Consider the following 72,089-nt stretch of genomic DNA (forward strand, 5'->3'; position numbering starts at 1 on the left):
ATATTAGATTTTTAAAGAATTTTGGCGAAAATACCCTGAATGTCCTCCTGAGGCTCTATAATAAGAGTTGGAATTCGACTGTTCCTGCTGCCTGGAAAAAGGCCATCTTGATCCCAATTCTTAAAATGAACAAACCACAGCAGGATTTGGACAGCTATAGACCAATTGTTTTAACTAGTGCGTTATCAAAGATAATGGAGAGAATGATTGTTTCCCGTCTTAAGTGGTACTTAGAAACCAATGCATTGATATCTTCCAAACAAGCGGGAGTTAGAAATGACCATTCTTCAAGTGAACAAGTCGTATTCTTAAGCCAGTCAATTAAAGATACACTTGATGAACGAAATTCGGTGCTGGCTGTTTACGTAGATTTCAAAGCAGCGTATGATAACGTTTGGAGGTTAAAGGCTGTTAAAAAACTCCACACATTCGGTGTTCGCGGAAAAATTTTCCTTAGGGTAAACCATTTCTTGGCCCAACGTTTTTGTGCTACTCATTATGGCACCAGCACTTCAAATATAAACAAGTTGCAACGGGTTTGCCTCAGGGCATAGTTATTAGCCTTATTCTCTTTAAAATTTTCAATAACGACCTACCAGACATCTTAGAATCAGATGGGATTTTGAACACTGCACTTTTTGCCGATGATCTTGTCGTATGAGCCAGAGCTAACAAAAAAGATCAAGATGGTTTAAACCGAATCTTAAATTCTGCCCTCCAGAGACTTGGGGAGTGGTGTTCTGCTAATAATATGATAGTTAAATCAGGGGAAAACAACTTGTCAGTTTTTCTCTCTCAACAGACAACACTTAGACTAATGAATCCTGGACTAATGAATGCTCCTAGACTAATGAATGAGAAGTCGGTTTTTCATCAGACGGATGGTGCCACCTATCTTGGCTGTATTTTTCACAAGCGCTTAAGTGAAGAAAGTATGCAGAGCATGTAGTTGCTAAGGCGGAGCATAGATTACCTATCCTTAAACGCTTAGCAGGTGTTAAATAGGGTTGTGGTAGAGAGACGCTCAACTCGACGTATAAAATGTATATTCGACCAATTCTTGACCAATTCTTGTGAGGGCAAGACTTGAAGTGTTCTCTCAACAAACCCAGCTTCTGTTCCTGACCACCCGCAAACAGTTGCGGTTGCATCTTTTAGACTGTTGACGGGACATGACTGTCTACAGAATCATTTATTTCGCAGTGGACTAGCTGATTCGCTGTTGTGTTTTATGTAATAGTGGACGGTGAATGATGGCAGAACATCTAGACGAGTGTGAAATACTGATAAATTTTTCTTGTAGATTTCAGCGGTATTGGCAAGCAAGGAGATCAATGGCCTAACGGCCAATGTAACTGGCATTTGTCAAATAAATAACATTATTAGCACATCCATCAATAAATGTATCTCCTATTTTAAACGTAGATGCGCCATTCCACGCTATTGACGGATCTCTACACCAGGCTATTAACCACGGACTCGAAGCTCTAGCATTTTTTTTCTAATAAGCCTACAACTATTGAAGCACAATACAGTGCACATGATAGGCAATTGTTAGCAATCCATTCTAAAGTGTACGTACGCGCTAGAGGGACATAAATTTATATTGTTTACGGATCACAAACCACTAATATTATATTGTATTTCAGTCGCCTTCTTAGCATGCCTTCGTGGTGTAATGTAGAGCACGCTCGACGCGTATTCAAGAGGTCCGTGGTTCGAGTCCTGGAGAAAGCAAAGCTCCCTTTGCTCATTTTTCATGTCTCCTGTTCCAAATACCTGATGTCTCTACAATATTTCCTTTCAAAAAAATCCTGAAGAGTGCTACCCACATCGGAATGCTCAACTAGACTTTCCCAGCTGATATCCAATACACAAAATGAACCTATAAAATTTTTAACTCATTATCATGCATTTATGGAATTAAAATTATTAGTCCTATTGATTATGAAGAAACTGCTAAAGCGGAAACAGCAGATGATGAATTAAAAGAAATATTAAATCTTAATAATTATTTCCAAAAAAAAATTAAGCTTCTCCATTAAAAAATAAAATTATATTAAGTTATATCTATTGCCATAACAACACCTTATATTCGCAAGGCATTTCGAAAATTGTGATTTCATTACGTAATTAATTATATTCCTCCAGCCATTCGAACGATATCAGATTAGTTCATCGCTGATATCTGAGGCCAAATATCAACAAAAATGTTTCGAATTGCGCGAGACAATGTGTTGTCAATGTCGTGACAAAATGCTAGAATACAAAAACACACTTCAGGCATTTCACGATAATTCAGTGAAATTTCTACGCAATTTCAACATATTCATATAGATCTTATCGACTTACTTCCCTCAAATGGATCCACATATTATCGAATAGCTATCAATCGGTTTACTTAGTTGCACAGAATCTATCACCATCATCGAAATTCAAGTTGCAAGAGTAGCCAAAGCTTTTTAACTGAAATGGAACTCTCGCTTTGGTTTTCCAGCTACTATCAAAACCAAGCGAGAGCTATTGCAACAACCGGTCAATTTGATTCTTGCTTATTTAATGCTCTAACAAAACTTATAAACATACAAAAGCGCACAACTGCTTATAACCATCAAAACAATGGCTTAATTTAAGAATTCCACTGTCCTATAAAATCTGCATTAATGTGTCACGAAACTCAAAAACTGACACATTTTACTTACTATGTTAGTAGGACTGAGAATATTTCTTAAAGAAAGCATCGGATGCATTCCCGCTGAACCCTTGTGTACGGAACTACAATTAAACTACCGGGTGATTTTTTGACACATCCACTGCTGATACTTATCCTGTTAAATACGTGGACAGAAGCTGCATTCATCAGCTTAAATTAAAAGCAACTGGATCACATGAAACTAATGCAGTATTTACTCACAAAAAATTTGAAAACGTGTTCACATGCAACGCCATGCAGTACGAAGCCAACCATGACCCCTTTACGATGTCCCTTTTAAAATAATAAAACGTGTTGCAATTGTTTTCATATCACCCATTCATGTAAATATAGTTTCAATCACAAGTGATCATGTGAAATTGACAATCATGTCCAATACGGCGTGAATATTTGGCCTTATGACACTTAGAAATCTGCATGTGCAATGACTACCACCAAAATAATCGTCAAACTCGCTCAGGCAGACATAAGCATTTCCCTGACTTTTAAATATTATCAAGATGATATTTGAGGAGGAGTATGCGGCAGATTACAATAAGATAAGAAATTCGTATGTGCGGTCCCTTCTCACGTACCAGAATTTTATCTCTAATAACTTGTTCAGGAACGCCTCCACTTGGCATTATTGGAGTCATAACTTCACGACCAATATCAAGAGTTTTAATCAGTACTTCTATCATCAGACTCTCTCGATTACAGGAAGAATGATGACCAATGATCCAGTTGTTCTTCGTACGTCGTTTCAACTATAAAAAAATTAGAGCACGTAAATAAAGCACTCTGAGCGGCTCAGGGTTTAGTTATATCATAAAGACCTGCATTTAAGCAGTTTTGTTAGGTAAATTTGTATATTTACATAATTAGTCTTCCACAAACTTACATTTATATTAAAATTATATAATTAATTTCCACAAACTTACACGTATAGTATTAAAGGAAATAAGAAAAAAAAATCTTAAATTATAAGCTAATAATAGTATATACAAAGTGACAAAACACTCATGCCCGGATAAAGCCCGTCATGGCGCTCAGAGGGCTAAAGAGACTCTTGCCGCTAGCAATATCCTCGTATGAGTACAATATTTATCGTATTTATGCATTCAGCATTACTTATTACTTGCAATTATTGTATTATTAATAGAGCTACTCGTAGACTTATGATAAGTATGTTTTACTTCTGTATGTAGTTATATGAAAGCTAACCAAATGCAAACCAGTCAATAACTTGTCCTTACATAGAGTCGCACCATTATCACAGCGCACCGTCGTCGTGCCAGTCTACTAAATTGTAATGTAAATTCTGCTGATAACATTTTTAGCAGAATTGGCGAAAGCAGGTTTGACCACGAATATATCTATTCTCAGCTGTTCTAATTTTCCGATGTAAATCTCAGGACGATCAAACAGTTTTCTTAAACCAATAATATCTTGGAATTTTTAACTTAAGAACAATCTGAAATGAGAATTAATAAACTGCTTACTTTGTCCATATCTAGTTCATAAAAGTTATAATGCTGCGTCATAATTTTCTTCCTTTAATGCTAAACGGGAAATACTTTGGGCAGCAGATCCTCCAAGAAAATTTCCTAAATTAAGCAATTTTTCAACTTCACTCAAGTCAGAATTTTTAGCTAGCGGTTTAAATAGCTCACTGAATTTTAACCGCTGTGAAGAATCGCTAAAATCTTTAGTTACACTCTATTTGGACAATTCGATCGAATATATTTTAGCATTTTGAGAAAGAGATCTGGCACGGCTTGAGACAATATTGTTTGTAATATGATTCGCACTTTAAAAACTGCTCATTTAGAAATTTAATTCTTCATTTTTTTTCATTTAAGTTATTTTTCATCTTTACTCAGTTAAATTTTCTAAATATGTATGTTTGACTATTAATTAGTTCTCTTTCAGCATCCTATTGATCACTTAAGTTCAATATTTCATCATCAATTAATATTATGTTAATATATGTTTCAATTAATATATAAAAGAATTTTCAAATCTTTTGAATCATTTTTAATGATATATCGTCAATACTTTTACAAAGCAGGGTTATTACGGATAATAACTTTTAAGCCGATCTCTGTTTTTATTATTTATCAATAACCATCTTGTGCAATAAAGCAAAACTTTTAACCCTTTCTTCACGTATCCAAAGTAAAGAGGTACCAAGCAAATTTTAATTAATCCATACGAGGAAACGACGGTATCAGTTCGAATTTCAAACCCTTAAGTTCCTCTTTCAAAGGTTCTTAAGAGTTAAAAACAGGTGGAATGTATCAAATTTCAATGGGGACGGCCGTTTCCGTCCCAAGCGTCATATAGCAAATTCAATTTCCTAATTTGCGAAAACATTATTCAAGCACTTCTAGTTTAGTGTACTTTTTAAAATCTGATTCGAAGGTAATTTAGGAGACACACTGGACATATATCTTCTTCATCACATATATTTATATAAATTAGTTCACATCTCTGTAAATCAATCAATATACAAGGGCTGTAAATTAAGTAATGGCAACATAGGTATAAATCAATTTTCAATGAACTTACAAGTACAATTGCATTACATTCCTTCTATGTAATCACCATAAAAGCTTATAACCTTTTGCCAAATGTCGGGAAGCCGTTATAGACCAGTGGTAAGGTGTTGATTGTTGATGTGAGTGACCGAGCGCCCTACTGTCTAGAGTACAGATGAAACGTCTTAAATTCGGTGAGCTCGGAGGAGTTCCTTCAACTTCGGAAACAGATCGAAGTCAAATTGTGTCGGGGGACAAATGACGGGTGAGAAGGGAGGGTGTTCCAGGATTTCCCACTGCCACCATCGCAAAAGGAGAGTGACATTGTTTGCGACATGGCAACGAACGTTATCATGCAATATGAGAGGGAGATTGTTGTGCAATAAAAGTGGACGTTTGCGCCGCATAGCCGGACGCAGATGGTGTTCGGTCCGGCTATCTTAATTATGCGCCACACCGTTTGATGACTCAGACCAACCTCTAAAGATATTTCTCGGACAGTTCATGGACAGTCTATGGTAAGGAGACCGCTCAGGATGTCAATCTGCTCTTGAGGAATGGAGGGCCGACCTGTGCGTTGCAAATCCGTAGTCTCATTCCGACCCGAACGGTTTGTTTGTTTGGTTTATTAGATTACGGCAAAGCACTCGAGGGCTATCTGCATTAAGGGAGGGATGCCTTCGTGGAGGACTTTTTAAGGGAAACTGGCTAGTATACACGTTACACATTGGGAAAACCACGAAAACAACTATGCAGCCAGCCCGTTCGCGGGATTCGAACCTCGGACCGAAATACCAGTGTTCAGCGACGTTACCGCTCGGCCGCTGGTGGGCCCCCGACCCGAACAAAATGCTTGAATCCATCGTGCTACTGTCTTATACGGCAAAGCACTTGTGCCACAGGCTTTCACTAATCCTCGATAGCAATCTGTTGCATTTTTGCCACGGGCAACCTCGATTTTAAGCCACGACCGCTGATCACCTTTTGAAAATATGCTTTACAGCGATGGAAACGAGACTCCTCACTTTAATGCCACATAACAACTACCCTTCTAAGCAGATCGACTGTTTTTTGCACTCTATACATCGACAACAGCTCCACCTCACCGCTTCCATGTCCTATTTGCGCATGCCCGCCCTTTTGCGAGTTTCAAGGTTAAGTGTCCACTTTTTAATTTATGACCCCCGTACATATGCGATGAATATTATCAATATATAGGTATATAATTCTAAAGCAAACCTCAAATATTTTTTCCACGACATAACACAATCAGTTCATATCGAAAGTTCCAAGATTCACAGTTGTTACTAGGGTGCCAAACAACTTCCCGCTCCAAAAAAAGGTGGTATGAGGTATTCGGTTTCGAAGACCAGAAAGTTTGGATATCCAACTGACTGGGAAATCATTTCAGTTCTCAGCGCAAAGATAATGAACCAGCCAGCAGAAGGTAATGAACCAGCCTATGATATGACAGAAATTTTGATCAACTATCAAATTAGTTATATTTCATATACATCGGGGTTTTGCAGAAATTGCTATATAACCATGTTTCATGAAATCCTTGCATTCTGAAATCAATTTATTTCCCAAAAGTTTATTTTAATGTCCTCATATTAATTACACTACAAGGCCCAATCGGTCCAGCATTTCTCTTAACTAGAGATTTAACAGTTTTTTTTAGAAAATATTACAGTGCTTTTCTTCGGATAAACTTGTTTAATTTGCTAGGTACATTTGCAGTCGTAGATAATTTCTCTACAAACATGAAGAATACGTAAGAACATTTATTTTCTCACAGTATGTACGATAAGTGTTATATGCAACTTCATTTAATTACTGTAGGAATTGGAAAATACTACTCATCGATAAAGAAGCGTACTAAGCAGAGGTACGATCTTTATTTAACACGTTTTCGAGACACAACTCAAGAATAATAAAAAATAGTATATTAAGTCACAATATAATTTTTATTTTAGAACATTAAATAAAATCATTGCATTGCAGTACTTTAAAGAATAAGTTTTCTAGTTACAGGAGTTCGAAAGAAACATAAACTTCGGTTAACTAATCTTTCTCCGGCAGGTCTTGATTGGCATCAGCATGCCTAGTAAACTCAATTTTTCAAAGCGTAATTGGAGTTAAAGGCTTTTTCCTTTGCCATCATGACGTGATTTTCACTTCGCTGCCAAAAGAAGGAAGTCAAGCATTGAGATGCAATTTCTGTGCGTGTGAGCAGAAACATACAACAGTCCATTGAAGATCATATAGTGTTTCCTATTATATATTTATTGGTAGTTTCATGTAGTTATGTTGTAGAATTTATATTTTTACGTTCTATGTTCTCTCTCCTACTTAACTAATTTTACAGCTGATTTTAACAGTTTGGTTTCACAACTGAATGTCTGTATCATTTTCTACATACCAATTTCAGTAATTAAGTTAATAAAACTTTAGTTTACTGAGGTTTAGTTTAAGAAAACACAAAGTTTTAAATTTCTGTAAAAAAATTAAATAATTTCATTGCACTATTGCTTTTTGTACTTCGATATTTTGCATTGTTTTATTTATTTATTTATTTATTTATTTTTTTACATTTCAGGATAATAACTGTAGCATTTACTTTGTCTGTTACTGAATTTGCAGCTACATGTTTTGCATACCTGTGTTTATTTCTTGCACGGAACCTCACTTTTTTCAGATTTGAATTCAGCGGCTATTAAAATGATAGAATGGATCAAACAGAATGCAAGATGTGGACAAAAAACGCCCCTGACAGGTATCGGCAAAGTTTTTATTAACCAATTTACTATATTTGGAGATCAATCGCTAAATGAATGTTTTTCTAGAATATTGGGGTAAACGCATTTATGAAGCCTTAGGAAAAAGTTTAACAAAGTTCCCAGAAGTCTGTTCAACATCTGAACTTAGTATTCAAAACCGTCTGAACCTAGTATTGAACCTAATATTGAAGTCTGAACCTAGTATTGAAAATATGAGACGTATCATCCATCATCCATGCTTGAGGAAATTTCTTCAAAAATTCTGTGTGAACAGACGAAATAGGTGATTAAAAATTAAGTCTTTTGAATGAAGATCAGTATGGCTTTACGCCTTAGCTGTCAGCTGATGATGGACTTATTCGCTTATGTGATACATTAAAGCAAGGTAAAGAGGAAAATATTCATAATTTTGACATTCCTATATAGTATAAAAGTGACTTTTGACAGCATTGAACGGCTAGAAATCATTAATCTGTTGAAATGTGCTATTATACCGAATACCTGATCAAGCATGCTTTGCGTAACCGCTCTGCAGAACTTTCTCTAGGTAACATTACGAAATAATACAGATTGGAAAAAGGATGTCCTCAAGTATCGGTTTCTGAACATTTTCCATAGCATAATGATATTAATGACCTCTTGCGTAAATTATCTGTATTTCTAAACCGTTTGCTCTTGCGGACAATCTGCTTTTTACTGTCAATGCAAAAGTATCAAGTATAAGACAAGGAAGTATATCAAATATAAGACAAGTATAAGAGAAGGAAAAGTTCCTTGTCTTAAGATTTGTTTGATTGTTTTCAATGGTTTGTGTTGGGGGTGATAGTTAAAATGTGAACCCTTTTAAACTTTTAGCCCGAAAGGGGGCTAGTCCTATTGGGCTGTTAATCTCGAAAGGGGATTTTGTATCATGTGTAAACTGCTCTATCCCTTTTCAAATTGTTGCCACCAAATATTATCATCCTCTGATACTTAAAAAAATGAAACAATGAAAAATGTGCATGTATGCAAGTATGTATGTTCCTCACACTGTGAAAAATACCACGGTATGTATGGCCAGCAAATTTTGAACAACGTAGACCTCAACCCAATTATACGAACCTGGAAACGCTAATTTTGAATTTCGAATTTTATATTTCACAATTTGCAAAATTTTAATGACTTTTTAACAAACTCAATGATTTAAAAACAAGCAGTGAACTATACGGAATAAAACATTTTTATCTCCAGCGCGCGAGACTATATATCGGAAACTCTAAACATATCTACTTTTAAATATTTCGCAATTGTGCCCTTGAATTGAATTTTATGTGCCGTTAATACGAACAAGATATACTGTTTTTAAATACTTTGTGACTGTGCCGTTAAATTGAATTTTATGTGCCGTTAAAACATGATATTTAATTAATAAATTTAACACACAGAACGTTAATAATAAAAAGACAAAATAAAAGTGTCGCAGGCCATCTTACTAATTCTCATTATTAGAACATATTCTTATTCATCTTATTAACTTATTATTATTATAATTTACTAACTTATTACATCTTATTAACTTATTCTGAACATTGATAAGATAAACTGAGAAAGAACAGAAGAAAATAGAAAAACAAATTGGAAACATTTAACACTGCATCCGCAATTCTAAACATATGTTGTTATGCTGCTCTTAAAATTTTGTAATTGTTTTGTTGAATTGTATATGGCTTATGTGAAACGAAAATGATGCTTAATAATAAAACTAAAAGGACAAAAATGAATGGCTTAGCAGAAGTGAGTGAAACAGCAGACTGGCAGACTTCGAGCTAAGGAACAGTGTAAAAAAAACATATTGAACCTCTTTTGGTCAACACTTAAAATCTGATCCCCATCTGATTTTCCTCTTTTTTATTCCTTCATTTTTTTTTCTTTTCATTTAATTATTATTTAATTTCCTTTCAATTCATTTATTTTTTTCTTTCCTGTATTATTCTACTTTTGTTTGCTATTTTATTGCTGGTGTAGTTTACTTGTGTAAATTTCCTGTTAAATTTTGTTACATGAGGCAAAAAAATTGAGAGCTTAAAAAAGTCCTTTTTACTGACTTTTAACAAGAAAGATACAGACAAAATAATTATGTTTATTTCTATATCTTATTATTCTGTTCTAATTATTTTTTCATTTCCTTATGTTAAAGCACGTAAAGAAACGGAATGGGTTATGACTTAAGAATCTAACTTCCTCTGAGTTTGCTTTATCTTAAATTATTTAATACATAGTAATGTAACTAAAAATGTGCCCTTTTGTAAATTTTACATTCTTTTCATTAGCTTTTATGAATGATTACTAATTGCAAAACATTGTTTGTTAAAGTATTATAATCTATGCATTAATTTTACTGCCGAAAATAAAAAAAATGTATAAATCTGAGCTTTCAAATATTGCAAACATTTGTATTTACAAGTGCTTGTATTATTCATACGATTTTGGTAAAATAATGACAACGTCCTCACTTCTTTCTTGGAAACAGTTCAAACATCAGTTGTTTTTAAATAAAATGTTTGAAATCTGTTAATATAACTTGGAAAACATCCATAAAATAAACCCTTTGCTTCAAAGGCAGTAGCAAAACTTTGGCAAAGACGTTCATTTCACGTCCACAGCAACATACTGCTTCCGAAAGTTTTTCTTTGTTATTATATTATTTTTTCGTTTAAATGTAACGAACTGCTTCAGAGCGAATAATGTAAACCTTCAAACAATTTATATTCTTTTACATTTTTTGTTTAGTTTGTCTTGTATGATTTCTCTTTTCTTTTGGCTTTTACAGTTACAAATAGTGTAACATAAAATAGGATAATTCTCGCAAGGAGACATAAAAAAAAAAAATCAAAATATATATCTAACCTTTAACGGCGTACTTTTTTTGTACGTTATCTGATAGAAGAATAACGAAAGCTACATTTACAGCAAAATACTCAAGAGCATTTAACGGCGGCACAAGAACTTATAACTTTTTTATTTTACGCTAAGGACTGTTGAAGTAAGTTCTCCATTTATTCCGACTTATCTGATGTTTAGTTTTCCCCTTTTCGTTTATTTACTTAGTCATTCTTTCATTTCGTTTTGTAGATGTGGTGGCCGAATAAATAAGCCATCTTAGAAACAGTTATGGTGTGCAAGTGGTATAAGTGCTGTAAGAATAACCAATGAAGGGAAAGCAAATTTAAGTATTTGAAGAAACACTAGCTAAAAAAAAGGTGGGCAAGTATATTAGAAATCTAAGCAAAAGTGTGGTAATTGTTTTAAGAATTTTTAGATAATTATTTTAAAATTATTAGCCCAAAGTCGTTAACCCAGAAGGGCTATTAATTTCGTTTTGGCATTTTTCTTTGAAAACTTAAAATGTCGTTTCACTTTTCAAAATTTTGCCACCAAATATTACAGCCCTCTATTATAAAGAAATTATATAATTAAAAATCTGCGTAAATATATGTATGTTTCTCACATTGTGATAAAACGGCGGGACCTAGAGCCATAAAATTTTGAATAACGTACGCTTCCACCCGAATATGGGCATCAGAATTTGGAATTTATTTTATTATCTATTTAATTCTGTAAAACTTAAACTAATTTTTGATTAACAAACTCAACGATTTAGAAGCGACACTGTACGGGAAAAAAAAAAAAAAAAAAAAAAAAAAAAAAAAAAAAAAAAAAACTTTTTCATCTTTACCGCGCGATACTCTGTATCGGAAATTCTAAAGATATTCTAATTTTAAAAGTATTTTGCAATATTGCTGTTGAACTGAATTTTATGGTTTGAGTGCGAAGAGCATGATATTTAATAAATAAAGTTAATCCAAAAAATGTTAAAAAAGGCCCCTCTGGGCGTAATGTAAAATCTGAAAGCTTTCAGATCATTTTTAAAAACTGTAAATCACTCCGATTCAAAAGTAAGAAATGAATATTCTTGAGAAGTTCATCACTTGCTTTCAAATAGCTTGTTTGTTAATTCACAATAGACAGATTTGTTTTAATGATTTTTTAGTAAGTTAAATTATTTTAAGTTCGTTATAAAAACTAAATTAGTGCTAAATATTTTACTGACTAGTTTTGTTTACTTAATTATGGCAAAGCACATGAGGGCTTTATGACTAATAGAAAGGATGCCTTCGTGGTAGAAAGGTTTCGAAGCTAAATTGCCTCGCATATACGTTAGGCATGGAAGAAGCCACAAAAATGCTCATTCAGTCATGATTCCAGCCCCGAACCGAACTACCAGTGTTAACGACTTTACCGCTCGACGGCTGGTTTGGTCAAGTGCTTTACTGAAGTTAATACATCAGTTAAATTCAGGTAAAGCAATTTCTTACAATTATTTTAAAGGACCTTAATTTTAGTTGATTTGTTTCTAAAGTTCAATTATTATTTTATTTAATCATTATTTACATTTTCAATCATAATTCAGTTATTATTATTTGGTATTATTTCTTGAAATTTTATCTATGCTAACCCCCGACGCTTAAAGTTAAACATTAACGTAGTACCAGTTAAACAACACAACAGAGATCTATGCATTTTATTAAAGAGAATAAAATACTACATACAGTGCTGCCCACACTTGTTACTGAGATGTGAAGCATTAATCGAGTTAGAAGAATGAAACTGTATTCATTAAAATGTTATAAATAAGTCTGTTATGTTATAAATAAGTACACTACATCCTATATCTCTTTCCATCTGAATCATAAAATATCTAAAAAGTGGGATATCTAGTTTTCAGTTGAATATGTACTGTACACTCCCTAAAAACTCGTCTTTTATTGTCTAGTAAAAAGCATTGTATGTTACATAGAACGTGTTAATTCCAGTATAAACATATAAAAGATTGCATGTCTTTTTGTTTATTGATTTAGACGAGACATTCTTTAAACGTCATTAGATACATATTCCTGTAAATTTCTCTAAATGCTTAAGTCCATTTCATTCGACTAATATTTTGCATAATGTTTGAACATTAATTATTGTTTAAGTTAGAGTATTACATATTGTTTTATTTATATTATTGTTTGCATTAGGCTAATAACATTAGCGAGCAGTTTTCTGTATAAATGAATTTGTAGCCAAGTATTTCGTATGTATTTATTGTAGGACATTCTTTGTAAACATTGGTATATCTTATTTTTCTCAATCCAAATTTCTTTAAACTGTTCAAAAAGAGTAGTGAGTCGAGAGAAATATTGTCGCGAAGCTGAATAAGTTATACCATTTCTCGCCATCTTGAAGACATTCTGGAAGTTTCTGAGAAACGCACTTAGAAGTTTTGGGAGCCATTTCTTCTGAAGCTTCCAAAAAGCCTGGCGACATCATATAAATATGTCTCTGACAGTCACTTAAAAGGTAGCTCTGAGTGATTTCAGAAAATCTGCCGCTCAAAAATGGACAGCAGTACTACATTTTAGAGTTTACTGCGCGACATTATTGGTAATTTACGCAATATTTTACGACAGGCGACAATTTAATTTCTTCATGTCTTAAGGAGGATAATATCTAACATATATTTGAGTTACTTGATTACTATTGTAGGAAGCTTTGTTCTATCTAGAAATATGATGAATGTGAATTTATTAATTAAGTAAGGTGATGTACGGTAGCACATGCGCAGATATGCAGGTAGACGTAATGGGGGAGTGTCTGAGTAGTATAAAGCATGTTGTCGGTGTAAGATCAGTATTTCTGGCAAAGAGATTGCACGCGGTATAGCAGTTAAAATCACATCGAGTTGAAGCCTCAGCGAGAAACGGCTAAAATAATCAATCTGTTAGACGACATCTGGATGCTTTTACCCGAGGTCGAATCATTGGGAAGTTGGAGGAAGGCCGCACTGTGACAAGTGTGGCTGCAGAGTTTCGAATTGCTCACAGCATCGTTTCACGATTTTGGAGACAATTTCAAACTACAGGAACAGCTATCCGGGGGGTTTAGTAGTGGTCGTCCACGAGGAACCACACCCGCAGATGACCGGTATATTGCCTTACAGGCCAGAAGAAACAGGCGGCAGACAGCGGGAGAAATCGCTAAACACACGACACAGGCGACTGGAGGACCGATATCGCGTTTTACCGTGACCAGAAGACTGCACGGTGGTGGTCTGTTTGCACGACGCCCTGTACGGTGTGTACCTCTAACGCCTGTCCAACGGAGACACGGGGGTATACAAATTATCTTCACAGGACTAGAACCCGAGTATTGTACTCAGGTTGGTTCAGGCTTGGCAGGGACCGTACTGGTACTGTCGTGTCTGTTCCTTCGGCTGTGGTGGAGCTACATGGTACATTTGTCGACTGAGTTCCCGGGGGTTTGACCCCATTCAGTTTTCGTGGCGGGAACTGACAAAGCGGACAGAGCACCTTAAGACAATGTGGTTTTGCCGATGGAGTGGTGCCCGGAGGCAAGGTGACAGCGTTTTAAAATTAGCAACGAAGCGTTCTGGCAATGCTTAGTAAAAGCCAGACGGAGACTGCGGGGGTTGCGCCCGCGAGAACGAAGTCCCACGGGTGTTGGATATTTCAAACTCTTAATGGGTCCCGTATAATGAGGACCTCGGCGGGAGGTCCTTCACCCGGTGTGTCTGTCCATCGGAGAAGGCGTTATCTGTGGTGCCGGGAACACCGAAATTCGAGAGACAATGAATGGGGACGAGTACTCTTTACAGATGAGAGCAGATTCAGTCTGAGTAGCGATTCTTATCTACTCAGACTTACTAATCTGGAGAGAGCGGGGAAGCCGCAATCATCCCTCGAACATCATTGAAAGGGACAGGTATGGAGGTGGCGGTGTTCTCGTTTTGGGAGGCATCATGCTTGGTAGTCGTACAGACCTTCACATCTTCGACGCAGGTTCAGTCAACGGGACCCGTTATTGAAACGAGATTCTTCTTCCATATGTGCGTCTTTTTAGAGGCGCTATGGGTCCGCAGTTCCTTTTCATGGACGACAATGCACCATGTCATCGCTCAGTAGCTGCCGAACAGCTCTTAGAGAGTGAGGATATTGAACGTATGGATTGGCCGGCACGATCTCCGGATCTCAATCCCATCGAGCATGTATGAGATTTTCTAGGCAGACGCTTGGCAGCTCGTACATTACCACCAGTAACGATTCCGGAGCTTCGATTGGCGCTGCAAGACGAATGGGCAGCAATGCCTCAACAACTCATTGACACCCTTATTCTCAGCATGGGCAGACGCTGTGAAACCTGCCTAGCAGTCAGGGGAGATCATATCCCCTATTAAAGACCGGATGTTTCTTGCTGGACACCCATCACAGGGATGTTTTGGCCTTCAGTCGCATTGCGCTCCATGCTACTTTTTCAATAAAGCTTCTTTTTATCCCTCTGATTTCTCTTTTAGTAAGTGTTGCTTACATTACTCATGTCCTTACGTAATGGGGATCTTATGGTATTAAATGTGTTGATTTGGAAAGCTTTTGTACAAAGTTATATTGAAAAAAACCGTCTCGTCCTTAATTTTTGCACACCATTAGCAATAGCAATAGCGCTTTAATTCCCCTTTTTAAATTTGGGACTTCTCTTGTCTAGTCTCTTTTCAAAATTAAACCGCTTATATAACCATGCCTGCTATACCATGAAACTTCAGCCAATCAGATTAAAGGGAATTTTTACTACGACTACTACTGCAAATAACTGCTGATTCCTTCCCCCCCCCGCTCCAATTGCTAGTAGGGAACACACCGCGCTCTGTCCATTGTTAAAATGCAAATTGGTAAATAAAAAAATTGCGGTGTGCATTAGGAGTCCAGTAATGATGTACATGGCAAACGTTTTACATATAACTTAATATGTTTTTTACTGTTCAAAGCTGTCACCCTTATTTGTTTTTTAAATTTACGCATTTTGGTCTCTTCAGGTAGTTGAGACGCAGATAAGCGTCTCATCGTTTCCTGACTATCTTCTAGATTTACACTGCGATCTCCTAATTCATCCACTCTCTCAATGAAATTTATCACAACATAATTAAAGTCTTAAAATTTGCAGAACTGAAACTTCCTCTTAATAAGCTGCCATACAGGATAATGCGCAATTCGATTCTACTTCTGTTCTGCCTGACATGTTGTAACGTATATTTTAATTTATAACAGTTACTTTAATTTCGATATACTTTCCTGTCGATTTCCTGATTCAACTTAAAACTCCTTACCAGAATGATTCCGTAAAATTGCATTGAATGCAAATGAGTTAGAAGTAGTATTTAAGGAATGTTCAACTTAATTCGTAAGAGAGAATTAGGAATCTTGAATAGCGCGTGTTTGCCCTAGGGCTAAGTCTTTCTAGAAGCTGTCACGTTCGGCCGTATATTACGTGCCTTTTGATATTCACGGGCTTGTTTAAATTAAGGCATGATTACGTTACATTTGTATTAGCTTCGGCAAAGTCTCTTAGTTTGCTCTAATTTAGTTCTGATCTCTTATTCTGAGTTCAAGCCCGAGTGGAAGCTTTGTTGTAAACCCGAAAAAGGGGCCAACTGTTCATCTCATTTTGAGTGAAATAAAGGATAGTTACCCCTTTTTGAGTCTACGACTTCAGGTATTCGGACTCAGCCATAAGTGGCTTAAAGGCCCGTTCCCACTGGGGTTTATCCGAGCTAACGGAGTCAGTTCCATGTATCGACTAGCTCCGCTGTGCCTGCAGTTCAGATTTTTCAACTTGCCGCCCTATGGGAAGAAACTGGTTTTGGAGATGGGTCGGCTACGTCAATTGTGTTCGTTACCTCAGATAAACCCCAGTGGGAACGCAGCTTTTCAGTTCATTATGTTCCTCAACGTTAATTTAGAATAAGAGTGAGAAACTCTACAATATATTTAGCTGCTTTTCTTCCTATCACAAAAGAATAAAAAATGTAACTCTTCTGAATCAGTCACGATTAATGCGTTAAGTATTAGCGGTCGCAAAATATTTACCCCCATAGCACAAAACATCCTCAGGATGTCCTATTTAAGTCGCAATATCCCGGGACATACTTAGGATGTCCTGAGTATGTTGATTCTCAGATGTCCTGAGGACATCGTAATTTAACATCCTGAGGATGTCTTATTTAAGTCGCTATGTCCTGAGTATGTTGATTACTTAGGATGTCCTGAGTATGTTGATTCTCAGATGTCCTGAGGACATCGTAATTTAACATCCTGAGGATGTCTTATTTAAGTCGCTATGTCCCGGGATATGAGAGGATGTCCTGAGGATGTTGATTCTCAGATGTCCTGCGGACTTCATCAATTTCACATCCTGAGGACATTCATACTGCATTGTCTAGGGGACTTTTTGGTTGTCAAACATTCTTAGGATATATGTTCTCAAATTTACCAGTTTTAAGTTTTTTTTTTGACATTGCACATCTGAAACTTGCACATTATTTAATTTTCATATGTATTTTACTAAGTTGTTTCTAAATGCTGTACGCTAAAAATATTGATATGATTGATAATTTATTCTTGTTATTTTGTTATTAATTTTAACTGCTATTTTTTCTGACGTTTTTAAAAATTATTTAGTCATGAAAAGATTTTTTTCAATAGATTAGCATTTTCTAGAATATTTGCTGAATTCCAAATAACATATATTTTTTTTATAAAAAATGTATAAATTACTTACAGATTACAAACCCTTCTATAAATACAGGTAAAACTGGAATTTTTTTTAAATTACGGAAACGAATTTTTTTTTAATTAGGGTGTAGAGACATTAGGTATTTTTTTTGGAAGCAGGAAAGATGAAAAATTAGCAACTGCCTTCGCCGGGAATCGAACCACGGACCTCTGGAATACCGGCCCAGAGTGCAGAACCACTACACCACAAAGGCACACTAGGAAAGCGGGAGAAATACCTTATATTACTCCCCTTTTTAAAGAGCAACTTTTTATTTTTTTAAAGGGGGACCCAATCGCTAAATTCTGGGTGTGGATATATCTCTTCCAAACTTTTAGTTCACCCTCAACACCCTTTTAGTTCGGGCGCCACTGTAGAGACATTAGGATTTTTTTGGAGTGCCGGAGAGATGAAAAATTAGCAATCGCCTTCGCCGGGAGTCGAACCACGGGCCTCTGAATTACCGGCCTAGGAAAGCGGGAGAAATACCTTATAAGGGGAAAAAAATTTCCCCTAAGTACAGGACTGAAAATGTTTTTCAATCGCGCGATCTGTTATTGATATTGAATTACAGTCGTGCGATAATTTCGCAGTAAAAATAATTCTCTGATGACTATCCAAGATTCTAGAAGCTTTGGTCTTATATAAATATGGTCGTCTTAGAGAAATAATGCTTAATATCAATATTTATTTATAATCTTAGAACTATTGGTCACTTTCAGAAGTGGTCGTTTGAGAGGCGATATTCTATATATTTATTTACTGATACTCTGATTCCAAAATTTTATAATCTCAGAAATATTGGACGGAAGGTGGTCGTCACATACATGCAAAATTTTACATTTCATTAAAAATGAATTCATTATTTTAACTATTTCCTTATTAATTAATTAATTAGATAAAGAAAAAATTATGAAATAGTACTGTTTATTACGGAATAATGTAGGAAGTTCTGCAGAAATATATTCGTTCGCGTCATTGCACATTGTATCCGGCAAACTACTAGTTCCTCGTATTCTTCCGCAAATCCGTAAACGTCTGTGTGATTTGAAACGAAATCCAAAATGGCTGCGCCATGAGGTTTACTTGTATGGATATTTTTTGTTGCATGAAAGGTAAGTTCAGTTGCAATACTTGTATGTTTACTTTTTTTGCTTTTCGAATTTATGTTAGTTATGTCATTTTGACAATGTTTCACAGCTTTATGAATTGTTTCCATTCTGTCGTGAATTACGTGTATAACATCTCAATGGCTGGCTGTCTTTTCAAATATCTAATTTGCCCTGCTATCCAAATGTTTATGACTGAATTTTTTTTTAGTCTAGTTTATGCATTCAGTTTCAAAATAATATGTGTGATCAGATTGCGGTGCTACTTTGGTAGACGGTTGCACGGATTTTTGGCGATTTTCGTTGGCCGAATTGTTGGCGCGAATTTTACAAACGTCAGCCATCTTGAAAAACGCTGTTTTTACGCATAGTAAAGTATTCGAAACTTAAAAAATAAATAAATAAATATCGTTAAAAGTAATGAATTAATTTTTTGTTGAAAATGTTGCTTTTTAAGATGGCAGGCAAGTGTAAATAAATACATTTACTATGAGTATAAAATACTAAAGTAAGGTTATTATTACTTTCATATAGCAAAGAAGAGAATAAAAACACCGCTATAAAAACATTGGGCCAACGTTTAATTAGATTAAAATATTACTGTAATTGAATATCGAATTAAAAACCATCATACCAACATTTAAAAGAATTAGAATATTATTAAATTCAAATATTTTAAAATACGTTATATAGAATATAATTAACATTAAAACATATGGACAATAATTATCTCAGCAATTTCTGAAAATAGTGTATTAATTTTTTTAACAAAAATTGAAGTATACAATTATAAAATAAAAGAAAAATATGTACTTACATTTTTTTGAGTGTTTAACCTGTTGTTTACTGATAAGTACCCCAATAAAAAATCAGAATCATAATTTAGATAATATCTTTGAAGACATCTTTGAAGGAATTCGAAGATATAAATTAAATTTTAAAACGGCGCGGAAATGCACAAATTGTCAGTAACCAATCAGGGAGCTGATTACAACTCGTTAATGCACAAATATTCTATAACCAATCAGAGAGCTTATTACATCACGGCTAGAATTAAAATTATTTAAAAATTCACGGTACAACTCTAATATACGCCCTAATTTCACCAAATGTGGCGATATGTGTTCTGTGCTGGTTTTTGGCGCGATTGCGTGTTCTATGGCAATGGTTCTATGGCTGTTGACGTTGAAAAACCTTTCGCTGGAGCTCGTTGGTTCGCCTCTGTGTCTGAGAAGATGGGAAGGAAAGATGAAATGGTAGTTGTTGAATTGAAGTTCGGCAAAAGGAAATATGATTGTGGCTATCCTGTTGAGGGGTAGTGGGTATTTGGAAGTGTGGAAAGAAGGTCTGGGAGATTATTTTTAATGGCAGTGCATGATAGAAGTAGGGATTTGTGATTTTATTTATTTGTGAACTATAGTATAAATTTTCTGGATAGTGTGTCTGGCTGTCATGTAAATACGATAGTGATTCCGTGGCGACATGTTAAAGGCGGTATGAAATTTATATTTCTGCTATTCGAAAACGCATTAATTCATGGTAAGTGCATTTTATTTTATCCTTGTTCTTATTTTGTAGAATGTTATGTTCATTGGTTCTTTAGTATGAATTTCTGTCGTTATTGTTGTTTTTTTAAATTGTTTGAAATTTATTTTAGTTTATTTTGTTGTTTAGTGTCTAGACTGTACAATTCGTAGATGTTTTTTAAGGTTGAAACAGAACGCTGTGTACATGGTATTATTTGAAATTTATTGTTGTTATGTTATTTTATTAAAGCGAGGAGTGCGTAGATCGTAGATTCCTTCCTTGCCTAAATTGTGCAATTCGTAGAATTTTTTTTAAGTTTAAACAGGATGCTGTGTACATGGTATTCTTTGAAATTTATTGTTGTTATGTTAATTTATTAAAGCGAGGTGAGCGTAGTTTGTAGATTCGTTCGTTGCCTACATTGTGCAATTCGTAGATGTTTTTTTAAGTTAAAACATGTCGCTATGTACATGGATTCTTGTCAAATATTTTTGGTTAGAAACTTTACGTTTTTGCTATCTAAATTTTTTGTTTTTGTTTCGGATTTTTAGCTAAATTGTGTGTTCAAAACGTAGTTTTTGCATGTGCGAAAACCGCTTTTTTGGAGATATTTTAGGCTGAAAGTTCAAAATGTAGACAAAAAATTTAGATAGTAATATGGCAGCGTGAAGTTTCTCGCCAAAAATATTTGGCGAGAAATTTGACGACTTGAGGGCGCATATCAGAGTAGTTCCAAATTCATACATAATAAAATCATTTTTAAAAAAAATGCAAAATTAAATTGCATTTTAATATTTAAGAGCCATAAATAATGTTTAAAACATTAGATTAAATTTATACATATTAAAAAGAATTATTTTTAAAGTAAGGTGACGTCATTGATTACATCATCCACAACATAAAATTTCATAAAATATGATAAACAATAAAAATTTTATTTCAAATAAAAATGCAAAATTAAATTGATTTTTAATATTTAAAAGCCATAAATAATATTTTAAACACGGAATTTATGCACAATAAAACGCATTATTTTTTAAATAAAATGACAACAAAGTATCGGTTACCATAAATAACTTATCCAGCAATGGGTTTACCATAAATTGTATTACTCGCCAAATAATCGCCAAAATCCGTGCAACCGTCTACCAAAGTAGCACCCAGATTGCTTATTATTTTATTGCAGCAATAAATTTATGTTAAATAGTTTGAACAATTGTATAAAAATAAGAGTATGCATTGTTTTGTCCAAAATATGTATGGTTGAAACATTATCTTAATCTAGTTTGTAATTCAATTTTAAAACATGGAGAATTAGTTTTTTGGGGGGTACTGTTCTGTTATCGGGACTAGAATCGGAAATGTATGAACCTGTGTTTGTAAGTATGTGCATAGATGTGTATATGTAGACACACACACATACAAATATACAAGCATACATAAATACATTTCTGAACCCGGTCCTGATAACAGAACAGTACCTTTTTTTAATCTTTTTTGTATATTTTATAAAAGGATTAAGCATTTTTCAAACTGCATATCATTTTAAGATTCGACTTGCAGGAAGACAAAATATGATCATTTAATCAAATGCTTATGATTGCTTTTAACATTTTCTCATAAATATTGAAGAATATGAATAGCTACCATAATACATGTATTTTTTCATCCAGCCCATTGTTTTAGAAACCAATGCACCATTATTGTATGCTGGCTTATTTTATAGTTATATGCAGTTTAATTTTATGTTCATGTTACTGTAGTATTGTCATTATAATAAAAGTATTGATAATTTTTGTTGAATCTTGCAAGTTGCCTAACATTCAGAATTATTACTACCGAATTTCACTGATAGATTTTTTTGAGTTGACATAATCTGTCTGATAAATAAAATAAACTGGTGTTTAAATTATATGCATTTCTCTTAATATTTCATTGAAAGTGAGATGGAAATATAAATGCTATCCAGAAAAGTGAATTCTTTTTTGCCTGAAATAACAAACTGTACTAAATGATTAATGTTTATATCATTTTAGAAATCCCAACATTAAAGTTTCTCTCCCTTCTCTTCTTTGATTTTGAAATAATTTATAATAAAATAATATATGTAATTAATGTAAAGTATCATTCAATAATATAATTTATTTTTACTGATATTTTTATATTTCTTATCTGGGCTTTCTTTTGGTGTTAGAAGGAGGAAAAGACTGTAATGTTTTAATTAAGGAAATAATTAAGACATTACATTCTTTTAAATAACACAATTACAGTAATGTTTATTGAAGCAATCAGTACTGTGTGATCGCCAGTGATTGAATAATGTTAAAATGCATTATTCATAAGGAAATTTGCTTATCTTTGTGTTATAGGTTTTATTTTGACACAAGCTGAAATTTGAATTATAGGAAGCACTTTGAAAACTCGAATTATTTCCTGAATCATTAATCAGGCCAATGTATAACATAAAAATTTCCATACAAAATTATTTCTTTGAGCATATTATAAAGAACTCATTTAATTTTATTATTTGTACAAATTTTAGACAAAAGTAGCATGAAACAGTTAAGGATTTATTGAAGCCTACTTGTTACTTCTGGTAACAAAGAAGTGTGAAAGATATTGTCACATTAGCGAACATGACGATCATTGATGCTTAGTTTAGTAATTTAATAATATACTGAGAAATGCTGGGAACTTTCAGAGGTGGACATTTCGGAAATGATGGGCTTCATAAGAAATTTACATGGTTTTATTATTTATTTTTTAGTTAAGAATGGATTTTAATGTTCATGTGAAAGAATTGTTAAAGTTTGGCATTTAAAAAAAATGAATTAATAGTATGCAATTATATTTTTATTATACATATATTACTATATATTTCTAATGCACTATGTAAATGTCAGTGCTAAACAATTGAGATGCTATTGTCAGGTCAATCTTTTCTTATACATGAAAAATTTTGATACTTTCTGATCATCTGCCCCTTACAGCTTCAACTTATCTTAAAACTGCAAGAGTATGTACACGATAATAGCAAACTATGAATATGCATACCACACACATGTATTTACATGCTTTATATTTAATCTTTATTTCTGAATAGTATTCCATTGGATGAAAAATATGTGAATATTGACCCAATATATATATTTTTGTGTGTGTGCATCCTAAAATTTCTTGTTTCTTATAAAGTGCTTATTTGAATTACTATTTGTGAACAGAGCAGTAGATATAAACCATAAACTAACCATTTTGCCAATTTTCACAGCTTTGCAGGTAGTCAGAAAGCACCAAAATTTGTAATAATGTTAAGTTTAAATGATGTTCTATACTTTTGTGTTAATTTTTCTATTCTATTAATTATATTATTGTGTTATCAAACTTTCTGTAGGAATTTCAACTGGTTAAGATATTACCATGTGGAGGAGAATTTGGTTTTCAAGCTTGAAAAAATTGCACCTGAAGGATTTTGTAGAAGGTCAGTCAAACTGGTTTTAGTTAATTATAATTTAATTTTGGGTGAAGAATTCTCAATTTTATTTATCATAAGTGTCTAAAGGTCTAAATTAAATTCTGCTTGTTTTTGAAATTTTTCATGACATTCATTCTTTGATTATTATTATTAATAACTTATGTCTAGGCACATAATATTGCATTTAATGCCATACCTTAAATATTGTAAAATGTTAAAATAATACATTTCACTTAAAAATATGGTTGTGACAGTAAATTTTCTGTACATTTAATCATATCTATAAACACTAGTATACATCATTTTTCAATAATCTATATATTATTTTGTGCATTTCTTTTACAACCAAGATCTGGCATATGACTTGCTTTTCAAACTCATAACATGGTGTAATAATGTAATCTAATGGTTAAAGTTTACTATGGAATGGGCCAAATTTAATAAATTATTCTTTGATAGAAATTTATTCATGTGTTCAGTGTGTCTCATCTCTTTAAATTGCTAAAGTAAATTTTATGTACTTGCATTTAGGAATTTTGACTGTATCAGAGTAATTTTGTTTCAGTTATTATAACATGCAAGGGAAAAATCAATTCATAGCTCCGCATTTAAAATTAGTTAATTAAAGTCCTTAATAAAGAGGGACGTTTTGTTGTTTTCAAAGTCGATAGAGTTTAATTAAAAAATATGCCACATTAAACTTACTTTTTAACCTAATTTAAAATTTTCATTATTTATTATTACCAATAATTGTTATTTGGAATGTTATTTTAACTCAGATATTGTAATAATATCAAAATTCCTTACTTTTTGATAGGTAATCCAAATGTAAAACAAGAAAAGAAAAAATTAAAATGTAGAAGTATATTTGTTTCATACCTCTAACAAACAAAAAACAACACGAGCACTTTTTACTGTCTATCTGCATAGTGTGGCATGTCCTGAAAGACTGAGATTTGTATGGTTAAATCAATGTTTCAGTTAAAGGAAATGCATGCACAGTCTTCTCATTTTCACTTCGATTAAGGATTCTGTATATACTAGCGTAAGAAGTATATTAGTTAATGCAGTGTTATACATCAATATATATAGACAATTATTGTGGTTATGTTTATTATAATCTTATTCACTGTAATGGCTGTAGTGCCTAAACCATCCTGCTGTGTAAACAAAACTCATCTCTGCATACTGCTCCACTAGTGTTTAACGCACTGAAATGGTGATTATGGTAGAACATCTTTGGTAAAAATTTACTCTACTGTAACCCTTGGCGAATCGTTTCTTTTTTTATATCAAGATCGTCACCTGAGAGGATCGGCACCAATTTCAAGATGGCCGCTACACAAAACCAAAATAAGAAGTCAAAGACATACACAAATTCTGTGTCCATGTACACATCGACCTATTAAAACAGAGAACTGCACAAACTGGGCATTGTGCACTGCCTTAACTTTGTCCATGTACACATTGATCTATTTTCACTTTAAGAAAATCAGAAAGTTAAAAATATCATGTTTACCAGAAAAAATTCGCCACTGTCTTAATACACAGAGACAACCAAAAATACACAAACAGAGAGGAATAAGTTACCAAAAATACATATTTCCTAACATAAAAGCATTAAACAACAAATCTTCTAACACAAATTAACACACAGAGACGAATAAATAAATGAAACGTCATTTTTTTAACACACCTTTTTTTTCACATGCATACGTTTAGGCTTCCCAACACCATCTCCTCCATCCTCCAGGTAAGCAATTCAATTAAATTTTTCGTCTCTTAGTCACCTCAGACATACTCAAATGATGGTACCCACATCAAAATAATAGCGTGTTCAAAATACAAGACCATACCACTTCCATGCAACCAAACACATGAATTGAAAAGAATGGTAAGAACCAAAAACCTGGGTCCGTACAAAAGGTTTACTATTACAAAAAGTAGCCCAAAACTAAATTTACCACAACACGTTGGCAATATTTGCAGAAATAACTCCTTTTATTGACAATTTTTTTTCCCCCCAAAGGCTACTTTCGCCAACCCTTAAAGGGTTACCGAAAAACTTATTTCACGCAATGGGCTTCCACATTTCACAAACAACCAATACCACTTTGCGATTTTTTTTCAGACAGAAACCAAGGTGTACATTACAGTAAAGATTAGCCACATCTTCATTTACTACTATTACAACATAAAATATACTTCTTTGATAAATTTCTGCAGTTAAATTCAAAAGTTTAAAATTGCATATTGCTTATCATGATCAGATTTTAGCTAACAATTACTTATGTGTTGTCAGATAAATGTTACCAGATGCAGTTAATTATTTTTTACTTGCCAATCTCATGAGACAAGTTTTTTTTGCTCCTGCAACACAACTTTACTTTGTGTTGCAAAATAAATTCATTCTCACTCTTTTTGGACTTGCCTACACATTAAATTTAAAATAGTTTTATGATTAGGTAAGATGTGATTATCATAATTTTGTTTCTCTCTTTATCTTGGCAACTTTATATATTGATTCGGTATCCAGAGGTTACCTACCAGTGGCTGATTGATAAAACTGCTCATATGTTCAGCTGGTGGTTTGAGTTTATTTTCTGACATAAAAATTTTGAAAGGCATCTATTTATTTTACTATAATTGAATAATCAAATAATTGCTACTCTGTTTATGGGTACTAAATGTTAAAATATTTTAAATGCTTCCTTTAATTTGCATTCTAATAGTCATTTGTTTAAATTTAATTATGGATAATATTCACATATAGTAATTGTGAGTGTTTTTTTTTTTTTTATTTTAGGTGCTGTGAAAGGCAATGGCAGAGATCCAGTTTATCAAGATTTCTTATATACATAAGAATACACGGATATAAGATTGTTTTTCAGAAATTCAAATAAAATGTGATAACTTGGATTAATAAAAACTATTTTGAATTTTGAAAAGTGTTTTTCGTCTGTTAATCATAATATAGTGCCATAAATTTCTGAATGTGTTTATCTTTCATCCAAATAAATAGGTTTACAAAAATTTGTCATATTAATAGATATTGCAGGATTTAGCATTATTATAAATATTTATTACAGCAGATTTAGCTGAACTACGTTTTTTAGTCTCTCTGCAGATGAAGTCACAAAGGTAAGTATACAAAGGTAAGATATTTTTCTGTATTCCCCATTAAGTAATTTTATCTGGTAAATTACCATTACTTATATACTAAAGGTGAAAGAATAAGCTTTCCTTGAAAATACAAAAATTTGTAGACATTTCAAAAAATTGCTATATGTAAAAAAGTTCTTAAATTGCGAAACTGAAAATGTTATATATGAAATAGTTCAGAAATATAAATATTTTCACTATTTTTTAACTATAATTCACTGCATTTGTTATATATAATCACAGTTTAAGGTAGTAGTGCTTTTCTCACTGTGATTTCTCATGTATTTTGATTCATAAATCCACGTATTTTGATTTCTCTTTTGAGACCGAATAAAAAATGAACTAAACATTCTCGTTGACATTGAGAGTTGAATAAAAGATCACCTCAAAATAAAATGAATGAATAAATGTATGTAAAATTTTACATATATTGAGCAGAAAGAGTAAACTGAATATACTTAGAAGTATTAATAATTGGTAGAGTTGATTGCAGAATGAAGTGCCTTAATTGCATGGTAAACAGTAGATCTTTTGGAGTTTTTCTATGTTGCGTAAAATGCAGATTTAAATTTTTGATATTGATTGTCATATAAATGGCAATTACTGTTTTATTTTGCTCAGAAATGAATGGTTAGTAATAAAGTTATGGATGAGATAACCTTTAACATGCGCTAGAATTTACAAAGTTTAATTTGGTGCTGATTTCAACTAGCAAATTTCATTTTACTGAATTTTAAATAAAATAATACCAATGAACCATTGCAAATTATTTTCAGAACTTTTTTTTTTAATCCAAAAGGGCGATTAGTCTTGAAATGTGACTTCATATCGTCAATCGTAAACTTGTTTCGCTTTTCATTCAAGTCTTGCCATTTGGCAAAATTTAACATATTTACCTTTAAAATCTTAATCTCTTATCGATTAACAAGCCAAGCTATTTAAAAGCAATACACACAGTTCTTAACAATGTATTTTTTTACTTTTTAATCTGATTGCTTTAAAATGCATTTAATTCATGATATATCTAATTGAAAACATTTAATATTTTTATATAATTACATGATATAGTTCATCACGTTTTCAAATATATAGAAGATATTTAACTTTCTGGTGTCAGTATCTTATAAAATGCTTTGCTAAAGCGGAGTATATAAGGTATTTCTCCCACTTTCCTAGCGTCCTTCGTGGTGTAGTGGTTCTGCACGCTGGGCCGGTATTTCAGAGGTCCGTGGTTCGATTCCTGACGAAGGCGTTTGCTATTTTTATTCTTTTCCGCCTCTAAAAAAATCCTAATGACTCGAAACGAAAACAAAAATTGACTGCTCTGATATATGATAATTGCTCATTTTAATGTATTGATAATCTATGCACTCATAAACTTTGAGCCCTTTTGAGTGACTGCTAAACTCTGAGGGCTTTCAGATTTTTTTTTTTTTTTTAATTTTATGATCAGAAAGATAGAATTTTAGAAGAGCTTCTTGAGTTACTTTTTGAATGATATAAAGAATTGTTAACATAATGTCAAATTTTTACAACTAAATATTAAATATATAAAAAAGCCTGCAGCATTCTCATGTTACGAAAACATATTTATTTATTCTGAGGCTAGGAATTGATTTAGTTTTAAAAATACAATTTATTCCTTTTAACAATTTCCCAAGTGTCATCAAAACACTATAAATTCCTTACATGTTTTAAAGAAAGATGATTCATTTGTGTAAAGATTATTAAATGGCTAATTTTATTACTGAATTTTTAATACAAATTAACTGAAATTAGAAACTGATTTTGTAAAATAATTTAATTATGAATAATTCAATTTGGGGGCTATTGGATGTTTAAAAATGATTGAAAGATTTTTAATATCTTAAAAATAAAAACAAAATTTTCAGTTTTAATATTTTGTATTAATAATTCATTTTAATTTCCTTGCTCATTTTGAATATATTCACAAATTCAGATTTAAAAACAAAATAAGTTGTATAAATATTTTCAACATTTCTGATTTTTCCATAGTAACCATAGGAGAAGGATTTGAGACTATCTGTGTAAAATAAGTAGGTTTTAAATCATCACACCTTCACATACTTTCACTGGAAGTTTCCTCTGTATATATACTGGGATGTGACACTAAGCAGTTGAGAGTATGTATTTAAGAGGTTAAAGGGATATTGTAACTAATATTTCAAATCCTGATAACATCCCATACGCTGTCGGTGGGACCTAGATAGGATGTCCTAAGACTATACTGGGATATGACATTAAGCACTCAGGAGGATGAGTTTAGGAGGAAATTGGGATATTACGGGATGTCCTGAGGATGTAGTAAGTAGGACTTTAAATCCTAATAACATCCCATACGCTGTCGATGGGACATAGATAGGATGTTTTTAGGATATACTGGGAGGTGTTTAGGAGGTTTGTGGGATATCCCGGGATGTCCTGAGGATGTAGTAAGTAGGAGTTTATATCCTAATAACATCCCGCACGCAGTCGATGGGACTTAGTTAGGATGTCCCGAGGATATCCTGGGATGTGACATTAAGCACTCGGGAGGAGGTGTTTGGGAGGTTTGCGGGATATTCCAGGATGTCCTGAGGATGTGCGCATATCCCGCGAGCAACATCCTCGGGATATACCAAGGATGTTTTTGTGCTATGTGGGTAACTGCAATAAAAAAGAAATATAATATAAATCTGCTATGATTGCGTGTCATTGCATCTATATGACTTCAAAGTTTCTTTTACATTGTGAATCAACATTTCAATGTCTACGCAATCAACATTCCTACTTCATTACAGTTAGTCGACAAAGACAACATCTGTCTCACAAATCCCTGTCTGAAAGTTACATTCATGTGTGCAGAATGATCCCTATCTTAAACTGCAATTTATGTACAAAATTTTAATAAATGTGGGAAGGAACAAGGAACTAAGTTTTGGTATGACAACATATTTTATTTACTTTGCATCCATATGAAACATAGCTCCTGATATATTCAAGGTTCAAAAGCTAAAAATAAAATTAGTGATTCGAAAATCAGAGATCACATATATGTGCATCTTCAAATATGTCTAAGAAATCGAAACAGTATATTAAAGGCAAAAGATTCCAGGCATAATCTTAAAATAATCGTTCCAGACAAGCTTGGAAAAATTGATTTTTTTTTTTCAATTGATAATATGCGAATGCGTCATAGAGTAGATGTAGCGCCCGCCAAGCCGTAGATAAAGGACCTTTGGATCCCAAGTGCTAAGACAGAGGGAACTGCGCAAGCATTCGGAGAAGGACGTCGGTAAGAGCGGGACGAGGATGACGGCGGACGGCATTTAAAGACGTGTATATATAAAGCACGTTATTCGCTATTCACCTGTAAATAATATTCATATATTTCCTGCCACATAAGTACTAGGGACATTTTCGTATTTAAGCAAAAAAAAAAAAAAAATCTCATTCTAATACCAGGTTTGGGAAATTTAGGGATTAAGGATCCAAAATCCTAGCCATTCGGAGGCTTTTAAATTACCAGGTAAGCAGAGTACTACCCTATAAAGTTTTCTAAATGAACTGAGTCACACGCAGATATCCCAAATATATCCAAGATGGCGAAAATCGGAAACGTACTTACGATATCAGCTATATTTACGCCTATACATCAAACCCTGTGCCCTTTAATATTATCTTTTTTTATAACTGGTGTAAATCCAAACTTCTCTTAATTTACAGGTAATTAGACGTTGGGTTTAAAAATTGTTTCTCAAAGAATAGAAATCAGATGCGGCAAGTAAGATACTGATTATCTTGAGTAATACAAGAAGGCATTTTAATCAGTTTTGAAGAGGCTGTGTACCCGTCTATATCCCATGAATATATTTATGAAAAAATATGTATTTTCAAGTAAATTTACTCCTTTTGAAATTGTTAGCTACTTTTCTCTCTGCCTTTCGTGAACAGTTTAATATACAAATTTCTCTCAATGAACTGAAACTCAAATGGTATCACAGACTGCTAATCGTATGTCAAGTTAAGATAAAAATGAATAATTTTATGATAGAATTCAATTTATTTTCTAAAATATATGCGAATGAAATGCTTAGAGATATTTGAAAAATTTTACTACCTCACAAATTAAATTTATCTTTTACTAGCAGCTTCGCTGCCAGCCTTCGTCTGGCTTTTAAATGTACCGGAAAAATGGCTGAAGAGAACACCAAACGTTAAATTTAAAAACTGCGTAGAATTTTACTCCGCAGAACAACTTTATAAAAAAAGTTATTACGTATCACAAAATTACAATGAATTAAGCAATATCCCTTAATACAAGTATTAGTTATCCTAATAAATAAACTGACCAATTTCCCTTTGCAAAATCTTATGAAATCAAATGGTATAAATGAGGTTAAGAACTTTGTTTCCTAAACCAATCACTCAAAACTTTTCAATAATATCTTAAAGACAGTGAAATGAGCAATAAATAACATAAAAGAATACAAAAAACAAAAAATTTTGAAAAGCAAAGTATAATTAATGATATTTTATCTTATATTTTCAAGAGAAAAAAATTACAATGAAATAAGCTATATCCCTTAATACAAATATTAATTATCCTAATAAAAAAATTAACCAACTTTCCGTTGAAGAAAAAAAAATCATGCAAAACTCTTCAATATCTTACAAATAGGGAAATAAGCAAAAAATAACATGAAAGAAACTCAAAACACAAAAACTTACGCGCAGAATTTTACTCTGCAGAACAACGTTATAAAAAAAAATCAATAAAAATGTATTATATATATATATAAATGACAATGAAATAGGTCAGTCTCTTAAAAACAGTGATATAAGAAATACGATGTGTGTGTATTGAGAATACGGCAAAGCACACTAGGGCTATCTGCCTAAGGGGAGGGATGCCTTTCGTGGAGGACTTTCTAAGGGAAACTGGCTCGTATACACGTTACACATGGGGAAAACCACGAAAACGCCCATGCAGCCAGCCCGTTCGCGGGATTCGAACCTCGGACCGAACTACCAGTGTTCAGCGATTTTACCGCTCGGCCGCTGGTGGGCTAAGAAATACGATGAAAAATTGCTGCCAAATCCATATTTCTAAAAGAATGAAACTATTCAAAATGATGCGATTTCATCAAAAATCTATCAACAACAATAAGAAAGGAAAATTGTTGCCAAAATCACATTTTTAAAGATGTGAGATGTGAGAAGTGTACTCGGAAGCTTCATTTAAATTTTTTTTAAATACAAAATATTATAATTTTTCCAAAATTCTTTTTGTAAAAGCAGTCGCAAGGATGAAAGTTTAACGTGTCCAAACATCAAGGAAAAATAAACTGTACATGTTTAAAAATAAACGTTTTTAGAAAAAATCCCGTTGAAAAGGTGTTAAGCTCACTTTGTTAAATAAATTCGTATTTAACCGATTTATTGAAACTCGAAATTTATTTTAAGTTCGTAAAATAGCTAAGTGCCTACGTTTCATGACGATGTGAAAATGGAGTGTGTAGCGTAAAATCTCGCTTTCCTATAGCCCATTATGTCTCAAAATGACGCGATTTCGTCACAAAACATAAAATAAAAAAAAATTCGAATTCGTATTTCGAAAAACTCGCTTCGAGGTGCACTGGCTCTTGTCTAGATGCACCTATGTACCAAATGTCGTAGCCGTGGGTCTATTAGCTTACGCGCTTCGCCAACGAAAGCACACACACTGACACACAGACAGACTCTTTCTTTTATTATATGTAGAGATTGATTTATATAAATATATTTAATATACCAACTATTACAGCATTTTTATTTATTTATTTATTTATTTTTCTGGTGCGTGATGGTAGCTAAATGATGTAAAAATCTTAAGCTATCTAAAATATAAAGTATAAATCGTTTTTCATTGTCATAAACACTGCTTTTATTCTTGGAAAAGGAAATCTAGCCGAAATATATTATACGTATATGAATAACATTTAGGCAACTAAAAAGCTAGGGTAATAGCTATGCTGATAGATAGTTGTATAAACTGACAGATTTACAGATCTTTAGATCTATAGATACATGCATATTGGTTTACTGGTAACATGTAGGTATGCAGATACACGTACACGATATATTTTCATGTTTTTGTTGACAGTGTAACTAAATCACAAAAAAACCACGTAGTTCTCAGCAGGTAAGCATTTAAATGTCAAATCCTGAAACTTGTAAAAAGGGACTGAAGAAGTATTTTGTAACGAAGGACAGCTATGCACTAGAATAAATAAAGATAAAGAATTACTGAATAAATCATGACAAGTTGAATAATGGCAAATGCAACTAATTAAATAAGTTACCAACACCGTAAGAAACAGGAGACTCAGCCCATAGATCTGAAATTATTAACGTCCTAAAGAAAATCTTAAAACATAGCAAAACGTACAGAAAGGTATTAAAATTTCTTTCTGGAAGATATATATGCTTTTCAAATGCATTGTATTTGGCTAAATATATTGATGCATTTTTAAAGTCAAGGCATTAAATTCATTATTTAATAATTCGTTAAAAGATTTTTTTTTCATATTATTAAAAGCATTTGGATATCACATCAAATAAACAAGAAAAAAAGTCTTTTTCTGATCAGTAATGGAAGTAGTTTTAACTAGCACAACAGCTAGTCGGAATTCTGTTACTATAAGTCATCATTTATTACTAGAAATTTATTAAACGTATATAGTTTAAATTAGGAATATCGAATAAAGTAAAACATCAACACTGAGATGCTTTCCTTTATTTTCTATTTGGTGCCTTTGTGCTGGATAAAAAGAGTACAAACTATACCTTTCATCCGCGTAAAGTAAAAATAATAACCAATTTCCAACACAGGGAAGAATGCCATTTATTTGAAATTTCAAACGAAACTGAACGACTGCACTCTGTTTCCTGCATTCAGCGATCGAAATTGCGCAGTATAATCTGGAATAACATGGAAGAGGAGCTTCGCAATAGGACTCTGGGTTTTGTTCCGATAATTACGCCGTGTTCTCGAATATCGATTATTGCGAGTAAGAGATTATTACACGTTTCTCGCATGTCTACTTCTCTGTTTAAGCATTTCTGCCTGGTACTGATTTGTAGAGTTTTCGAAAATGCTAGACAAGTTTGGTGAGCGCACAAGATTAATGAATTATTAATTTCTGGTAAACAGGGTCATTTAGATTTGAAACTCCGTCCCACTTGGGGATAATTCTGATCATTTAAGAAAGGAAATGAAGAGAGCGATTCTGAACATACCAGTAATTTAATCACAACGTTATTGCAAATTGCAACGAAAAGTAAATTATCAAAAGTAGCTCAAAAATATTTAGTCAATGACTTTAGCATCAGAATTCAAACACTATTAATATATTGCTGTAGTATCAGTGTAAAAAATGAAGTCCTTTTATTCTGTTGTTTCCTCTATACTGAGAGAACCCGAATAGTGTGAAGAATGATAAAAAATATCATATACCATTTTTTTTAATTAATAATAAATATAATGGAACTTTGTTCATTTCTTCAGTATAAATTGAGAAATAGGAATAAGAAAAAATGCAATTGATTCCACATTTAATTATTAAAGTATTACATTAAACGTTTTCAGTTCGCCAGTGTAACTTACCTTCTTACTCAATTCATAACATTTCATTTACTTGAAAATTACCAAACATTCTGAGTTTAGGCAACATTAACAGCAGATGGTTATATCTATTTAATATGCTACTTAAGGCCTTCCAGCTGCGATATTTTTAAGCTCATACTCCTCGGTTGTAAGGTATTTTCTCACTCTTTAAGACGGGCGTGTGAGGTAAAATTCGAAAGCACATCTTTGACGTCCGGAGTTCGAGTACCGGCAAAGGCATAGCTGATTTGTCATGTTTCCTGGCTGGGAAGAAATCTAAAACAAACACTATACGATCTGATAGATCATTTGAAGTCAGAAAACAATATTTATAATGACAACTCATTAAGAAGCATCCACAATAAAAAGGATGAAAGGGTTCTCTGAATATTTGGAACTAAGAATTTCAAACTAACTGAATTTCTTAGGAAAATGAAAAGACAATACTGGATATATATTAATAGGTTTAAGAGCGTTATGATTAGATCGTTCAACGGGAAACCTTTGCAAAACATTCAATACAGGTAATTAATTTAAATACGCAAAGCATCAATTGAAAAAGCATGCTTTCTTGATTAATCTAGGCGTTGATGAACGTTTGATTTACACATTCGCATTAAATACTTTTACATTAAAAAATAATGAAATATTTGCAGTCCTGTTAATGTATATTGCGTTTTATTTCAATATGATCACTTTTGTCCTAGTTCAATATACGAATATAATAATCAGTTAACTGCAAAATTCAAATGAAGTTTTCTATGCATAGCATTTTAATAATGTTTTCACCTACTGCCTTTCAGTTCCACCTTTTTTCGAAAAATGAAAGTATATTTCATGATTCCATGACCATGTGCATTATAAAAGTCATCGAATTCTTAATTTTGATGTGTTTAAGATTTTATCAGTATTTCCAATCGATTTCATCAGTCAAAAAACAACGTTTGTATTGTGATATTTGAAAACGTTTTTCGTGATTTAATCCCTATAAAGAAGAGTAGACGAAGTGTATATCGAAGAAACACCAATTTAACATTCTTCTACAATTCAAAATTGTTTGAGAATGAACAAAGTTGTCTAACAACACAGGTATCAGTTCAATGTACTACTATTCCCTGATTCTTCCATTCAATGCACTTTCTGTTTTGATAAGAAATCGTTATACTTTTGTAGTCATCTAAGAAGTCCTTTGAAACGCCTCGGCTTTCACGTGCAGCTGGTAGTCGAAGATGTGAACTTAATTGTCCCATCCTGACTACATGTAAACAATACATATAAACATTTCTAATTCTTTTTACATTACACTGATTATTCAGTTCTTAACAAAAAAAAATATTATTGTGGATGAGCGTTATAACATGCCACAGATTCTTCAGCATTGTATAGTGCGAATCTGATAAACGCATAAAATTTTTCTTGTAGGTAGGTACTCAAAGACAGTAGGTACCTAACCTCCTAACGCAAAATTTGGTATTAGATAATCATCTGAAAAGGAATAAGTCAAGATTTTTACAACCCTTCGTGCTGTTTGAAGCTACCGTGAAAACCTTTGGCAGGTGAGGCCGGATGAGAGCATTGGTAGCCCTCGCTAGAGAGTGAATTCCTGCTGGGCACTTGGCTTTGGCGTTTCTCGACTAAGGCGAGAGGAGAAACTTAGTGGTTAAGAAAACTACAACTTCTGGCCTTTCGATTAAATTCGTGAGGGTTCAATGGCCTTAACGGCTAAGTCTGAAGTTTGAATGCACCAGACAATCTGGTTCTGACCGGTGATTCTCCTTCCTCATTGGCCGGGAGGAGAGTGACTGGGGTGTTGCATTTTTAACTATGCGGTCAAGCCTTGCAACTTAAGAAATTCTAGAGAGGGCCCCTTTGGGTTATGTCTCCCTTAAGATTTACATTCCATGGTACGATCTCTCTGAATGAGAGATTTGTCGGAAGTATGTGTCCAACAAATCATTTTAGTCTCGGATCTTATTCTGCTGATCCGCATCTTTATTAAAAATGCAAAACACAAAGGGAAAGGAATAGAAGAACAAAGATATTTACAAATATCTACACTATTTACAATTTTGACCATATATGCATTAACTTTATGCCCAAGCATTTACAGTTTTTCTGAAGATTCTTTCATTTACAATTAAGCTTCTATTATTACATTTTTTACCTTGATTTGCAATGAAAATCAAGAGCTGTACCATCCTTTGAAGATACCGCGGTTTTCTAGCGATGATTTGAAATTTGGAATATTATGGTATATAGATTCTCCTCTGCACAGCCAGAAACTTCCCGTTATTTGTCAATATCTGACTTAGCATGTGATCCGCTAGAAGTCTTGTTGAGACTTGTAGATAGAACACGTATGTGACGCGTCCGATGTTATCTTCCTGCCAACGGTTTTAGCAAGCTTTATGGTTTCTTAGAGATGTCTTTTCTGTAATAAGGGTTTTTGTAAACGTTTTTGGCTTCCTTATCTGCGTGTTAATTACTTACGTTTCCCACGCGTGCTTTTATGCGAAGGGGACGTGGGTCCTTCATGGTTTTAGTTAGTTCCCTTAGGCTGTATGTGCTGCTGTTCCGTGTTTATTCACTGTCTGAACTCTGTAAGGTAATTAGGCTTTCTGTATACACATTTATTAATTGATCTTTGTTTGTCGCTTGCTCAGAGCAACGCTTGCTTAAGAGCTTGGACTTCTGTCTGAAATACCGTAGGTTCATTGTTGAGGCGGAAGTGCTCTTTGGTACTCTCTTATTCTCTCTAATTGTCTTTAGAAACGACAAAGGCGGATCCTACTCTGTTGTCCATTTTGGACTTGTCTCTGTAAGCCTTTCAGTCTCTTTGGGATGGTGGGTCCCCATTCTATGATGTCTTGCTTAGCCTCGTCAGTGTTTGTTGTTGCAAGGCGGACCTCCACTGAGTGATCACCTTCTGTTCTAACTCTATATTCTCTTTATTGTGAAACAGTCTGTATATATATATATATTTTTTTAATTTCATTTTAGGTCCGGAGAGATCAACCCTGCTAGGACTTGGAGTGCCGATATCGAGGCTATTGAATAGTTCTTTGTTAAACAAAGTAATGATACTCTTTGGATCTAGGATAGATTCTGCTTTCGCCTCTCCATTTCTGAGAACCAGATTGGGTATCCATACAATACCATTCGTTCTACTGTTCTATGTTATACAGCTTTAATTAATTTACCCTTCATGTTCCACCTTCTTGACACTAGATTCTTTGGTTTGTTTAATTAGGTTTAATGACGTTTCTCTTACTTCTCCTAGATGGGGATCCACCTTAATTCTGGCTCTAGTACAAAGCCTATGTATTTTAGAATCTCACATCTTTAAGGGGGCTCATACAACTTAAAACCCTTAAAAACTTCAAATATGTTACTTTTTTTTTTTTTTTTACTTTTACACTGCTAAGGAGGACTACTGACCGGGAACAAGCCGTTGCAGTATGATGTCTGCCCTGCAGACATTTATTAAGTCTAAATTAAAAAAAAAAAAAAAAAGATTACAGAGTCGCATCTAGATAGGGAATACAAAGGACTACCTTGAATACATATGACATTCCTGATAGCATAGATTTAAAAAAAAATAAAAAAAAATAAAAAAAATATATAGAAGTACAAAGCTGCATTGATACAAAACTGGTAAAGGTAAAACAAAAACAGTAAAATTTAAGACTAACATTGGAATTTCAAGCCTGCAGTTATACATCACACTGACTTACTATAATTCCGCACATTACAACATATTATGCAATATATTACTATAATACTCAACAACACACTAACATAGTAAAACTGATACTACAAATAAAACACAACATATACACTGCTCGTATCAGAAAAGTAGACAATTCTATACATGATGCTGTACCTTTGGAAACAGTCACAGTGAAATTAGAAATATAATATATTGTAGCAGAGTTAGAATACGAGTCATTTCAAAACATTAAATCCAGCAAAATATTTCAATACATATTTACAAAGTTCTACAACCAAGAAAGTCTGGTTGAATACTACTATTATACATCACACTTACTTATCATTATACGACCCTAAACTATTATACTCCACATTAATAGAAAAAAAATTATACAAGATACTTAATGAAATACTGTACATACACTGAAATAAATTGGCGAATACTACAAAATAACAATCAATATACAATGTGCTTATCAGAAAGTTGGTTCTGCGGCCACGAATATTTGTTAGAAACTGTTGCATTTTGCACAATACAAGAAACTGTTACAAAACATTTGCACACAATATTTCATGGTACTAGCCGAGAGCTCTATATATGTATTTACTATTATACCGCAAACTTAATTTGAAAACATAACACAACGCACTTACTACTTAACAGGTCAATACACTAAGACAATATGTAAATTGAAATACACAGAATACAATACAAAAATTAAGTAAACACAATAAAATTTAAAGATTAATCATGGATAGAAGCGACACTGAAGTACAAATAGACAGACATTGATTGTGGTAATCTGCATCTAGGAGGTAACATGTTCCAGCAAAGTTATTCATGTACTGCACTAAACATGGCTGTCATGCATATACGTAACATAGGTACACTGCTCAAAAGAAAAAAAATGGGACAGTGCTATATCTCCCGTTTTACTGGGCCGATTGACAAAATTCAAACTGCGTTTTTCATGTCTCGAAAGCGCGACTTAGGATATATATTACATTTATATATAGCACTATTCTAACATAGGTATTTTGACACAAAATCGGACTTTTTCTGAAATAACATACCAATTTTTTTCCATATTTCGATTCTACGGCTCAAATTACCCAAGTTTTGTAAAAATCGTAATTTGTAATGCCAGAATACCAAGTTTTGTAAAAATCGTACGAGTAGTTTTTAAAATATTAGCTCTCAAAATTTTAGCTCCTCAATGTTAATTGAATTTGGCAAATATTTATTAATATCTCTTTTTTTACTAAACTTTTTTTTATTTTTTCTCTCACATTTCGAAATTTGGGTTCATTCCAAATAAAATTTACCCATTTTTTGTGTTTTATTTTTTAAATTTCTATTTTTAAATAATTTTTATAAATTTTTCGAAAAAAATTTTGAATTATAACCTATAAAATTTTTACCATCATCATAAAGTAGGTGTATTTTTAAGCATATCTGCAAAAAATTAGACTTTTTTATTCAAAATTTTCTAAGATATACACGAATTTACATATTTTCGCGTTTTGAAATTTGGCATCTTCTTTTTGAGCGATAATAACGCCAAATGTGGTCTATAGATTTTTGTTACACTGAATTGCCACAGCTATTTTTAACCTTAAATTTCAAGTAAAATTTTACGGAGAATTAATTATATGAAATTTTTTCCCACAATAAGGCGTAATAAATATTTATTAATACTATATGAAAATTTATTTTTTTAAATTATAGATGATATTATTCAAATTTTTAACAATTTTTTTAAATTTCTCTCTTTCTTCCTTTAAAAAAAAAAAATAAGAGTACGTTTTTCTAAGAGTAAATTTTTACCTTCGGCGTTTTATCGTCTGCTACTTTACTTCGTTTAAATCGAATTGTCTAAAACTGAGAATTTTCGTTTAATGTTTATTTGAATTTAATGAAAATATTTTATGACATTAACTGCATAATTTATTTCTAAACAAACTGTTGCTTTTGAAGTGGCTGAAAGAGCGGCAGATACTATCATCCATATTTTTAAAGCATAGTATATTTTTATAGAAATATAAGATTTTGAATAATAATTTTTATATAAGTCAAATTATGATATAAACATACAACCCTGTAGAGACTGAATTAATGGAAGTTCAATGGTTATGTAGAAATGATCTGTAGCTACTTAATGGCTGCATAAGTCAGCAGATTCTGTGGACAAGCAAGAATAATTATATAAATGACACCCAACATTCTGTATTTTTGTATTTAATGACAATTTACTCCGTAAAAATGTATTTTTGTGCGTAGTTTATTTTCATTATATCCTTAAAATTCTAATTTAGAATGTAATTGTCAAGAACTGAATCCTAATCATCAGTAATATAATAAGTAATTATTACGGTTATTAATAAATCCTTCTTATAAAGTAATTGCAATTATTTCAAAAAACTTTCTGTCTGAATGCAAATATTTTTCTATGCAAAATTTTTAATTTATATTAATCAAGATTGCACACGATATTATTTATTTGCACTTCAATTTTTACCGTCAGCTCTAGTAGAAGTTACAAATCAATTATATTTAATTAAGGATTGGATTGGATTATTTAATTATGGCAAAGCACACGAGGGCTATCTGCCTAAAGGGAGGGATGCCTTCGTGGAGGACTTTCTAAGGTAAACTGACTCGTATACACGTTACACATGGGGAAAACCAGTGAAACGCCCATGCAGCCAGCCCGTTCGCGGGATTCGAACTTCCGACCGAACTACCAGTGCTCAGCGTCTTTACTGCTCGGCCGCTAGTGGGCTATTTAATTAAGGAATGACCATCTAAATTTAGAAACAGCGTACCGTAACAGCAATTCAATTATTGGCGCCGTATCTTTCATGTTACTCCTGATTGGCAAGCTACATGATTTTTAATGAGTATTCGGGTTTTGCTAGTAACTTCACTTGGAAATCACGCTTAAACTAGGTTAGTTGGTTATTTGAACATAGAAAGAATATGGGAGCTATTTGGTTAAGATGATTTCATAGAGAACCTTTGTAAAGAGAACCTAGAAAACTACGAAAACCAACCATGCAAAACCCTGGGTTAGACTTCGCAACAAACAGTTAGTATTTAACAATCTTCAAATGCTAGGCAACTGCTGAGGCTCCAATTAAATCTCCAATTTAATATTTTATTTGTAAATATTTAAAATATTGTTGTATACTTAGACACAAAAAGCAGAACTACCAAGCCGTAGTGCAAATGAATATTCATTTTCTTTTGCAATAATTGTATTCACTTAATATTCTTGGAATATGAGCTAAAGATGGAACGTTCTCGGAAGATTAAAGAAGTGTTTAAATCCAGTGATATAAGGTTTGTCTTAGAAGCTCAGGATCAAAACGATTCTGCAATTGCCCCATTAGTTGACTTGTAAAAGGTTGTGAATTAAGCAGATGACTTTTAATCTTACGTTTTCAGTCAGACAACGTATTCCAAATGTTTTGTATTGCATGATAATGCATCTTTTCATTATTCAATAACCAGTCGGAGAACCGCTTGTGTTCCGAAAATAAGTATGTGTACTCAATCGTCCTGCATGTTTTTCAAATTTGTCTTCTTGTGATTTATTTTTTCCCCAAAACTAAAGTTACCTCTCAAAGGAAAGTTTTTTGATATTGAAGAGACAAAAGGAGTATGACATCTACTTTTAGAGGCATGTCAAAAACAGATCTCTACAAGCCTTCTCTTCCATTACATGTTGTGCAGTCAGACAAAAAGTTGCATCAGCGTAAATTCTATAATCTATTTTTATTACACTCTGATTACTTTACTAACATACAGTGAATATATACTAAATCTTTTACATCAGCTTAAGTAATTCGGAATTTTTGACGGAATTGTTGTCGGAACTAGGACTTAGAAGATAGGTCATATTGAATATTTCGATAATCCAATAAATTCAAGGTCGAAGTTTCAATATTTTATTTTCGGAGGGAGGGGAATTTTTTTCAGTTTTGTTCCATTATCCTAAGTATATTTGCTTCGATTCTTTATTTTTTCTATAAAAGCGGAAATTTTACGCATGGTATACATATAACGCATAGCTTCAATTAAAATTTAATAATATACAGGTGTTTATAATTAAAGTTCCACATTGAAACGGTCATAAAACAAAAACTACTGGATCAAATGTTATCAAACCTGGTAATCGTGTAAAAGAGATCATAGGAATTTATTTTCCGCGAAAAAAGGGAAGTTCCAAACCTCACCACCAGGGGGAAAACGGCGCTGTATGCAATATTTTTAAACGAAATATGGGTCGGAATCTAACTTAACCTTTTGTTGCACGGGTTTAATATGTTGCATACTCTTAAGAAATTTTGAAGTAAGAAAATTACCATTTAAAGGCGTTAAATTCTATAAACGTCGAGTGCGCCATCCGTGTAAGTGAGAAATTCGTCCGTGAAAACCACGAATTAGCGATTAGAAAATGTGAGATCGCAAATCACTCGCACAAGTGCGTACAATCTGGAAATCGTTTTCTTACAGATCGCTAATTTGTAATTTTTTAAGCCTGAATTCGGCCCTAAAACATGAAGATACTGATTCAAAACGCTTTTAATCGATTTGGGCCAAAAAAATCCCTCATGTTATCTATCTAGTTCCATTGCATTCTCCTACTGCATTCGATTGCATAGCAGTCATTCCACACCGTTTGGTGTGGAATGACAGCTAGTTTTATAACTGAACCATTTTTCTCTGAAAAACAGTCGACAGCTGGACTACTGTGATTGCAGCTCATTTAGAGTCAATGTTGAAATGTTTCGTGATACATGAACTGCAGTAACGTGACATTTTAGATACTACGACTTTTATGCACGGCTGGGCCCCACCTCACGTGTGTCGCACAGTTTAGGCAACATTTCACGAATGAACGTCTTATATGCCAACACTTCCCCTCTTCCCACCAGACCTCAACCTCTGTGACTTTTAGCTATGGGGTTTTCTCAAAAGCACTGTTTATGGTGATAATCAAAACAATTTGGCAGAAAAGAAAAATGTTAAACACTGACATGTCCATAACATTCCTCCCGATATGCTAAGAGCTGCTGTTGAGAATGCAGTAACAGGATTTAACTTGCTTTCGGAAAATGCTAGACGCTACATTGAACATGCTTTGTAACACGTTTCGGAAAATATTAAACACATTTTAAGCAGATGTTTTCGTGTCTTATTTCATTTAAGAATCTTGTATACAGCGTCATTTTCCCCCTGGTGATGAGTTTTTTAAACTATTTTTTGCTCGCTGAAAATAAATTCTCATAACCTCCTTTACACGATTCCCAAGTTTGATAACATTTGGTACGGTAGTTTTCCTTTTATGACCATTTCAAATTGGAACTTTAATTATAACCACCATGTAAATTAAACTTGAAAATTTTACAGTTTGGTTGAAGTCCCAGCTTTAAAAATATATATAAATATATAATCTTTTATATTAATCCTCTTAGAAAGAATGTTTTAAGAAGCTAGTTTTTCTCTTGCGTTATAGATTGTATAAAAAAACATGATCTTCAATATGATTTAGATTGTTTCAGCCGATGTAAGAATCGGGTTACTCAGATAAGGTACAGAATTAACCCTGCTGGACTGTTTTATTTCTTTGTCATTTAACAAAAATCTTTTAATTAAAATATTTATCCTTTTGACTTCGCTATTTTTATTTATAGTTAAAATGACTAGAAAATGAAAAGCTGTCTTCAGCTGAAACGCAATTCATGTAATTGACATTTTAAAAAATTGACAAGAAAGCAAAATTTATGGAAGTCTAGCAATCGAAAAATCTTAATTTTCTTGTGTGTGCACTGAAAATAACTGTAGAAGGAAAGAAGAAAATTAGGGAGAAAAGTAAGCAAAAATTTGCAGGGAAATTTGGCTGTCAGACATACCAAGATGTTTCAAAAAGTTGGACGCTTTTGAAGATACTTTCAGGATACTTCAATGAATTTAGGTGTTCAAAGAAAAAACACTTGGACGTGTACACCAGCAAATACCATTAATTGAGCTTGTGGTTAACAGAAAAGACAATATGGTTTAGACTATATGGTTGTATAAATTTAAATTACGTTATAGAACATCATATCGTATCATAAATGGAGAATCCCACGATTTTCTCATTCGAATTATTTGAAGATTCAGGAGTTTATCCAGTGATGTATGTGGATGTCACCTAAAGATGTTTTTTTTCCTCCTGATGAAACAGCTGCCGAGCGATAAAGTCACTGAACGCTGGTAGTTCTGTCCGAGGTCCGAATCCCGCGAACGGGCTGGCTGCTTGGGCATTTTCGTGGTTTTCCCCATGTGCAACGTGTATGCCAGCCAGTTCCCCTTAGAAAGTCCTCCACGAAGGCATCCCTCCCCTTAGGCAGATAGCCCTAGTGTGCTTTATCATAATTAAGTAAACAAAAACCTCTTGATGAAACCAATCTTTCCTTTCATCTCATACCTTCAAAATGTTTAGCCTCTAAAGACTGATAAAGGCTCTGACCAAAATAATGATGAAATGGATTGAATTGAATTATTAAGTTACGTCAAAGCAGGGCTATCTGCCTAAAAGGAAGGATGCCTTTGTGAAGAACTTTCTAAGGGAAATCAGCTGGCATACACGGTACACATGAAAAAATCCACGAAAACGCCCATGCAACCAGCCTGTTTACCGGGATTCGAACCCCGGAGTGAACTATCAGTGTTCAGCAACTTTACCGCTCGGCCGTTTGTGTGCCTTTATGAAATGGAAGGCGATAACTTTATTTAAAATGATTGTCAGAAATATCAAGATATTTCGAAAATTTGGATACTTTTTAATATACTTGCGGAATGCCTAAAGAAAAAGAGCAAGAACAAAGTAGAATGAAGAAAAAGAGCAAGAATAAAGTAGAATGCCTGAAGAAAAAGAGAAGAAAAAATACATTTTACGGTAAAATTTAGTATTTGTATTTTTTTTAATTTTAAAACTTTTTAATCTTATGATATTTGAGTTTTACGATTTCAAAAATAAAATATTTGACTAAAATATGAATAACATTTAAGAAGCCAAATGTAGGATAAAATTGTGTAAAGCAATGGGCACAATGATAAAACTGTTTAAAGCAGTGTATGCAAGTCATCCTAAGTTAAAATGTCGCAATCCTAAGTTAAATGTCTCTCTTATTTATATATATATCTTTTCTGAAAGGAACATTGAAAGGCGTGTTAACTGTGCTTTACTGTATTTTCTCTTTTAATATATGCAGTTTTCAAACGCATCGTAGTCTGGGTTACAAACTATTCCTCCGAAAGAAACGCAATTCAAATAAATAAAATCAAATTCTGGAAAATTTATATCAATAAATATATTTAAAATGCTCAATTCGAAGAAATAAATAGAAAATTTTAAAACAATTATCTGAAGAGACAATGCAACACAAACAATTAAAATAAAAGTTAAGAATTTAAAAATTACCTAAAATAATAACTATGACAAAAAATATATATAAAGAAAACTATTTGAAAAAAAAATAAATGCTGCACCTTTATTTACGCAGTTCGAATAGGTAAGTAGAAATTTTTAAAATAGTTATTCGAAAAAAAAAACCATGCAACTTAAACAATTAAAGTGAAATTCGAAAAAGAAAAAATTACTTAAAATAATAAGTTATAATTAAAAGTATAATATAAAGAATATTATTTGGAAAAAAGGAACGATGGTGACTTTTTTTCCGCTCACGGGAAAGGAAACTAGGTTGCCATATGTTAAGAAGTTCGCCAAGTGAATTATTCTTGGCGCAAACTGACAAAAAAGTGCCAACATAAATTTGTGAATTTCTCCATAAATTTCGCTCCAAATTTTACAAAATTTCATATTTAGGCGTAATTTGAGTCGTAGAATCGAAATATGAAAAAAAATCGGTATGTTATTTCAGAAAAAGTCCGATTTTGTGTCAAAATACCTATGTTAGAATAGTGCTATATATAAATCTAATATATATCCTAAGTCGCGCTTTCGAGACATGAAGAACGCAATTTGAATTTTGTCAATCGGCCCAGTAGATCGGGAGATATAGGACTGACCAATTTTTTTTTAGCAGTGTACAATGGCATGCCATTAGTCTCTGAAATTGTCCTAATTTCAGTAGTTGAATATTATCGTATATAGTAAGATACCAAATTTGTAAGGTAAGAATTATGAAAGTTGTTGGTATAGAATTGCCTGCTGTAGCTGCTGTTGACACCGCTTCTGTTCAACAGAATTCACGAGCACAAATGTCCATTACTCGAGCTTACTTCTCTTGAGGGTGTCTGACCACCCGGACCAGTATGCTTCAGAGGGTTTTTTTTAAATGAAATGGTATCGTGCGAGAGCATTCGAAAGCAAAGTGATCCGAATCACCTAGTGTTCCACATCTACAACTGTCTGAAGTAGCTAATCTGAAGCGGCGTAAATAGCTTGGAAATGGTCCGTGTCCAGTAAAGAAATGTGTCAGATGAGCACTACTAGTGACCAGATTCAGACCAACTTTTGGGAAGAAACGGAAGGTTCTGCGGCCTGTGGTGGAGTTGTTCCATCTCTGCTGCCAAATTTCTAACATTTTGAGTTCGGTAATCTTTTTTAAAATATCTTTTTTAAATGGTGCTTTTAGGGGTGTTACAGGCATATTCAAGTCGTTAGCTGCTAGCTTAGCAAGCCTATCGGCCTCTCCGTTTCCAGCAATGCCTACATGCGCTGGAACCCAGCTCAAGTACGGTCGTTGGGGCTCGGGAATCTGAAGTAGAGCATCCCTAATAATGTGGACAGAATCCGCTTTGCTGTTGAGTTCTTTAATGGCCAGTAGGCTCGATGCTGAATCACTCAGTATTCTGACTGGTCCTGTTAGATTTTGCTTAATATAATTTAATGCTGCCTTAATTGCTACAAGTTCCGCCTGAAATACACTATTGTAATCTGACAGCCTCTGTGACCAAGTGTATCAGATAGTATTGCCTCGCATGACGCAGAAGCCGCTTTATAATATTGCAGATTTTTGTAATAACATTGCATATTTTTGTAATAAAATACATTTTATGAACTCAAATCCAAATAAAATAAGAACTTAACATGGAATTCTTAGGATTTTTGGTTTACAGTAGTTTTCAAATGTTATAAAAGCTATATATTAAATATGGAATTAAATTTATGCAACAAAATGTTTTAAACTGTGCGCGGAAGGTGGAAACATGACTTGAACGCGTAAAACATTTTTTCACAAAGCAGATTAAATTATAAAAATATTTGTGGCAACATAAACTTTCTGATTACTATTTCAGAAAGCAGCTATATTATGTAGTCAGCTATAAAAAGTTGGAAGTAATTACATTTAAAATAAATAAGTTATCCCAATTCTTGCAACAGTCACATATATGAAGATCTTGAAGGTGTATTATTGAGTTCCCTTTAAAAAGGCATATTGTGCCATTTTATTTTTTGCTGGAATCTGTGTAGTTTTGTCTCTTTTGGAAATAGAATTAATTTTCTTTTTTCTGTACTAAAGCTAAGCTCGTATTGTTGGCTCTAAATTTGAATTTTGTCAAGTGCTCTGCTGGCTTTCTCTTCAAGTCTTAATCTGTTCTCTCCTTTAAATGTAATGATAAAGTCGTCCGCGTACACCTGGATTGTTTCGTCTCCCTCAAAGTCTATTTTAAGGGCTGCATCCGTCATAATAATCCACAGTATGGGACCCACGTTTGAACCCCAATACTCAGGACGTATTGAGACACCTTTCCTTTTGTACTCTATTATTCTTTTATTGAAGCAGGTCTTTAGAATGTTAAATAAAACTCTGGAGCATTTTTTATGTCTTAATCTGGCTTTTTTGACATCTGGCCACCAAAGATTTTTGAAAGCCGAGGCTACATCTAATGAAATGACGTTTGTATGCTGGTAATTCCATTTATTCTCTTCAATTTGAATTGTTAGAAATTCAAGGATATTCACTGTGCTTTTGTCGGGTGTGAATTCTTATTGTTTTGGATCTGAGGCCTTATTTGTTACTAAAGAGTGGTTTAATCTCTTCGCTATCAGCTCGTTTAAATCTTTTTCACACGCCGACAAGAAGCATATGAAGTTGTATGTGTCCGGGGATGTCCTATCGTTTCCATCTTTATGAAAAAGAACGTGATTTCACATTTTACAATGAAGTATTGGGAAAGCAGCCATTTTCCATGCACCCGTTTGGAATGATCTTGAATTGTTTTTCATTCGCTATTAATATTTCTTCTACTGTCTTGATGGATAAGTCGTTTTCCATTGGTGCTTTACCGTTCTTTTCTGTTCTTATTATTACCTTTATTTCCTTTCGTATGAATGGAATGTTTCTTTCTGTGTCGGGACTTTATGATATTTTGTGTCTTTGTCTTTCGAATCTTGACCTATCTGAATCTTGACTTGAATCCTCTATTGTTTTCGTTCATTTATGGTTAGCTTTTTTGATCTTGCAAAGCTAAATTGGGTGATAAATATTTCCTTTTATTATATTGTAGTATGTTTCGAAGGGTAAGTTTGTTTTTTGATTTTCCCAGTATTTCTCCATGATTCCAGGTTTGCTTTGAAAAGGATCTTTTTATACTTGGCTTTCGCCTTTTTGTAAATTTCACCTTATATTTTGCGTTCCTCATTATGTGTACGTTGATATCCATGTCTTATCTGACTTAATTATTTTATTTATTCACCACCAAATGTTTCTCTGTCTTTTCTTTCCTTGACACTGCAATATTAAGGGTGTTAGATTATCTAGATAAGCCGTTTCGACACCTGAGGATATGTTAATTATTGCATAATTTATTACTTTCTGGGATCCTAGTGAGAAATCTGTATTCACTATTTTGAAAATTGCTGTTTTGGGGGGAGAGCCAGTTTGTGTTTCCTTTTTTCATTCTACGACCTAAACGTTCTTCATTAATTCTGAGGTTAGCCTCAAAGTTTATCACCCTGTGATCGCTCAAGGTATTTCGAGTGTCCATCTTCCAGTTATTGATGACCATGTTATTTTGAACTCTCGTCATTGTTAAGTCTACCCAAGAGTTTCTTCTCATCCCTGAAAGTCATTGGGCTTTCTGTACCATTTATAACACAAAGATTTGTGGGGACAATGAAGTCTTCTATCTCATGACCGCGTAGATTCTGTTGTTTTGGAACCCCATAGTCTATGCTTGGCATTGAAGTCTCCACATATGATTAGTTTGCCATTGTCTTTTTCTTTGATTTATGATTCTAATAAAATTAAAATGGGGTCCATTCCATCATGGGGTAAGAAATACATCGTGATCAGGATGAACGGGGTTAGATTTCTATCTTAAACGCTATGATTTATTTTGCACTGTAAAGTTCGAAAAAGGGGATGATTTTATCATTAACTATTATGGCTGTTTTGGCTTTTTCCTTCGCGTAATATGAACGGAGCATAATTGTTAAGCCACTGAGCTTTTTCTAAGTACATAAGGTTGTTGGATACATGCAATTTTAATTTCGGCTAAATATCCGTCTAAGTCCTGCCTTAACTGAATAGCTGAACTTTTTTAGTGCTGTAGATTGAGTTGCGTAATCTTAATTAAGCTCATAGCTGATTTTTCCTTTTATCATTTGTCAATTTTTGGTTATACTTCCTTCTGATTTGCAGTTTTGCAATTTACACACTTAGTCCATTTTAATGGACATTCACTTCGTAAGTGCCCTGTTGGTTTGACAATTTGTGCAGGTCCTGTTTATTTGAATCTTCTTTTAATATTCCTAAAGATAAGACAATTTAATGCACTGGATAACTTTTAGAAATTCCGCGATGTATGCCGTGTCCATTTGATGTCCATCATTCTTTGGTCCAATGATCTTATTAAAAGTTCCCCTGTCTATGCTTATAATCTAATTTTTCATTTTTGCGTCCATGCTGAATTTTACTTCAATCTCCGAGTCTGACAATTTGTGATTTTGAGAGTTACTAGGTACTCTTTTAAATTTTCCTTATGAACGACTTTATTCACATTATATGTTATTATACGAGGATTAATCTTTACGGATCATTTGGGTTCCACTAAGTCTTTTAGTATTTTCCTTATTTGCACCTTTTAAAATTCTGAGGTTATCCTCTTTGCCTGTCTTAATTGAGATACCTCCCTTTCTTACTTTTCTAACATTTCCCAAGACCAATGTTGAGTTTACCTGGGTTAATGCTTCTCACTAATTTGGCAATTACGTCCTAAGAGGAGGCACATCAGCTTTGGAGTGCACTAGGAAAACGTACGCCGCATATTTCTGTTGCTGGTTCATAGAAAGAGACATGCTCCTCTGTTTTGGTATCGCAGGCACAGCAGCGTAAGTCTTTATTTTTAAGTTCTATCAGTCTTTGTAGGTAGTCCACTATATACTGAGTTGCTCTAATTGTCCTTTCAGTTTTCCGACTTGAAGGTTCTGTTTGGTCACAATTTTAAATATGTTATTGAAACATAATTTTACATTTTTACAGATTTTTTTAACTTCCTGAGATTTCTGATTAGTCCTTCTTGAGAAAGGAGACATTCTAGGTCTTCAAAACATACTTCTGTTCTGTACAGATATTCTTATATTTATGCCGAAGATAGAGGGTCCTCACACTGTTCTGTACTATTTTGTTTGTGAGTCTTTGCTGGATGCGTTCCGTTACCTGCGCATGACTGCCTCTGACTTGTCTTTCGAAGTTGACATCGCACTGTGTACTTTATTATGAAAAGGTGTGTTTTTTGTATAGGGATTACAACAGGTTGCGTTAGGGAAGTAACAACTAAGGTGTTTCGCTTTTCGCGGAACCGGTACTCTGGGCTTCTCATAGATTATCACTAGGTGGCTGTGTGGAGTAAATTTGGAGCCTAATTTGATGAGTCCCCCAGACCAAGGTAAGGTAAAACACCACTGGAGGTGGCTATTAAGTGGCGCCACTGGAAATTAATCTACAAATACATCGACAGTTGCTCAGTTACTCCTTCTGCATCATGTGGCAGTACGCAGATCCGAAGGGATATACGAGATAATCAATTCAATATCTTATATGCAAGACACTAGATAAATAAAAACTACAGGTAATATCGCATTCCTTCTGAGGAAGTAGGATGAAAGTTTTCAATTTCGAGGTGGCAGATATACATCTAGACTATGGAGCAGCAGATTGTAATAGATGAGCTACTATGCACCGATATACTAAACGATAAACGAGTAGGCAGTTTACGAATCCCAAGTCGCAAGATGTTTGCAAGGCTGAGCCAAAAATTGCGCAATACGGTGTGTATTTAATTAGTGGTGTATTTAATTATGGCAAAGCACACTAGGGCTATCTGCCTAAGAGGAGGGATGCCTTTCGTGGAGGACTTTCTAAGGGAAACTGGCTCGTATACACGTTACACATGGGGAAAACCACGAAAACACCCATGCAGCCAGCCCGTTCGCGGGATTCGAACCTCGGACCGAACTACCAGTGTTCAGCGACTTTACCGCTCGGCCGCTGGTGGGCTGCGCAATACGAGATCTCTGGATAAATCAGAAAAAATGGGAACAAACGACACAAACACTTGAAGTAGCGCAGAAGATATTTGTTATGTAGAACGAAGTTCACATGGCAGAACACAAGCGATCGATACAAACCTCGTTGTTTGGCAAATCATCATCCTTAAAAACCTGAACTTGAACCGTTTATATCCATATCATGAGCAGCGCGTATATCAAATATAGGGCTGTTATCATATTTACCGAAGAGGCATTCTTTAGCGAAGAAGCCTCCTACACCATACATAACACACATAGGGGCAGTGGACAATCGCAGAAGTGATCGAACATCTGCAGCACAACACCAATTTTCCGTCAGTGTTCGGGCATACATTATTAGTGACCACCCTAATAAATCCATATCTATTTGTCTGCATGGGTGACCTAATAAAGTTTTCAGTGAGGAAGCTTGCTCAGATTGTTGAATGAACAAAGCATCCAACAGCCAAGGCGCAACAATATGTAGTTTAAACATGATGGAGCCCCAGCCCATTCTATTTATTATTCATTTTCTTGTTCGGCAACACTTGAATTCGATATTTTGTGAAAGCTGGATTGGTGGTTATGATCCTATTTTTTGGCTTACTAGTTCACCGGACTTTCGTTTCTAGGTTTCTTTCTGTGGGGTTGCTTGAAATGCATGGTATACAAAACACCCGTTATTAGTAAGTAGGATCTTGTGCGCATTGGCGTAACTAGCCCGATATTCCGTGAAACATCTGGTATTTTCCAAAAAATTCGTGATTCTATGCAATCTTGCGTCGTTGATGGCGAATATACTGTGACCAATGAATACAGCAACTGTAGAGAATAATAATTAATATTAATTGAAACAAAATTCCCCATGTCGGACAAAAGTCAAGTTAGTTCATCTCCACTTGCATCCACCGATGGACCAAAAATTGAAGGCAAAAATGATTCAGCAAAACTGATCGTTCAAATATCATCAAATCCAAGATAAATTAATTGAAATATAATATTTGTATTTAAAAACAAAAGCCAAGATAAATTGATTAAAATACAATATTTGTATTTAAAAACAATCTGGTATAGACACCGCAGGATTTCCTTGCATGGCCTATTTCAAGGCCGTACAAATCTACATACTTTGCTGCACTTCATTTAAACTTATTTATTTAATTTATTCTCAAGATTTAACTGATCTCTCGAGACAAGCTGAAAATGACATAAAAAATTGCAAATTTTGAAATTAAATATACCGGCCAATTTTTTTTTCCGTACTGAAGTCAAACATTATATTTTTTTTTCATAACGAGCATAAAACGTTCTTAAATATAAGTATAGAAGCCGGGAGATAGCATTAAAAGTTTAGTTTAATTATTTGTCTAAAATTATTTTTTTTTTGTTTTAATGTTTTCATCATTTAAAACACTTCTGTTTTTGGAAGTATAGTAATGCGGCAAATGATTGAGAAAATAAACTCCGGGTAAGGAATTTAAGCCGGATAAGAGGAAGATATATGTACATATATATACTTCTGGGTCTGCCGATTGCAATAAAACAGGGAAAAGAACAAAGTGGATGTTATAGCAGTCCCGATATAGAAAGTTTCAACGTTTACGACTAATCGGTTTTGAGCTATGCGAGATACATACAAAGAAACATACGTACGTAGACACGTCGCAGACACATCCGATTTGAATCCATTTTGGAAGAAAACGGTCCTTTGTTCTGTCCGTACGTACAGACGTCACGCAAAAAAATTGTCCAAACGGTTTCGGAAACAGGTCAAAATGTATGATATCTGAAATTTTTCACGATTACTGTATATTCTTTACTTCGTAAAAGGATGCAAAACAGAGCTTTCAGATATTTGTACAATCTTTTATAGTACAAATAGATTAATTGTTTCTAATTTGGATTCTCCGAAATATTTGAAGCATGAATCGGCGGTCAAAGTTTAGCTTCCGTATGCAAAATCTGCACTGTTTTAAACATTATACGCCTTCTGTGGTATTTAGTTACTAATATATACGTATATGAAGATTAATCTAGATAATATCCTAATGTTTGCTTTTCGTTTATCGCAATGAACAAATAAGTTTAAAAAAATTGAAAAAATAATATACCTTTAAATGAAATCCATCTTCTAGTGAACGCAAGAATTCTCGAACTGATGAGAAAAAACATTCATGGAAAGATTTCTGATAACGATGGAGAAAAAATAGCATAACTACTTACGTTGATTCCCATTAGAGCTCAGAGCAAACATTCGATTAAGAATCGATGAAGAAGCTTATATCCCAAATCGATCCGTACACGCCTGGGCGCTCTACATGATGACAGAAATGGCCTGACTTAGAGAGCTTTTCTTTACTTTTATTCCTTATTATATTTCATTCTCATTTCACGGAAAGGAGGGTCACTCATTTCAGTTAATCGCTTAGTGATCGAAGAAAAATACTAACTCGTAGCTTCACAGTTCTTGGGCTAACAGGAAAGAGAATAAGATAAACAGTGGTTTAAGAGAGATTCCTTACAAATATTTGAGAATAATTTTTAGGTGACTTTCGAGTCAGCTTTTGAATAATTCATTTTAATTTCATGTTTGTGCTTAAAGATAAAAATTGAAATTTCAATTAAATGGCAATATGTAATAATATTGTAAAAATATTCTTATTACAAATATAAAATCAATAAACCTTTCCTGTGTATACCCTTCCTGTGTATCTTGTCTACTTCCCACAGTTATTGAACATAGCTTTAGTAAACTCCCTGTTCCGAGTCAGGTCTGTGCATGTTCCCAAAGAAAGTAAGACGGAACATTGAACCTGATAGTATTACTGCGAGCATTGCGACTCGTATACAAGCTGTTCAACAGTTTCACTAATGGAACGCAAATAAGACAAATAAGTTGCAGAGCAATCCTTTCACCTCTCAGTAAAATAGTCTTCAAAACAATTTTGAAGGAAACCATGGCGTCTGCTCAAACGCATACTGTAGTATGGTCTCTATTCATTACTCATTTATCTTAATTAGAGCTGTAAAAAATATACCTTTTTGATTTGTTTAATTGTGATACTCATCAGAAAAAATATTGTTAAGCTTCTTTCTCTATTCTTATTAATACTTCAATACGTATAATAAACATTTTTTAAAACTATTCATTGATTTAAAGTGTTATCTTTTATCAAAAGTCGAATAATGCGGATAATCTCTGTAGAAATTCATTTTCCATTTGTTCCTTTTCAATACTTTGGGAAATTGAAAGCAAATATACCCTCATTCCAATACCTCATTTCCGTCTGAATGAAAACTAGGAGTAAAAATGAAAAAATATTCCACTCTCATATTTTTACTAACATACTATCTATTGGATATCCTCTTTCTTAAATTCAAAAAGAGAAAGAACTCGAAAGCCATTTATATTCAAACCCTGAAGAGAAAAGGCAGCAGTCTTAAATTTTAAAGGTGACGATTTGCTGTTTTATGTGTGATATAAAAACTGAAAAGTTTTATATCTCAGATATTTCTCATCTTGATGCAATAATTAAACAATACTAATAAAAATGAAATTACAACTTACATACAAAAAATAAATAAACAAATAAAATACGAAACCAATGAGATCCTGCTAAAATACTGATTGCTTTAATTCAGGATAATTAATTAACTATTTTTGCATATGTATTGGTTCTAATGGATTGAATGCATACAGAACCGATGAAAGCTTGATGAAATTTATTTTCCCAACACACTTGACAATTCTGGTCACTTGGCAATGTATGTGAAAAGCATACATGTACTGGTACAGCTCTTCTCAGTACGACACAGCATAAACAGTAGTTACCACTTCAAATTACTAATTAAGCATATAGCAATACAAAGACAAATCTCGCAAAGGACTCACAATATTCCGAGCTAAACTGAAAAGTGATGCCCTGTATTCGGTCTTATATAGTTTATCTTCGTCTGCTCAGAATTTTACAGTACCTTCGATTGCCCGAAATTGCTGAAAGAAAAGCAATTAGAGTTACACAGGGCCGGATGCGGTTCCAGTTACATATGTATCAGACCAGTATCAGTTACACAGGAACCGAAAAAAACTGCTCGGCAAATCTGGCGAACAATGGCCTTTTCTCGCGACATTTGGCGACAAAAATTGGCTGTAAAATTGGCACTATTTTGTCAGATTGACAAGAAATCGCCAAAATTGTCCAAACCTGGCTAACATTTGGCGACATTTTGGTCCGATCCCTATGTAATTGCATCTATATCCGGCCCTATGTAATTGGAGCTATATATGCCTTTCAGCAAGAGCTCTCTGAGTACTTTGTGTGAAAGTTCTAGAACTGTAAAATGTTTCTGGGAAATGAATTTCATCAAGCTTTCATCAGCTGTATGTCCATTCAATCCATTACGAAACCATACGCACATAATAACTTTTGATATCACAAGTGGGACTGAATGCTAGGGACAAGAGCGATTGTTGTGCTGAGATCGTTAGAGACAGCCTTTGCTGCAGACCGAGAAATCATGGAAGGGGATATCAAGTGAGAGAAGGACACGTACCAAGAAGAGATGAAATGGGACAAGAAGATTCAAACGTAGGCCTAGAAGAGATGCATTTGGGTAAAGAAAAGATGGAAGGCATCGTTAACTCGCTCCAAACAAAGAATGAAGTGGGCCGAAAGAAGAATGAAGCAGGTCAAAAGGAAATGAAAATCGAGATTTCTGCCATAACAGAAAACAAATCCGAAGGGATGGAATGCAGAATAGACATGGTTGAAAATAAAGCTGAAGAAATCGAAGTAAGAAGTTTTGCTGTTGAAAAACAAATTGCAGGAAGACTTGGCGGTCAACAAATCGAAGGCAGAGTTTCTGCTATAGCTGAGCAAGCCGTCATCTTTAGGGAATCCATATGACAGCTAGGAACAATTCTGACGAATTAAAATTAAAAGCTCTGTCTTCTCCACCCTCTTTATTAAAACTATCCAGGCATTATGAGAAGATATGCTAGTAAGTGTACAAGACTCAGCTCTCTATAGTGGCCAATTCAAATGGATGGTATTCCGGAACTAGGACCTGCTATCTCGCTGCTTATCTGATAGCAAACGCAGCGGATATCCTTCAAACGGCTGCTTGAAAACGTTGGAAGCCCTGTCAGACGCAGTGGATCTTTGGTTTCGCGCGATGTGTTTAAAAGAAGACTATAACAGACTTTACTTAAAATCTTGTCAACAGATTTCGCCCTGGAAACACTCCAGGAGCTTGTCACGGATGTTAAAATGCTATCTCATAGTATTCTTTCGGGCTGCCCAACATAAACATGGGAACCTTACCGCTGCAGTACTTAGTCGATAGCATCCGGGAAAATGAGTTCCAGAAAGCCTACGAAAGGCAGATGCCAATGATTTAAAAAGCGCCCAGCTAATCGCGGCAGTCCAGCAAGAAACCTGGAGAGACCGACCACGCAATAAAAACTGCTCATGTCGAAGAACCAGCATATCACATTACAGCTAGTCTAGACGATTTAACCAGGTAATTCAATGCATGGAGATGGAAATATGAGTGGCAACAAATCGATTGTAAAGTGATGGAACTGCGGTGGTAGAGAGCGTCATACGAACGAACTGCAAAACACCACACCACCCGGAAGTTATGACCGCTTCCAATAAGGAGGTACTAACCTAACCAGTAGCCATCTCGCAATGCCGAATTTGCCAGATATTGCTATGTCTCATTTTAAAGTTTACCCGATTTCTGCGATGCGTGTTATCAGGAATTGACTCTTCATCATAAGGCATATACGTGGTGGTTCCTGCAATATGGTAATCGATACAGAAACCAATGTTAACATCATCCAAAATGATATGGCTCAACGGTAAGGTAAAACCATCTGGTTTCCGGCAATAAAATCGACGTCGACAGAAAGCTAAACGTTAACATGACATTTGGAATATGCGTTAACCAACACACGTTATATGCGGCAGATATTAGATCTTTGTGCACTATGATTAGACATTTCTTATGTAATATAGTTTTACCTTGAAATTTAAAAATAGTTAACTGCATTCTACTTCTGAGGACATAACCATTTTTGGAATCAGAGATAAAAAAAATTGTTACCATCCATCAAATAATAGCTCACGGAGATATCACATTATCAGCAAGAACAGCATTTTGACTGCCTAGATCCACAGCTGAAAACAAAAATTTCCAGTACGGATTAGTGGAATATTCTAAGAAATGTAAGAGCTCGAAAGAAGTACAAGTAGCCTCAGCATTCTTCTAACTACTGAGAACAGATGTCAAAGTGATAAGGAGAAAGTCACTAAGAAAAGTTAAGTGATTGCAGCATGGACTCCACTCAATAGCCTTAAAGAAAGCAACAGTTCTCCAGTCGCTGGCATCGAAGAGTTTAACATCGCAGTTACTTCACAGTTCACAATTAAGCAATGGAGAGAGGAGTGCTTCAAAACGTGTCATTAAAGAATCTCAATATGTTTTTCCCCGCACGTCTTCGGATGTAGATCCAACCAGTCTGGCACAGCATACACGTGATACTGGGGCCAATATAAAAATATCCAAGATGTTTACCGATTGCTAAACAGGAAGTGATACCATAACTTTTTAAGGGCATGCAAGAAAATAGTTATCGAGATTTCAGCAAGTCCTTGTGCACCTCCCATCATCCTCATCATTAAAAAATGTGATTAAACTAGATTTTGCGTTGACTATCACCATCTGAGCGATGTCGCTAAGAAAGACAGCTATCCTTTTCCTAGTTTGACAACATTTTAGAAACTCGTTCTGGATGCAAGTGGTTTTCGATTCTTGATTTAAGTAGTGGATATTGACTTACAGAGATGCACCTTGATGACATTGATGAAAGATGGCATTGACTATCCGATAAAGATTTTGACAGTGGCGGTTCCAGGTAATGTCGTTTGCATTATGCAATTCGCCGGCAAAATTCGAGAGTCTCATGGTGTCCATCCTAAGAGGTCTTTTTTACTGCCTTATATGCGAGGATGACGTCATTATCTACTGGAAAAGTTTCAAAGAGAATTTAGAAAATAATAAGGAAGGTGGTTCAGAAACTGAAGGAAGCCGACAAGGTTAAGTCCTGTCAAATGTTAATTTAGATAAGAGGTAACTTATCTTGGGACATGTCATCAGTAACGAAACTTCATATGATACGGATCTAGAAAAAGTGGTGGCAGTTAAAGCTTGGGGACGCCTCAAAAGTATCTACCAGCTGAGATGTTTCCTGGAGCTTTGCAACTGCTATATGAGATTTTTGAAGGACTTTACTTCCATAGAAAACCCCTTCAACAACTGACAGAGAGCAACTGCAAACTGAAGGAGTTTTTTAACATCAGCGACATTCCTGGCATGTCAATTCTTTTACAAATCATTTATTCTTGATACGGATACAAACAACGAAGTTGTCGATGCAGTTTTGTCCCTAAGAATAAGTGATAAAAAAACTGTCTTATTATACTAAAAAAGTACCTATCTAAATCGGAAAGGAAATAGTGTGTCACCAGTAAAGTGTTCCTCACCATAGTTATAGCCGTAGGACATTTACAAAACAATTACGTTTACGACAGAAAATTCCTGCTCCGACAGGACACCACTTTATTTATTCTCTCTTCATTATTTTAAAAATAATGAAAAGAGAATAGAGTTCTGCATAGAGTTCGTGAATACTTCTATTATAATAAATAGAGTAAAGCAAGTGTCTTCCTACAAGTGTCAAACTTGTAGGTCTCGTACGGGTTGGAAAGGACAAAACAAACACAGTTGACGGAAGCTTACAGTATGGAAACACCTTTATGAACGCACCGATTTTGATTTGACCTGATGAGGGCAGCAAATAAATCCTCGTTGTCACTGATAACGTTTCAAAGTGGTCTGAAGATTATGCTGTCGCTGATCAAGAGAGTGTCACGGTAGCAGGAAAATTGATACAGCACAGGATTTCCAGAATTGGAGTGCCGCTTCAATTACATTTCAATCAAGAAAGAAATTACATCTTGGCTGTAATTAAAGAATTCTGTAATCAACTTGGAATAAACAAAACTGAAACTACATCGTTAAATCTACAGTCAGAGACTAACGGCTTTTCCACATCCCAGATACTATTTGGTCATGACCATCGTATGCTCTTATGATGGGTTTTTTGGTCGTCATTCAGATGGGCCTTCATCCTCTGATGAGTATATCCAAGTTCTCCAGGCCATGGTTTGATGCACAGAAAGGAGTAAAAGATGTCGTAGTTTACATGCATCAATCATCAAATTATATGCCTAAAACCATTCATTATTACATCTAGCCCCTAACTATCTTCCTATTACGTTGTCCCCATTGTGTATGTAAGGCAAATAGAATGTGGTGCTATGTGTGGAATGTATGTATATGTATGCACGTGCATGTATGTGCGATCCTAAGATCATGGTCCAATGTGTATATAAATTTGTAAATTTATGCATTTATATGTTGATTTAGTATTTTATTAAAATTATTATTTTAGTGTTTCATTATTGATTCATTTCATTTAGTTATTGATTTTCCTTAGTTGCAAGTGTGGCTTTCAGTCCAGGAATTGCACTGCTCTAAACATGCATACAAGGGGAAGGGCAATGTTACGAATTTCGTATATATTTTATATGTATAAATACTTTCAGTATAAATACTTTCAGTGAAATTATATGCAAATTGTATGTTTTTTATAATGTAACATTAAATAATACGGAAAGCGAAACATTGTGTTACAGTGTTAAATTTGTTTAATATTGAGATAATTTGGCAATGTACCGTCAAGATGACAATAGATATTGCTATTAAATGTCTCCAATTTTGGTCAAAAATCGCCCAAAACGTGGTGACCATTTCACGACATTTGGGTCCGATCCCTTTATAACTGTATCTTATATTCAACCCTATGTAACTGTAAATGTGCATACCTTCCTGCAATTTTGAGAAATCGAAGGTTCTGGAAATTCCTCGGCGGATGAGGGGAAACTATATAAGAGCGGAGAGATCATCAGCTTTCAGTTGAGTTCAGAGTATTGGTAGATCTGCAGTGCGAGCTTCACGTTCAGGTACGCTTTCCTGCATTGAGTTCAATGTTCTTAGTGATTTTAGGTGATAACTTCTGATTGTGCTCTGTCTACTATACGAGAACTTGAGTGTGAAACGTTGCAGAGCTGTAAGGCGATTTCATTTCTTTCCCCTTTTTCCCTAAGACGTTGAGAAATAAATTCCATCAAGATCTCATCGATTTTGCGTGCATTCTATCAATTACAATGATTAACGCACGTAAAATACGTTTTTTGAATCAGTCTTCTGAGACCAACAGTTTTTACGTGCGTACGGGTTTGTAATTGATGTTTGTAATTGATGTAATGCGTGCAGAACCAATGACAGCTTCATGAAATTATTTAATTCTTTTTTTAAATTAAAAACAGTTACAGTTCTGGAACTTTTACTCAAACGTACTTTCACTCAAAAGCTGTTCTGAGTAGACAGAGAGCAATCAGTAGTTATTACTTCAAACTACTAAGAACGTTGAAAGCAATACAGTTCAAAGTACATCTAAAAACGAAGTTCGCCCGGATATCTCTCAGTATTCTAAATCCAACTGAAAACTGATCCTCTCTCCTATTTTATAAAGTTATAAGGTATTTTCCCGCCCACTTGGCATGCCTTCGTGGTGTGGTGGTCTGCACGCTGGAGGCGTATTCCAGAAGTCTGCGGTTCGATTCCCGGCGAAGGCGTTGCTCATTTTTCATCTTTCCGGCCTCAAAATAACCTAATGTGTCAACAAAGTTTCCTCCATCCACTGAGAAATTTCCAGTATCTTTGAGTTGAAGGCAGAGATAATTACAGTTAAACTGGGACGGATACAGTTAGACTGGAATCTGACCAGTTACACAGGAATCGGATCCAGTAGCCACATTTGGGGAAATAGACAATATATTCTACAATTTCCATAAAATTTCACTAAAAATATTTACATGTATGCGAAATGCGTAACAATATTATTGGCTTAATTTATCCGAAATTTTGGCCCACTCTGTTAAATGTATCCATTTCACGATATTTTGGCATAGTTTGCACTTAAGCATCATGAGGTAATTGTTCCGAATTTTAATTTGGAATCATTATGTGTTGCAAAGTTGATAATCATAGCTATCAGGAAAGTGTAGCTGAAAAAAAAAGTGCTAAATCAAAAAATGTGTAAGAATAATCAGAAAATGAATGATAGAAGTAATTGCAAAAATAATTTTAATTAATTGCTTAGTTTCAGACCAGATAAATATTTGAATTTTTTTTAAGCTTCAAGAATGAATGTGTAAATTATTCCGGAAAACGTGTAACCTTTAAAATGCTTGCTCAAATCTTGGAATGTATTTCCTTAACTTAATCGATACTTAATACTTACTACTTAATCGATTGTCTAACAAACAGAAAATGAATGGTATTCTTCACTTTTTATTTCCTATAATGAAAAACGCTTTCACATAAAGTCGCATCAAAATTGCAAAATCGACTTTATTGCTATTTCTTTCACTGATACAACGGAATATGCGGTAGGGTTTTTTTAACCGCTTCTATGGAGAATTTAAAATACGAAGCGTGATGCAGTACTATTCAATAATAAATAATATAGAAAAGTGGACTTGTGTTATCCTTAGGGGATATTTATAAAAAAAATATTTAAGCCTCTTCCTGAACATATATTAATGCGATAATAAGACACTTGTCTGCAGTAGTTTAGTACCTTATGGACATGAAAAATCTGATACAGTTTATGTACCTTCCGAAAATAACAAAACGGATCTATCTTTTCTTAAGAATAATTCTGAAGTATCTACGAGCAGCAATTGACGCTCATCAATCTTTCTGCCTGTCTCTTTATTTCTTATCAGTTTCCTTTTTAGGGATGGGTGTCTCATATCTAAGACAGCGAGGTTTATCTTGCATTTCTGTTAAAATACGAGCTGCTAGAGCGACTGCTAGGCATATTTTCAATGTTTAAGGAAGACTAATATTTTTTCCATATCGTTCAAAAATAAGTTATAGATAGGCGATTTAAAAGTGTAATAATGAAGCCTTATTTCGTTTAAAACACTATTAAGCTAATGCTTATAAACTACATTCTTAAGCCAGTTTCGTTATCATTTAAACTGTAATTTTAATTTAAAAAGTAAGTAAAACCTAATATGTATATAAAGAAGACAAAAATATTTGTAAAAACACTAAAAATTATTTTATTCTTTAAATATTATATCTTATATTCTAAAAATAGGAACTGCTTAAAAATAAACCAAGTGCTTTAAAATGGTTCACAAATTTAATTTAATCACAGGATGATAAATTCAGCAATATCTATAGGATATCAAACTAATATATTTAAGGTAATTTCATAGGAAAAAAATCTGATGTGTACACCACATGACTTCCTTGTATGAAATATTAAATTATACGCATTGTTTCCTGCATTTCATTTAAACTTACTGAATTGAATTAAACCTACTTTGTCGAGAGCACATAAACCACAATAGAATAATTGCACTCTTTAAATTTACTATATTTATTTACCATAGCGACACTCTGGCGCTAGATTCATTTAACAGCCTTACATTTCATTCATTTTATAACTCAGAATGCACGAAAATTATACTATCTAAAGAATTATCTAATCGTTGCCGAATGTTCAATTCAAATACAATAATAAATCTAAAACGGTGTATAAAAGAAATTAAACAAATAAAAAAGAAATAGTTTTACATAGAGGATTCAGATCCGTTTACCTAATGCGCATGTACTACGTGTAAACATTCGCCTCTATCCGAGGCAGTCTGGGGACAATATTTGCCGCTAATACAAAACACTTATTTCCTCAAATTTCATCATATACTAGTCATTCAATTAATTCAGTTCTCACTTCACGGCAACGGAAAAATACATGAAAACTCAAAATATCCTATTAAAAATTGAAAGATATAGAAGAACATAAAACACCAAATAGAGTTAAAACAATTTTTAAAAAAATACAATTAAAAGTTTCTGCGTAGATGCAAGCAATTCAGCAAGCAGGCAAAGAGGCAGATTTTTCTGTGCAGAAAACTAACAATTTCGTTTTGGTCCCACTTGACAAAAAGACGCTGAAAGTGCATCATTATTCTGCTAAGCGTCAAATGTAAACAAATATGGCTGCTATGGTAAGAAAACTTAGGCTTAGCCGCACTTAAACAACTTTTAAATTGTTGATAATTCTAAAACTATCGCATGCAGATTAACTAAGCATAAAAACCTTAACCGGAAGATAAGTCCAACATAATTCAATAATTTTTAAAGTAAACGATGCGTAATTTACCAACGTATGAGAATAAAAATAATAAAAAAAAAACTGAACTCACGGAGCCAGGTAACAGAGTGGGTATATACATATATATATACTTTTGGTTCCACAGATGGCAACCAAAAAGGGAGGTGCACAATGGCATATTATAACAGTTCTATATACAAAATTTCAGCTTTCTGATTCTAGTCGTTTTTGACTTATGCGAGATAAATACATACATACATACATACGTACGTACGGTGCAGACGCCACGAAAAGATCACTTCTGAATCCATTTTAAATCAGTTTTATAATTCCCTTTGGAGAAAAAGTGTCCTTTATTCTGTCCTTACCTACAGATGTCACGCAAAACCATTGTTAAATTGCTTTCAATAGCTGTCAAAATGAATATTTTCTTTGAAATACACCTGGAATTTTTGTGATTACAATACTTTCTTTACTTGGTATAAAGAAGTAAACTGTTTTTAGAATAAATATAACGCGCTGGATATTGAAAAATTTATTATTTTTCCTGATGTAATTTTTTTTAAAGTAGCATTTAAATTTTGCTCTTTTAGATTTTATGTTAGAAACATTTATTTCAGACTTTGAATTTGCTACCTCATTATAATTAAGAACTATTATATTTTGATGGAATTTATATTTTATTTTCGAGGAAAATGATAAGCAATAAATATGTAGAAATTGTGGTACAACTGATAACACGTGTAAGCACTTGGCCATATATATAATATAATTTTTATTTTGGGGAGGGGAAAAATACTTCTTAAGTAGTAAAAAACTGATGCAAGTTTTCCATATAATATATTTTACATATATATCGTATTTACTCGCGTATTTCTCCCCTTATATTCACCAGTTTTATTAAATGAGAATTGAGAAAGGTAAATTATGTGTGTATTTTAATTTCCGAAGAATGCATTTACAATGCATTTACAAATGGAAATTATTTTATGTGTGACAACATTACTTATTCAAAAGAAACCTATATCCCAATAAGCATGCATAGTAATAGCAATAGTACCGTATCTAATTAGACATCTTCAATTTCTGCTTCCTTGTATTTTGAATGTTATCCGCGCTTATTATTGTTTACAACTACTCGACAAAAATCATTCTGGTGATGCCGAAACGTTATCGTCGCTACAACTTGCTATTATCACCGTTGTCATCATTGTCGTTGTTCAAGCTATTTTTCCTCTTGCAATGATTTCCATAAATATCAAGAACATTAGATATCCTTTTCTTGAAGTTCTGCAAAGTAAATGAATTATCATTCAGAACCCATGCAACCGAAATCTAGGGAAATCCGTCAGTAAAATAAATCCTAACACTACGCGGACGAATTTTAATTTTAAAATTTAGGAGAGCTCGATTGCTGAACATCTGAAAGTAGGAAACAATTTCAGAACCTTGAGCTGAAAAGCGCGAAAAAATATATATATAGTATAAATTTGCAATAATTCAAAAACACCAATCACTAACGTTTTGAAAATTGATATATAGTTCAGTGAAAGGTAAGTGCACGTAATTGTACAATATTATAAGGATACTTGTTTGAAGAATCTGCGAAAGTCAACAATTTGCTAACATATCAAATTTGTCCGTAGTATTGTACTTCATGTAAGTTAAGAAAAGAAGACTTGATTGATTTCTGTAAGAATAAATTATTGCAATGTTTTGGATACCATCCGTAGGCTTGAGGTTGAGTAGTCTCAAGCTCAAGTCATTCGTTGATTACGAACATTTCAAATGTAGTGAGTAGGTTATGATATCAGTTCTAAACTATGTGCACTACCAGAAAGAGGCCCGGCCAGGGCAGCTTAACAGCCTATAATCTAATGGAAATCGTTAGGTAGCATTAATATACAATTCCATTAAGTTAAGATGACCAGAAAGTTTCTCAGGAATTCGCTGTTGCGGCTGAAACAACAATTTCCATGCACACTGTATGCAGATGCCTATAAAAGCAGACCCTTTACTCCCGATTACCAGAGGTGTGAGGAAACATCAACTGCATCACGGAAGTAAGCCTAACTTCTGCGGCGCCAGCATTCCATTCTTGAACGCAGAGAGACTGGTACAAAATTGGTACAAATTTCAATACAAAATGATTCTCTACGAGTCTTCATCTCGTGAGTTCCTTGTTCGGCTATCTTTTCAGCACGAAAATAATGAATCTACTAGTTTGGTTGATGCAGAACCCTTTTGTGTAGCAGCAGTCTGAAGATACGCAGAACTCTGAATTCGTTCGATGTTGAGTCTGGAATCGCATTGAAATGATATTCTCGATCTTATACATGCTGGAAAACTGCTGAAAAGTACTTTTATCGTTGAGTCATTTACACATACGTCAACTGGTCAATAAGTGTCTGGAAAAAGAGAGAATTCGCAGCATGGCATGGTCAACGAAATCACCGGAATTAAATCCAAAACAAATGTTTAGAGTCTTCCAGAAGAATCCATTTTACGATGTCGACACTCAGTCAGTGAGTTCCAGACACTGAACATCTTAACAGTTTCAAAACTGAGATTTGATGCCAAAAACCTATGATCAACATTGTTTACATCATTAAAGCCCATTGAAGGATGTTGAGCTAAAAGCGGCCAATAGTACAAAATGCTACTTTTAAGTTAACAGATTGTGTGATATGCCTGTACTTAAATTTACTGCGAGCACCTAACTCAATCACGCGTATCAGTGAAGTACAGGAATTAATACAGAAACTTTTGTAAATAAAATCTCTTTTCATATACTTAAATACCAGCCACCAGTTCTCTTTCTATATTTAGCCTTCCCCTATTTTCTTTTTTGAAAGCTTTTAAGCCCAGATATACGTTGTTTCATTAGTACATCTTTGCCGTACTAAAGCTGACGGAAATTTGAGGAAATATATTTATAACTAACATACATTTTCGAAAATATGATAACTAGGCATAATCATTTGTGGACTAACATCAGGTACAGAGTTAAAATATTTTTACCAAAATACTGCAGAATTAGTAATAAAATTATAACAAATAAAAACATACAGATTCTCTTACACTCAAAACAGAATTTGAGATCCCCACTGCATGCTATTTCACTGTTTAGAGATTCAGGGATTTAGAAACGAAATTAATTCAAAATACTTCTGTAGTGCAAGATGAATTGAATTTAAAACAAAACTAATCAATTCTAGCATTTCTAAAGTTATTAATAAAACTCTGCTTTTAGCAAGCTCAGTAACGTTACTTCAGATTAATAATTAAAATGTTAGCATTTCCAAAATATTTGGTGTACAAACATTATTTAAATCTTTGCAAAACAGACTTCAATTGGTGTAGATTAAAAAAAAACTCTGTAGATATAGAAAACATTATAACATAAAGTCTGATCTTTGAGAGGTTCACAATAAAAATGATGTCAATAGAACTGATAAGTGTCCTTGAGAATAAATTATGAGTGATCGCACTGATTTTCAAAACGTTCAGGCATAACATTCATATATACATTCAGACGTATTCACCATTTACACACTATTCCATACTATTCTCCTATCGATGTCTGAATGTTTTAATTGGAATAAGAAGAAATTTTTCTTATAATATTTTGGTGAGATTTTCTAGGCACCAAATCTTTTATTTCCATGCAATAGCTGCACACCTTTACCGATTTTAGTAATGAGAATAAGATTTTATTGATTACATGACATATTTTTCCAACTCTACCACTTCTAAACTTCAGCGTTCCCCCAAAAAGGTTAGCGCCCATTTAACAGCATCGTCAACTTGACAGGACAGTTTGACCGATAATCTCCGGATGAAAGAGAAGCACATTTTCTACAGCAAACTATTATCATATTTTTTTAGTAAGCGCTTTTCTTAGTAAGCGCTGTAGAATCTAAGTAAATCTTCTCTAATGCTTACTTAGATTTATAGAATAAATTCGAACTAAAGGTCTTTTAGAATAAAATCCCATTTAAGTCACATATTAGAGCCTCACAGAATTCTGTAAAATTTGAGATCCTGTTGCAGAATTTCTTTCCCAGTTCCGCCATGCCGTTCCTACTACCTTTTGTGAAACAAAATGAAATTACTTCCCATGACCTTCGTATTTTTAAAATTCGTGAGTCGAGACGCTGCCGAAGTAGAAATGGAATGCACTTCGTATGTTTTTCAGTTTCGAAATGGACTTGCCTTCAGTTTTATCTTATAATTCGTCTTCCTCTTTTTACCAGCCCTAAAGCTACCTCAATTTCTCAATTGGAAGCACTCCTTTAAAATAAGTAATAAAGTTAAAAGCTGAACGATAACATTCTTTAAATCATCAGTGCAATTAAAATTTCTCCTTAAATAACTGAGAATTTTCTGGAAAAGAACCCTGAATCTTCGGAAAGAGATAAGCATTGTGCACCCAAAGATTTCAACAGAATTTTCGACCGCATAATTGTGCAAAAATGTGACTTATAACCTTATAAACATTTTGAAATATTTTCACTTCTCATAATGCTGATTATTTCTGAAATACTCGCGATAAGGAAATGAACTCACAAAAAGGGCCTGGATTTAGAAGCATTCGGTTACAGTTATTCATTCGAAATAAGTTTAACCCGCATCCGGTTGCCTAAATGGAAAAGCCGTACAAAGGAAACTTTCACACACAAACCCTCTTGAAAATACCAACTATACATTTCTAAAAAACTTTGTCCTCGTTTCCTTTTAATTAACTGCAAATGCAGAAAAATTTTCATTAAATTATGAAATTAATTATCAGTTTATACGAAACACGAGTGTTTCCCATATGAATAGATTTGCTACTATTTAATAATTTGAAATCTAACTCTTTTGTGTGCTTAGCTCAAAATATATTTTAGTTTGACAGCGAAAGAATAAACTTTAGTGATTTCTTTTATATTATTCAATGGCTTCGGTACGCTTAACGAATAGTAATCCGTAGGAAACACTATTATAAAAAATGGGATTGATGATTATTTATGTCCTCAGAGATTTTGTTCATTTTCGGAGGCAGACGTCTTGGGGAAGTGATCATCATCAGAAACACTTACTTGTACAAATATACATGTATTTTAAATGTCATTTTGGAGGAAAATGTTTAAATGTCTTCATTAACATGAATGTAAAGAAGTATTAATCATTAGGTCTAGAATAACTTATTTATTCTGGATTTATAAAAGGCAAGAATCAAATTTTTTTACTATTTTAGGCAAGAATCAATTTTTTTATTTAAACTTGATAATTAATACTTTATATTAATTGTTATTTTGTAGTATTTAAGCTTTTTCCGGTATAAATATAAAAATTCTTATCTGCAGATATATACAAAGATAAAAGTTGTATATTTTAATTTCCAGTAAAGCAAACTGCATATGGCTAAACTTATCGAGTGTTATTTAAGGCGCAATAAATGTAAATTAAAAAAATGCGTGAGAATGTCACATTTAACCTGTTCTATTTCTATTCATCGAAAATTAATAAACACAACAGCTCGACTTATACATTCGAGCTTAAAAAATTAAAGATATTAAAGATTAAAAGTCACTGGTCTGTTATAGTAACTATTCCTAAATAATCAAGAGAAAAAATAGGTTAGATTATTTAATTACGGCAAAGCCTCGAGGGCTATCTGCCTAAGGGGAGGGATGCCTTCGTGGAGGACTTTCTAAGGGAAACTGGCTCGTATACACGTTACACATGGGGAAAACCACGAAAACACCCATGCAGCCAGCCCGTTCGCGGGATTCGAACCTCGGACCAAACTACCAGTGTTCAGCGACTTCACCGCTCGGCCGCTGGTGGGCGAGAAAAAAAGAGGAACTTACAGTAATATAAAATTTCTGTATTTGAAAAATGTTTTGTATTGTTTATTAATGCAAGAGCACTGAATCTTCAGTGAATCTCAGCAGAGAAACACGTGTAAAATGATTACAATAAAAATATTCATAACCTTAAGCATAAAAATTGATATTTGAACAAAAATTCATTAGAGACTTTATAGCTGTATAGAATACCCACCATTATTATGGCTATAAGTTTTAGGGAAAAAATATATCAACATACCTTTAATTAAAAAAAATCAAAAAAGTGTATTTCCTTTTACTTCATTAAATCGAAAAAGAAAGCATATGTCTGAAAACGATGCCCATTATTCCGGTCATTCTTCCTCCTACAATGTTATAATTTAAGTTTATACTTCCATTTAAACCTAAAAACCTCTTATTTACTAAAGAAAATTTTGATGATTTCGATTTTTATTATTATTTTTTGTTTATTATACTTGTCTTCATAGAAATTTCATTGTTCATTTCATATTCGCTTGTTCATTCAGATGAGAGCAACACTCAAATAAATTAAAATTTCCGCCTCTTAAAGGCGATAAAATGCTATTTTCTCAAACTAAATATTATATTGACTTAAATTGATGAAAAATAATTTTAAAAAAGTTTCTGAAATAAGCTTCTACATAAAACTCATAAAATAATAAATAAAATAAAAGAGGAAAAATAATTTATGATTTAATTTGAAAAGATCAGAAAATTGTATAATTATCTTTAAAAATTCATCTACGTGTTTATATTACGAATTAAAAGAGTGGGTATCGAGATAACGAAATATAATAATCGAATAATATTGTCAAATGTACAGCCATTATCTTTATACATTTCATATATTTATCTTTATAATCTTTATAAATTTATCAATTTAGATTTTGCCAAATAATTACAAATTAACAAGTTAAAGCTGTCCTATAAACTGTATTCGAAAGATATTTTTCATTCTATTCTGTGGTTCTGAGATGTTTAGTTTGTTCGCTAAAAAAGGATTTATGTGAAAAACCGTTTCAACGTCAAATAAAAAGTCTAAAACACTTCTGGAAAACATCGCTCCACTACATTTTATTGTCATCCAGAAACAGAAAGTGCGCAAAATTTGAGCTAGAGAACTTGACTATAGCGCCAAGTTTGACCATAACGAGAAATACAATGAACTAGTTAAGTAAGAGCTTATAATGATCCACTAAAGTAAGTCTTTGTGTAACAGATTAATGTCTTAATTTTCTTATTTATCCTATCTCGTATGAGATAAGACCTATTCACAGTACTACGCCATCAAAATGAACGTATAAATAGAATTTTAAAGTGCATCCGGCTTCATAACCAAGATCAAGTAAAATGTCTTGGAAACCATTTGGCTTTTATGAAGTAAATAGGTAGAGTAAATGCAGCGTGGAAATGTTAAACACTGCCCAACAGCCATTTAATCGTCGGAACTAATAAGCACCGCTGTGAAACCAACCTCAGAAGGTCGAGGTTCAATTCTGAGGTCAAAACGAGTTTCTCAACAATTCTTACACCACCTCTTCCTTAATCTTAGAAATGATAGAACATGTGTGTGTTGGGGAAGGGGAGTTCATATTTCTCACGAACTGGGTTTGCTAGAGTTCTTCAACAACACGAGTGCTTTAGTCACGATTTTACCACCCACCCAGTGTAGCTTCAAGAGGTCTTCAGGTATGTAGCGTTCCAATCTTTATTACTATTTCTGAAGATTATCTATTCGTTTATTCGTATTCATATAAGCTAAACATAAAATTTAAATATTTCTCATATCATTTAAATCGGTTCAGTGCAGCAAAATATTAGAAGTATTTTTGATTTTAAATAATATTTATTTTGCATACTTCCAGAACTGATGACATCAATTACTACATCTGTTCCCAAATTTTGTTATGAAATAAATCGTTTCCGTGGTATATGTATTGGGAGATCATAAATTATAAAGTTACAAGAGAGTCAAGCCTTTTAATTATATTTTACAATTACATGTCTTTATATTTATAATTACATGTCTATTTCGTAATCAAAGCTGAGCACCAATCTGAAAAACTATAACCATTTCATGACGATATATGT

At 33.5% G+C, this 72,089-nt stretch overlaps 1 long non-coding RNA gene across 1 annotated transcript; it reads left to right on the forward strand.

The window, feature by feature from the left end:
- The first annotated feature begins 7,835 nt into the window (after nt 1-7,835).
- On the forward strand, nt 7,836-26,703 carry LOC146998274 (uncharacterized). The gene is made up of 3 exons (XR_015040055.1): nt 7,836-8,008; nt 23,685-23,771; nt 26,572-26,703. It is a non-coding gene; the product is annotated as an uncharacterized LOC146998274 (long non-coding RNA).
- Nucleotides 26,704-72,089: the final 45,386 nt, after the last annotated feature.

The sequence above is a fragment of the Stegodyphus dumicola genome, chromosome 3 (assembly GCF_044657685.1).
Source record: "Stegodyphus dumicola isolate Sdum_Otavi_A_Nest chromosome 3, ASM4465768v1".
In the NCBI taxonomy this organism is placed as follows: domain Eukaryota; kingdom Metazoa; phylum Arthropoda; class Arachnida; order Araneae; family Eresidae; genus Stegodyphus; species Stegodyphus dumicola.